Source organism: Chlorocebus sabaeus, chromosome 20 (assembly GCF_047675955.1).
Source record: "Chlorocebus sabaeus isolate Y175 chromosome 20, mChlSab1.0.hap1, whole genome shotgun sequence".
In the NCBI taxonomy this organism is placed as follows: Eukaryota; Metazoa; Chordata; class Mammalia; order Primates; family Cercopithecidae; genus Chlorocebus; species Chlorocebus sabaeus.
This window is the reverse complement of record NC_132923.1, coordinates 102,056,211-102,128,299: the sequence shown is the minus strand read 5'-3', so window position 1 is coordinate 102,128,299 and position 72,089 is coordinate 102,056,211. Positions and strand designations below refer to the sequence as shown.

The 72,089-nt window shown below is 41.3% G+C and overlaps 2 protein-coding genes across 10 annotated transcripts; both read right to left on the bottom strand.

Annotated features, from left to right (window-relative positions):
* Positions 1-11,721: 11,721 nt before the first annotated feature.
* TMEM35B (transmembrane protein 35B) lies at positions 11,722-15,271 on the bottom strand. 2 transcript variants are annotated; one of them, XM_007979470.3, is made up of 4 exons: positions 15,111-15,271; positions 13,685-13,865; positions 12,454-12,547; positions 11,722-12,314 (listed from the first exon to the last, which is right to left on the bottom strand). In XM_007979470.3, exons 1-3 carry the CDS (start codon positions 15,216-15,218, stop codon positions 12,459-12,461), a joined length of 378 nt encoding a protein of 125 aa, XP_007977661.1. In that variant the 5' UTR covers positions 15,219-15,271; the 3' UTR covers positions 11,722-12,314; positions 12,454-12,458. The 2 variants fall into 2 exon arrangements, with proteins under 2 accessions (XP_007977661.1, XP_007977657.1); XM_007979466.3 differs by lacking the exon at positions 12,454-12,547 and having other exon boundaries at positions 15,111-15,268.
* A 1,638-nt stretch (positions 15,272-16,909) lies between these two features.
* Positions 16,910-63,274, bottom strand: ZMYM6 (zinc finger MYM-type containing 6). 8 transcript variants are annotated; one of them, XM_037996823.2, is made up of 17 exons: positions 63,108-63,274; positions 62,563-62,633; positions 61,842-62,008; positions 51,144-51,228; positions 50,079-50,328; positions 45,315-45,489; positions 45,025-45,216; positions 43,044-43,194; positions 42,508-42,623; positions 41,372-41,650; positions 41,062-41,212; positions 39,358-39,530; positions 37,562-37,709; positions 35,421-35,561; positions 34,257-34,294; positions 22,419-22,572; positions 16,910-18,859 (listed from the first exon to the last, which is right to left on the bottom strand). In XM_037996823.2, the coding sequence occupies exons 3-17, from the start codon at positions 61,932-61,934 to the stop codon at positions 17,028-17,030; spliced, it is 3,978 nt and encodes a 1,325-aa protein (XP_037852751.1). In that variant the 5' UTR covers positions 61,935-62,008; positions 62,563-62,633; positions 63,108-63,274; the 3' UTR covers positions 16,910-17,027. The 8 variants fall into 8 exon arrangements, with proteins under 8 accessions (XP_037852751.1, XP_037852746.1, XP_037852744.1 ...); XM_037996818.2 differs by lacking the exon at positions 63,108-63,274 and adding an exon at positions 62,926-63,034; XM_037996816.2 differs by lacking the exon at positions 62,563-62,633.
* Positions 63,275-72,089: the final 8,815 nt, after the last annotated feature.

The window sequence follows — 72,089 nt, the reverse complement described above, 5'->3', positions numbered from 1 at the left end:
AGCTCACTGCAACCTCCACCTCCCAGGTTCAAGCAATTCTCCTGCTTCAGTCTCCCAAGTAGATGGGATTACAGGCATGTGCCACTAGGTCTGGCTAATTTTTGTATTTTTAGTAGAGATGGGGTTTCACCATGTTGGTCAGGCTGGTCTTAAACTCCTGACTTCAAGTGATCCACCTGCCTCAGCCTCTCAAAGTGCTGGAATTACAGGCATGAGCCACCATGCCAGCAAGCTGTGTTTTTTGAGACCCCAACTTTTCACAACAGCCCCACTTAACTACCAAAAGTCTTGGAATTGTAGAAGCCCTCTGTACGAATTAAGCCCAATACTCAGTTCATACACAGAAACAAGCAAATGTTCCCAGGAAGAAAACATCCCATGACCATCAGCTCAACTCAGAAGGGATACTCCCTGTCTGAGTTCCAATTCTAGTCATTGTTGCTTCCACAGCTCTCCAGTATCTTAAAGATACGATTTTTGTCATTTATTTGGCTTTTTCTCGTTATTGCAAACAAGAGTGCAGTGTTAGGGTGCTACCTCCTATACAAATCAGAATCTCAAAGTACAAGTTTGATTTGAAAGAGGAACTGAAAAAAAAACCACACACACACACACACAAACCCAGCTTTCAATTGTCAGCAATGATTTAAAGGATTGCCAATGACAAGACTACAGTCATGATGCTAATATGACTAACAAAGAAAGGTATACAAGGCAAAATTTCGGCCAAAATTCTAGAAGTATTCTTTGGCCATGAAGACAGTTTCAACCGTGCTGACACCAATGACATTTTTGGGTATAATTCAGATTTCACACAATATTTTCTGGATATACCCAAAGACGGAACATATTGATGAAACATATCAAATCTGACCTCGGAACTACTCTCAGACACATTATGGCAATCCCAGCTAAATGCTGCTAAATAAATTAAATTGAATTTATTTAAGATATGAGATGTACTGAAAAAGTTAAATGAGACAACCAGCATTCTCAGATAACAAATGATGGTCTTTGGTGGAAAAACATTAATTTTAGAGATGTATTATTGTTAGTTGATTTGCATTATTGTTTGCTATTTAAAATGTTGTAAAAGCTTATGTAAACAATTGACTAATGCTGTCATTTGGATGCTTGTCCCCTAAGCCTCCTGTTGAAATCTGATCCCCAGTGTTGGAGGTGGGGCCTAATGGAAGGTGTCTGGATCACGGGGGCAAATCCCTCATGAATGGCTTGGTGCTGTCCTTCCAATTATGAGTGAGTTCTCACTCTGTTAGCTCCTGCAACTGCTCATTACAATGAGCCTGGCACCTCCCTGCTTCTCTCTTTCTTCTCCTCTCACCATGGGATATCTGCACAGCCAGCTCCCCTTCACCTGTGGCCATGAGTGGAAGCAGCCTGAGGCTTTCAGCAGATGCCCTATCTTGAACCTTCTAGGCAGCAGAATCACAGCCCAGATAAGCCTTTTTTCTTTGTAAATCTCTCAGTCTCAGATATTCCTTTACAGCAACACAAACAGACTTAGACAACTAAGTTTAACCACTTTACTTTTAAAATTAAAAAATATTTCTGTAGGTATTAGAACATGGCTTTCCTAGTTTGGAAGAAAACTGCATATGAAATATACAACCAAAGTGAAATTTCAATGAAATATAAGGCAATTAGGACAATGAAAGGAAAATATGTGCATGACAGTGACTAAGTTCACAGTCAAATAATCTCAAAACTAATTTCTACAGAGACTATTTTTTGACCGTTACAGATGGAGGTATTCATTGATTGAAGAGAAATTTGAACAAGTTTAACAACAAACTGTCATAATATAATAGTGAATTTCTGTTTTTTAAATAGACCATCATTGAAGATTTTGAAAAAAATAAGTTAAGAAATACTGTATGAATATAACTATGGCTTGAAGAAACAGTAAAAAAAAGAAAAACACATTATGAATGATAGTAATTTATAGGATGAAATTCAAATATTTTATATTTTCTGTGATAATCATGTATCATACATGACCCAAACGCAATGTTTTCTGTTTTTTTTTTTTTTTTTTTTTGAGACGGAGTCTGGCTCTGTCGCCCAGGCTGGGGTGCAGTGGCCAGATCTCAGCTCACTGCAAGCTCCGCCTCCTGGGTTTACGCCATTCTCCTGCCTCAGCCTCCGGAGTAACTGGGACTACAGGCACCCGCCACCTTGGCCCGGCTAGTTTTTTGTATTTTTTAGTAGAGACGGGGTTTCACCGTGTTAGTCAGGATGGTCTCGATCTCCTGACCTAGTGATCCGCCCGTCTCGGCCTCCCAAAGTGCTGGGATTACAGGCTTGAGCCACCGCGCCCGGCCCCAAACGCAATGTTTAAACACAATATGTAAAACTGAATGCAGTCATCTTTCATAATTTGCTTTCGGTCCCGAAAAACCATAGCTTCCCACATATTTTTCTATTTTGTCATTACAAAGGTAGATTTGTCAATGCAGAAGGATGAAATGCATTTTATTCAGCAATGTATGAGCTTGATTTATAATTTTTAAATATATAGACATAGAGTATGTGGGCCACCATTCATCCCCTTGCCACGGATGCTAGGGACCAACATGAGCCCAGCATCCCAACCACAAATACATTTCAGAACTAGGCTGGTGAGCACTAAGAATAAGGCGTAAGGAAGCCTGATTTAATGACAATAATTCCCCGTCAGGGCTAGGTGACTGGCATGTGCCACACCAAAGGCAAGAAAGGGTGGGCCCAAGAGAGGCCTAGGAATGGTTGATCAAGAAAGGAGGCTGCTGTCCCTGAAGCTGGAATATAGTTCAAAGAGGTGGTTTCAAGGTCAGCAAAGGACAGCTGCAGCTCAAGGGAGATCTGCAGGACCCAGAGGGGCAAACACTACCCTCCTCCTACGGCCAGAGAAGAGGGGCACAGATGTCAAGGCAAAGAATCAGATGCAGAAAATGCCTTGAGGCCCCAAGACAGAGATCAAGCTTGAATCTGACAGGCTTCCCTACAGAGGCCCGGGGAGCAGGTGGCACAGGGGCTGGAAGTGAGGGCCCCAGCAGGAGCAGGCAGGGTCACAGAGGAAGCATGGCTGGTGGAAGGGCCCAGGTGGGTGTGTGCACAGCCAAGGACCTGGGCCAATCCTGGCCAAGGTCAAGAACCCGGAAGGGCTGAGTTCAGAGACCTGGACTGTAATTGAGCTGAGGGAAAGAGTAGAGTCCAGTAGAGAAAGGGAATTTTGTTCTTTGTGTGCCAGGAGCAGCTTCCCTCGACCATGTCTGCACTTGACAGCCACAGGGTGTGGCCTGGGTGGGTAGGAGCAGGGATAGGATGTTTCTGTAGGAGCAGGGATAGGATGTTTCTGGTCCTGCAGGACTGTGGGGGTCTGGGGCAAACTAATTGGTAGCTACTGAGAACAGCTGCAGATGAGTTTTCCCTGAATCCTTGGAGAAAGTGGGTGTCCAGCATCTATCTAGTCAAGCTCCTTTCTTTTCTTTCCAAGAGGAAGGGAGCTCCCTTCTCCAACCAACCTGAACAACCTGGACTCCATTCTCTTCCTTTCTAGATTGAGGAAGGATCTTAGGTCAAATTCGTGATGGTTTGAAATAAGTATAAAGACCGAGAGTCCAAAAGGACTGCCAGTGCAAGGCAGTCTGTTCCCTCTCATTCCTCGGGTTCTTCACCTTTAGGTCCTCACCCAAGGTTCCTCCTTCCCTGAGTCAACCCAGAGGGAGGAGAGGATCCCCACACACTGTCACTCTAGACAGAGGCTTATTTCCATCATGTCTGACCTGCCAGAAGCAATCGACTCTTAGGCTCTTTTTCCCCAGGTCAGACACAAAAGACTAAGTTAGACATTTCCCAAGGGAAACTGACTACTTTACTAGGGGAAAAGTCACATCAAAAGCATGATAGTACAAGACTGCAGAGATGGATGTGGCCATAGGGAATTATTTTTTTATTTGGGCAGGATCAAATTCCGCCTCAGGAGATTCAGCTGGCTCTAGTGTGGATGCCAAGTTATTTCTCAAAGACCCAACCTTGCATGGCCCCTGGGGCTGAGCGACTCATTCCACCATAGCAAATGAATTCATGATGTGGGCCCAGGCTGCCTCCTGGCCTTGGGCTGAGATGCTGGTCAGGGCTGCATGGCATGAGCCAGCCTAATTCCCAATGAAGGGGAGGGAATTAATTATTAAGGACCTACCAGTTTGCATTTGGGTTTTCATTTAATCCCTTCAACAAGCAAGACAGCTAATATTTGGCTGGTATGAGATCTTAGTTTGACCCAGTCAGGTTTCAAATAGCTATGGAGGAGACTGAGAAATCTTCTAGGAAAAAGAAACAAATTGACCATGCTCACAATTAGAATGCAGCTTTATTCAAATACATCTAGAGGAACTAGGGCACCAACAGAAGTCCAGACTCAAGAAGGGGCAGGTGATAATGCCCAGTGCTGGTGAGGAACAATTACATGCTTTTGATTAGTGTATAATTTGGTGCAGTGTTGTTTTTTATTTGTTTGTTTGTTTGTTTGTTTTGAGATGGAGTCTTGCTCTGTCACCCGGGCTAGAGTGCAGTGGCGCGATCTCAGTTCACTGCAACCTCCGCCTCCTGGGTTCAAGTGACCCCAGCTTCCCGAGTAGCTAGGATTACAGGTTCCTGCCACCATGCTCAGGTAATTTTTCGTATTCTTAGTAGAGATGGGGTTTTACCATCTTGGCCAGGCTGATCTCGAACTCCTGACCTCATAATCTACCCCCCTCGGCCTCCCAAAGTGCTGGGATTACAGGCGTGAGCCACTGTGCCCGGCCTGGTGCAGTGTTCTTGAAGGCAATTTGCTGTCATTAAACATTTGCACACAGATACTCTTTGACAGCAGTTTCACTGCCAGGAATTTATTCTACAGATTTACAAGTACGCAAACATCTGTGAACAAGAACATTCACTGAAGTATTGTTTATAACAGTAAAATAATGGAAACAAATGCCCATCAGTAGGGGACTAATTGAGTAAAATAAATACTCTGCATCTATTGAAAAAATGAGATGAATCTATATGTGCTAATATGGAACAATATATAAGATAAAATGAGAAAAGTAAATTGCAGAAGAACCTTGCAATACTATCCCATTTGTAGGTTTTTAAAGAAAACTGACTACATATGGACTTACAGTGGAATAGAAAATATCTGGAAAGACACACAAATGAATATTGTGTATATTTATAATTGCATATATAATAGTGGCTATCACTAGGTGACTTTTACTTTCTAATTGTTTTTTGAGACAGGGTCTCCTCCGTCTCCAAGGCTGGAGTGCAGTGGCTCCACCACGGCTCACTGCAGCCTTGACCTCCTGGGCTCAAGCAAGCCTTTCACTTCAGTCTCCGAGTAGCTAGGACCATGCCCGGCTACTTTTTGTATTTTTTGTAGAGACAGTGTTTTGCCATGTTGCCCTGGCTAGTACTTCCTATCTTACATTTTTCTTTACTGCTTTGAATTTACTTTTATGAACCTATATTACTTTTAAAATAGAAAAGAAAAAAGTTAAAGAAGGAATTAGGGACCAAAAAGAGGTAATTCATCAAGAAAAAAAGGAATTTACCAAATGTATCCTTGGAAGTCAAACTCAGCAACAGGACCTAAAGGCAGGTAAGCCATGGTGGCTGATTGATGGACCCTTCCTGACCAGCTGACATGGCCAAATGAAGAGGGTTTGCTCTCACTCATCAAGCTCGACTTCCTTGAGACCCAAGCGGTCTTGCTGTGGGGTCCCAATAATGTGGCTGAGGAGAGTGATGCCCTTTCCCATTTGCAGCAGACTGTGGAGTTGTCAAAGAACAGAAGGGTAAGCACTGGTAGCTGGAGCCCCTGGCAGAGACTGGCGCTCATGGAAGAGTCTGGAGGCAGCAGGCATTGGATCTCCAGCAGGCTGGATCTCCAGCTTACTTACCAGCAAGTCTTGGTACACTGGAAGTGATGGCAGAACTGCAAGTATCCAGCAACAGCAGAAGGAGGCAGACATCAGAACTGGGCTAGGAATGTACGGTGGGGGTGGGTAAGACAAGCTTGGAGAATCTCAGAAACACTTGAGGAAAAGCTATCAGAGACTGGAATGTCTGAGTGAGTACTTAAGCAATTCAAATTAATGATATTCAGGTTTCACTCACTCATCTGATACACTGAGCTCTTATTATATGCAAGGCACAGTACCAACCACAGGAGATACAGCAGTGAGCAAGGTAAACACGGAATTTATTAAGTTGAACTGGGTGGAAATAAAATTTCCAATATTCAACTTTTGGGGACTTATAAAAATGGTAATTTCTTATGGGTCAGCATGAATACATTCTGGCAAGAGAGAAAGAAAACGACGCATGACCCAATTAATTGCTTGATTACAATTATGAAAAGAGCTATCAAAGAGCAATCCGATCTGATTCAGTCGTGTGTGTGTATGTGTGTGTATGTGTGTGTGTGTGTGTGTGTGTGTGTGTTGCCAGCCAAGAAAGGCTTTCCTGTAAGGAGTTACTTTAGAGGAAGTGAGGGTGAAAAAGAACTAAAGAGAGTAACAGAGATCATTCCTGGCCAAGCCAGGTGCAAAGGCCGTGAAGGGTAGGAGACTGGCATTTTCCCGGGCCTGAGAAAGTGGTGACTGCCTGCAGGGAGACGCAGGGGTGGTGGGATAAGGTCTGGAGAGAAGGGGGAGTCGAATCAGACAGAGCCTTGTAGGCCATGATAAAGACTTTGGCTTTTATCCCAAGAGGTTTAAAAAAACACAATGGTATATTATTTGTATCCAAAAGCTGGCAACATCCAGGGAACATTCAGGTTACAAAAAAATGTTCTATGCCCTTGGTACAGATGAGCCCGGAGGTTCACAGCTACAGGGGTAGTATGTGGTTGCGTCAGGATCAGAATCTAGGTCTTTCCAAAGAGCTTTCTCCACCCTGGATGCCACTGGGAGGGTGGCAGGGGGGTGAGACAGGCGGGGAGGCCAGGAGACTCTCTAGGAGGAGGCCAAGTAGGCCCCGTGCGCCCTGGGCGCCCCCTTCACAGGGCGGCAGCTCAGTGCCCAGCAGCAGTCCTGGCGGAAGCGGCGCACGAAGAAGCATCAGATGAGTGGGTCCAGGCAGCTGTTGAGGTTCAGCAGCGCCAGGCTGAAGGTGTGCAGAATTGTCGAGGGTGGAGGCGGCACGACACCGGTCTCCATCGCTGTGCCGCCCGGCCACCCTGGGCGCCAGCAGCAGGTGGTAGGGCGCCAGACTGAGGGCGAAGACAAGCAGGAGCCCCAGGACCATGGTCTTGGCCGCGCGCGGGTGCGCGCCGGCGCTAGCAGGGCCTGGGCCCGAGGGCGTCTGGAGCGCCCGTGCCAGGCTCACGTAGGCCGCGAGCACCAGCAGGAAGGCAGCCGCGAAGAAGGCCACCGTGACGGAGGCCAGCCCAGAGCTTGCCCAGCGGTGATCCTGGCAGGGAGGGGCCAGGCCCGCCAAACAGGCGAAGGCGCAGGCAGTGCGCGGGGCGCCAGCGGCGCAGGCCAGGCAGGCAGCCACCCCGCGCCCGGGGCCGCGTATGGAGCAACAGCGGCACACGCTGATGAGCGCGGCGAAGACCACCGCGTAGGTTGACACGTAGTAGGTGGACACGTAGTAGGCGGCCCCAGCCGCACGGCAGGCGGCCTCCGGGCCAGGCCCAGGTAGTAGATGAGCCACGGCTGCAGCGTGAGCGTGAAGAGCTCATCAGCCAGAGCCAGGTTGAACAGGTAGAGAAGCAGGGCCTGGCCCAGGCGCCTGCCGCTGTGGATGAACACTGCCACGTTGGCTGGCAGCCCCAGGCCCAGCGCCAAGGCATAGGCCACGGGCATCACGATGAAACGAGCAGGGTCATCCCAGAGGCTGCAGCCGCCAACACCCAGGTCCCCAACACTGCTGTTCATCTCTGACCTTGATGTGGCAGAGGAAAGGTTACTGCGGAGGCTAGCCACAAAGGCAACCCCCATTCCACCTTCTCCCACCCCAATCTCCTCTTCTTCAGCCCTTGCGGGGAGGGGGCACTAGAGGCAGAGTCCATGTGAGAGGGAATGAGGACCGAACCTGGCCAGCAGCTGCTGAGAGGGGACGGACTCCGGAGTTTTTGGTGACAAGCTGTGGGAAGCGAGGAAGAGGCAGGAGTCCTAGATAACTTGGAAATTTCCAACCTTGGTGACTGAGAGGGTAGAGGTGCCCCTCACAGATGAAGTATGGTTCATCATGTTGGGGCACAGACCTGTGCAGTAAACCCACATAGGGCTGAGCCAACAGGGAGTTCTGGAGAAAGAGACTGAAACATAGAGGCCTGTCCAGAAAAAGACCCAACTCCCTCGTCCCTGTGCCACCCAGATGAGAAGCATGGATGGAGGAATGGGCTTGTGGTGCAGTGACCCATAGGATAGGCCTATGCACAGTGACCTCGGACTTGCCTTGGTGAAGGTCCTCTCCCAGAGAGGTACCTCAGCACTTGCCTGGAGCACCCTTGGCTGGGCTGAAAAGCTTTTGCCACTCTGAAGCCTTCCATCCTTTTTCCTCCCCCCTCACTTTTTGACCACAAGGAAGTCCTGGGTCAGACTCAGACCTCTGGACAGAAAAGCAAAAAGTGCACAGGCCCAGCAATCAGGCAGATTCTAGATATACACATCTATTTGCCATGTGACCTTGGGCAAATTACTCAGCTTCACTGAGCCTGTCTTTGCTGCAGTAAAATGGAGATTAAAATACCTACCTCACAGGGTTGTTGGGAGGATTATGAGAAAACATAAGTAAAACTGAGCCCTGTGGCTGACACTGGGGAGATACTTCATTACTGTTAGCTCCCTTCCCTTCTAGGCAGCACATAGATAAATGTGTACACTCACACAGGCACACACAGACTCTCAGAGACATAGACACCCCAGGCACACAAAACAACATAAAAACTTCTGGGCATATTCCTATCCTCTTCCCAAGGGAGGTAAGTGTACAAATCAATGTCCCGTTACTATTTGTGACACACTTACACACTCCTAGGATGTCCTAAAACTCAGTTCTTCCAAAATCTGGATTTTTGCCTTTGAGCATCTCAGGCTCCAATCCTGAGACCCCGGGTAACTGTATTTCCTTTCCCCACTTCCTCTGTTCTGTTCTCCATGCCTGTAGCCCTACCCTGACCCATCCCCTGCCATCCTACCAGATTGTTCCTTTCTTGCCTCTTGCTATAATGGCTGCTGGAGTTCTCTCTGGGGTCCTGACTTTAAGGATCTGAGACAGGGCAGAATCCCCTCCCACCTACACATCCCAGACGCTCCCGTCGGCCAGCTAATTCCAAGAAACGACATGAAGAATGGGTCTGACAGCTGGAAGGGCTGGAGCCCACCTGTGGCACCTATGAGCTGGGTTTCTGGGGCTGTAGTCAGGGCCCCAAGGGAAGGGAGTGTCATCGGAGGACAAGAGAGCCTTCAGCACAGGGAGGGAGATACAAATGTATTAGGAAGGGCAGGCAGCTGAACATCATCGTGCTGAGATGACCTAGATTTAGGCTGTAGTTTGGGGGGCACATTTCCTGAGGCCCAGCTTCTCCCTGGGCTGCTAAGGAGGCACCGCTTGGGCTCAAGATCCTCCTGCTGCTATCAGTCCCAACTGCTGGTACACACCAGCTGCCCAGCCTACTCCTCTAGCACCCTGACTTTCCTGCAGCTGCTGGGCAGTCCTACAGCCAAGCTTGGGGGCCCCAGTAGCTGCTTATCAGCCTACAGATCCAGACCTGGTAAACAGGAGCCCTCAATCTAACGCTAGCTGCGAAAGGTTTTACTCAAAGTCCGTCCTGGCAGGAGACAGGCTGGCAGTGGCATCCTGGAAGGGGTGGAGAAAGTATAAGGCCAGGATCCTTGGGGCTCCAGGCTTTACTTTCTTGGGCTTCAAAATTTCCAAGCAAGATGGGCACAGTGGCTAATGCCTATAACCCCAGCACTTTGGGAGGCCAAGGCGGGCAGATCACCTGAGGTCAGGAGTTCGAGATCAGCCTGGCCAACATGGTGAAACCCCATCTCAAAAAAAAAAAAAATAAAAAAAAAAATAAATCCAATCAGAGGGGAAATGCTGGAAAGCAGGACAGATTTCATCATGCCAGACAGGTCATCCCATCTACCCTCAGACTGAAGAGAGCAGGGGTGCCATGCCTGTCCATTTTCAGCTTTGGCAGCTGGTGCAGTGAAAGGTTTGGGTTCTGGAATCAATTAGGCCTTAGTTCTAGTTCCAGGTCTCACATATAGGCACTTAAGCTTTCCAGATGCATTTTTTCAACTGTAAAACAAATCAATATTTAATAATGGCTAGCATTTACTCAACATTTACTATGTGCCGGGCTATGAAATAGTTACTATCATTATTCATAGTTTTCAAATAAGCTAGTAAGTGACAAGAAACCATTGTCTACTTCCTCTTCTTCCTTGCTGACCAGTGTGGGTAAATCTTAACTAGTCTAAGTGCATTATGGGAATTCCATTCTCCTGCCAGTGAGTAGGAATGGAAATGGGACATAGTTCTGCCCAGTGAAATCTATGGGAAAATCTAGGGTCTTCTAAAGCACCCTTCCTCTCTTTTCACCTTTCAGTATTATAGCAAATGCACTATCTGGAGCTGCTGCAGCTATTTCGCAACTCTGAGGGCAACAGCCAATACACTGACAGCAGCAGAGCAGAAAGTTTAAAGAATGTTGATTCTTGATGCCATCATTAGGCAAATTAACCAACATTGAAACTGAAGTGGTTATCTCTGAACCTCTTACATGAGAGAAAGGTTTCCTTATGGTTTTGACATTACCATTTATTTAGCGTAATCTATCTATCCTTACTATAGGCAGACTGCACCACCATGCTTTCAGACTCAAGAATAAAAAAAATCCAACTGAGAGCGTCACCTTGCCTGAGGTTCACTAGTCAGAATGGGAATTAGCATTTTGTAGTGAACATGAAATGGAGTAACAGAGACTTACACCCTCAAAGCAATCTGTAGGCTGATAGCTAGAATATTTGCATAAGTGAACTGTTTCTCACTATGATCCCTCATGGGAGGTACATCACTTCCCAAAAGCCCAAAGCCCTGCCTAGCTAAGATAAAGATGGTGGTGACATAATAGCAGATGCCCTAACGTGTTGTCCACTTTTCCCCCAAGAACTGTCACACATATGCACCCTTCCTACCCCCAAGGACCTCTGGGATTCCTTCCAGGCTCTGGGCCCTGCTGTACCACTCAGCATTTCACGGAGTTGGCTGTCCCTCACCTCCATGTAGGTGTCAAGGAACACTGGACTGGGTACCACACATCACCACCAGAGCTTGATTTCAGGTCCTGTCAAATGACTCAATGCCTACCTGCTAGCTCTGCAAATCTAATATGTCAAGAGAAAAAAAGGAGTGGGAGGGAATCTCTAATGTGGCTCAAAGGGCATAGGCAGAAGCAAGTACTTAAGTTCTGCCATACAGAACCTGTACATTTTAAATATGTATTAAAAGCCTTAAAAATATGCATGTGTTTTGAACCAGCACCCTTACTTCTAGGGGAAGAAAATAAGTATGCAAAAGAGATTTACTGTGAGGCTTACAATAGCAAAAAATTGAGAAAAACCCAAATGTTCCTCGTGGGGGGTGAAATACATTATAGTACATCCTTACAATGGAATACTATGCAGCCATTAACAGCAATGAGGCAAAAGAGACATGAAACAGTGTTATAGTTTATAAGGTTTTAAAAGGAGGGAATAAAATAGGATATATGGTTTTATTTTCATTTAAAAAAATATGTATCTGTTTAAAGGCACAGAAAAAAGTTCAGAGGTATACTAACACCAAGGCATTAAAAGTGGTTATTTGAGGCATCAGAATTTTGGTTGATTTAAATTTCTTTTCTGCTTATTTTGTATTTTCGTATGACATGAGGAATGCTAATATGCATAACATGTACTCCTCACAAAAGAGTAGTAAAGCTAAAAAGAGAAAGCAGGGCCAGGTAGGCAAAATGTCTCTTTCAACACTGGCTGACCCTGGATATTACACTGGTAACAAGATGACAGACTCTGTGTTCTACCATATTCCTGCTGTGACAGCTGCACGGCATAAACAGGCAGAGATGCTCTACTTCCAGGATTCCTTGAATGTACTTAGAGTCTTCTTCCTAGTGGGTCTGACCACCTTCTTAGTCTGGGCTAAGAGCTGGCCGACATTCAGCAGCAGCAGGAACCCCAGGCAGACGATGGCCGGGATACAGGTGCTTAGTGACTCTTTTAGAGCTGCCAAGGTGAAGATAGCCCCTGGAATGGAAAGTGAGGTCCCTGAGGCTCCTTGGGAGAACCCAGGAGATCCAGGAGCTCAGGGCTCTCCAGTTTAGGCTGATCCACTCCAGCCCAAGCCCTCCCATTAAACACCCTCACCACTCCCAACGTGCATTACCAAAACTAGCTGCATTCATCTCTAGCCTCCTGGAGAAAGCAGGACCAGGAAATCAGAAGCCTCTTGAACAACAGCAGTGGCAACAGTTGCCCCTCTCGGAGGACAAGAAACAGAAATGACCCAGCAAAATAGGGCAGTGGCTAGAGTGGATAGATTTTAGGAAAAAAATCTCCCTGGTCCTTCTTTCTTTCCTCATTTTTTCTTTCTTTTCTCTTTCTTTCTTTTCTCTCTTTCTCTCTCTCTTTCTTTCTTTTTTAAGGCAGAGTTTTGCTCTGTCACCCAGGCTGGAGTGCAGTAGCATGATCTCCTGCCAGCCTCCTGAGTAGCTGGGCTACTGGGTTCTCGGTACTGGCTTCAAGTGATTCTCCTGCCTCAGTCTCTTGAGTAGCTGGGATTACAGGCGCCCGCCACCACGCCCGGCTAATGCTTGTTTAGTAGGGATGGGGTTTCACCACGTTGGTCAGGCTGGTCTCGAACTCCTGACCTTGTGATCCGCCCACCTCGGCCTCCCAAAGTGCTGGGATTACAGGCGTGAGCAACCGTGTCTGGCCCCTTCTCCTTTCTTAATCCTACATCTACTAAGATTAAGATGAAGGGAAGGACTAGCCCAGCGGCTGGCTGTTGGTTGGAGGTATGGGAAAGATCTGAAAATGAGAGAAGCTCCAGGAATGGAAGCAAGCCTGGTAGTGGTGGCAGCAATGGTAACAGATGCCAGGGCATATAGAAGAGCCTGAAGATATCTGGCCTTTGAAGCAACAGCTGTCTTTGTACATCAGCAGTTCCTGTGGGCAGAGCTACTGGTGGGGGGGAGGACTCCCTCGGGAAATTCTCTGCCTTCCTGTTCAAGGTTCTCCAGCTTCCCTGCTCTCTACACCAATCTGCCAGACACATACATCAAATGGCAGCTGCTCCTCCATCCCTCATCCCAGAAGTGGGTGTGTGGAGGAAGGAGCAGAGGCACTGAGCTTGCAATACATCTTCACAAGGGAATACCATGCAGCCATTAGAATTGAGGAGGTAGAAGGTACGCTTAACATGTGATAATGTTCTAGCATATTAAGTTTAAAAAGTACCTGTGCTAGTTTGAAGACCATGGAAACTGTAGTAGAGCAGGAAGTGCTCTTGATCCCAGAGAAAAAAGAAGGGTGGCAACAGTAAGGGGGAACAGCCAGGTCTTTCCATCATCCTCCCCCAGAAAACCCCATTTTCTCGGGCCAGTTGGCCCCCTTACCCATCATGAGCAGAATCAAGAACAAGTTACTGATCTCTTGCAGCATCGGTGGGCCCGTGGCCAGCAGCAGCCCAGCCAGCAGTTCCAGAAAGCCCACAGCTATTTGGTAGTTCAGGGGATCTGGCTGGTAGCCAAATACCTTCAGCGGGAACACCTCAGCAAACTGCACGAACAGGGCGTTCTAGGGGTGGCAAGGAATGCCTGTCAGCCTCATGCTCACCAAGGATGAGCTCCCCAGATGCTCCATGGCATATCTATGCCTGTGCCCTCAACTCCCCAGAGAAAAGAACTACTACTCTAGGTCAGGTCCAGGCCTGAGGTCAGCCTGGAGGGGAGAGGGCTGCCCTGTGGCGCTGAGCTTTGGAATCAGGAAACAGGCTCCATGTTCCAAGTGGTACAGAGATAGATTTTCTCACTAGACCTCTCAAGAGATTACAACCCAGGCCAAATCCCAGGAGGAGGGGGCTGGGCTTGACTCCCTAGTGCCAAGGCCTGGGGAATGCCATAGTTTGCTTCTTTGTGCCTGGCCTGGTTTCTCTTAAGGCTGCTGTACAGGGAATATTTGGAGGTGGGGAGGAGTTAGGTGGGCTCAAAGTGACTTTTCTTGTCAAGGCAGGTCCACCCCTGAGCCAAATGGTAACTTCACCCTTACTTTCGGGGTTACTTTTTCCTGTTCCCATTCCTCAGCTCTACCTCCCCTCCTCAGCTCTGCTGGGCAGCAGCTCTAAGTCATCGTCTCTGGGGATGTATCCAGGCCTTGGAGAGAGATGCCAGCAGGGGTCTACAAGTCTAGCTCTTTTGAGGGACTGGGGAGATTGGTGAACAGGAAATTAAAGCTTTCCCGTGAGTCTGGAACTAGACAGAAGGCTGAAAGACGACTTCAGGGCTTCCCTCTCAGGCTTCCAGGAGAGGCTTCCCTGTCTGGGTTCCGAGTTAGGAGTGACTAGTTTATGTCCTGCTTCCTGACTAGATGTGCAACCTTTAGCAGATATACTCGCCCTTCAGGGCGGGCTTCCTTCCCTGCAAAGCCAGATTACTACACCCCAACCCCACGAACCTCCCGAAAACTGAAACAAACGGCGAAAAGGGGAAAGACAGCGCGGAGTGAGCTCCTTTTCCCGCTGCATCATCCTCTCCCAGGGTCCGGGGAGTGGGGAGGAAGGTCCTCCTAAGGCTGTAGATTTGCCTGGGGCCACCAATGCTCAGCAGAAAGGGGAGGTTCTGTCCCCTTCCGTCTAGGGAAGATCCAGAGAACTCGAGGAACTCCCCAGGCAGGACCTGCGCCTCAGTCGAAAGCCAGGCGCTTTCCCCCATCTCCAGCTGAGCCTCGGACGCCCGAAGGCAGCCTGCTGGGCCGGCGGGAGCGGCGGGGCGGAGCACACGCCTCCGCGGGCCCGATCCCCAGCCGCCCGCCCGCGCCGCTCACCATCCGCTCCGAAACTGGAGCCGAGATCTCCTCCGAGAGCTTGGCCAACCCCACGAGCGCGAAGAAGCCGCCCAGCAGCACACGCAGCACCGACAGCAGAAGCTCCATGGCCGCGCTCCCCCCACCGTGGGTTGGCCCCGCCGAAAACCCGCCTCTGCCGCCGGCTCATTTCCTCCCTCCCTGGGGCGGCCGGAAGACTCTCGCCTGAGCTACCATCCCCCACCCTCCAGGGGGTCGCGAGGCTGCAGCACTGGAGCAGGGCGCCCCCATCCTACAGGTGGGGACACTTGAGGACCACTGGCTAAACCGACACCTTTGACTGACTAAACCGACACCTTTGGATTCAGGGAGTGTTTCCCAGCCAGTATGGAGTGCTGGCAGACACGCCTGGGTGTCTGGGTGCGGCTCAGCTACCATCAAAAGACCCCGGGGCTTCGTTCCTGCCTGTGCCACAGTAGCTGTGGGATCTGAGCTGTCACCCGACCCCAAAGGGTCTCGGTATCTGCATCTGTATACGGGGATAACTCAGTTCTCCAGAGTTTGTAACAGGCCTAGCACAGTGCCTGCACATGTAAGAGCTCAGAAAGTTATTTGTAAATTAGTAAATTAATTTATAAAATTATAAGTAATAAATCAAAAACCATTAATTATCAAATAAATCTCTTTTCTATCTTTGCCTGAGGTATCTTTTCCCTCTAATTTATCTCAGCTGAGACTGAAATGTGAAAGGTGTTCGAAAATTCAGATACTTGCAGCCATGGACTTCACTGAACCAAGCCCTACAGTCCACTCCTGGCCCATTTGCTCTTACCTGGAAATCTGTCTAAAGCTGGGATGGGCAAACCATGGGCCAAATTTGCCCAGCTGTCTGATTTTTTTCCATGCTTCTCCCCTTCCCCCAAGCTAATAATGTTTCTTTACATTTTTATGATAAAAACTTTTTAAAGAAGCTTGTGTGACATAGGAAAATTATATGAAATTCCTATTTCAGTGCTCACGAATAACTTTTATTTAAACACAGCCACACTCATCTGCATATTGTCTGTGGCTGCTTTTGCACTGCAACTGCAGCTGTGACAGTATGGCCTGCAAAGCTGAAAATATTTACTATCTGGCTATTTAAAAAGTTTGCTAAGCTCTGGTATATTAGGCCAGAAAGCTCCCAAGCAGGGGTCTCAAACCCCCCTACTGCTTCCGTTTATAGTTACCCAAGCTGCTTAGATCTCTTTTTCCAGCTGGGCATGGTGGCTCATACTTGTAATCCCAGCACTTTGGGAGGCCGAGGCAGGTGGATCACTTGAGGTCAGGAGTTCGAGACCAGCCTGACCAACATGGTAAAACCCCATCTCTACTAGAAAAATACAACAGACAGGTGTAATGGCACATGCCTTGTAACCCCAGCTACCCAGAAGGCCAAGGCAGGAGAATTGTTTGAACCCAGAAGGCAGAGGTTCCAGTGAGCCGAGATCACACCATTGCACTCCAGCCTGGGCAACAAGAGCAAAACTCCATCTCAAAAAAAAAGAAAAAAAAAAAAGATCCATCTTTTCCACCTACTCACAACCTTGCTGGGGTAAGTAGCTGGTTGGCTGGAAGACTGAAATGTTCCACTCGCTTCTGAAGGCCAAGCTGTTTCAACATTCAGGTTGTGCTGTTACATTATAAACTGGGCCTCTCATTACCTTCAGTCTTTGTCACTAATCCAAATTTAATGAAATAACTAAATTTTCTACCCTGGATTATAATTATACATAATTACTTATAAAAATCGTAATTATTAAATTCCTCAACAAAAAGGGAAAAATTATTAAAACATTTAATCACTGAAAACACAAATCCACATTAGGAAATTATCTTTTAGGATACTTATACAAAACACAAGATTACTAACTTCGCTATTAAGCAATGTGCATATTGCTACTCTTTTTCCTTCATTAATTTTTCTATCCTTGGAATTAAAGATGTGACTGCAAGTCTTAGGGCAGGGCCAGAAACCAACAGATTTCTTTGTTTTGACTCAGTCAAAGCTGAAAAGGCAGCATCACATAAATAAACAGTTGAAAAGGGTAATAAAAATTTCATTGCCCTTTCATGGAGTTCTGGGTAACTTGTCTTTGCATTTATCCAAAACTGAGTTACAGACACTGATTTAAATACTGATTGTAATCCTAAATCTGAAGATAGCTGTGTTAGCTTTTCTTCTTCGAAGTCGGTGAGATTATTATTTTGGTGATTCATAAAAGGGTTAATTATCCACAAATTTCCTGAACGCAAGTCTTGTTCTGGTGGAAAACAGTCACTGACCACTTGAGAAAGTCCTTCCAGGTGCTCAAAAATAATCCTTGTGATCTCTGTCATATTTAAGCCTGATGAATTTGAGAATTCAGAAAATGAAGGGAACATGTCATAGTCATTCTCTTGTGTGCGCTTCAACCACATTTTTAACTTTCTCTTAAATACATCAATTTTATCACACAAATTGAAGAAAGTAGTCAAAGTTCCTTGGAGACTTAAATTTAATTCATTTATAAGTGAAAATATATCTGATAAGTAGGCCAGCTTTGCAACCCATTCCTCATCATGAAAATACTTGGCCAAATCTGAATGCTTTTGACTTAAAAATATTTCAATCTCATGTCGTAATTCAAATAATCTTTTTAACATTCTCCCTCTTGATATCCAATGTACTTCAGCATGAAGTGGTAAACTCACATGCTCAGATCCCATCTCTTCACACAAAATTGTTAACATACGTGAATTCAATGCATTGCTCTTTATAAAACTTAGAATTTGTGCTGACTGCAAAAGAATTTTATGTAAACATGGAGACAACTTTTCTGCCACTAAACGTTCACGGTGAATAAAACAATGTGTAAATGCCGCTGTATTCATGGCAACTTCTTGAATTTTTGCTTTTAAACCAGAATACCTGCCAGTCATGCTTGCAGCCCCATCGGTACAGAGACCAACACAATGTTTCCAATTCAGAGATTTACTATCAATATATTTATTTATTAGTTCAAATATTTCAAAACCAGTTATTTGAGTAGGCATTTCAATGCAAAATAATAATTCTTCTTTTACATCACGACAATCATAATCAATGAAACGAATATAGCACAAAAGAAGTGTGGTATCTGAGATTTCTGATGACTCATCTATCTGCAGGGCAAACCACTTTGACTCTCTGACCTTTTGAATCAGCTGGTCTTCAATGTCTGCAGATAGTTCGTCAATCCTGTGTTGAATTGTAACATTAGAAAGTGGGATAGTTTTCATTTTGTCTCCAGCACTTGAACCCAAAACTTCTGAACACATTTCTACTAAATATGGTTTAATTAATTCTTCAGCAATGGAGAATGGCTTCTTGCTTGCAGCAGTTTGGAAAGCAATTAAATAAGAAGCTTTCACAAGTGACTTTTCAACTAGTAAACACTTTTTGATAGAACTATTTTGACATTCCATTTCTAGAGATTTTTGTTCAAAAAAATCTACTGGTTTGTTTTCTAATTCTGAATGTTTTGTCTTCAAATGATGAGAAAGATTTGCTGGCTTCATGTTTTCACTGGATAAGATCTCTCCACAAATGACACACTGTGGCCTTGGTGAACTTTCTTTTGATCCAGGACAGATAATAAAACCAACTTTTAAATATTCTGTATCGTAAGTCTGGAAAAAACCTAATCTTTTTTTCTTTGAAGGTGGAGAATCAAGTTCTGCATCATTTTTTTCATTAGGCATAGGTAAATCTGAATGAAATATTTGAATCACTGTTATTTTCAAGAACAAATAAGCAATGTTCCTTATGTATCTCCCCACACATTTAAAATTCATATTTTGTTACTATTTCTATTTATCAAAAGAATGCACTGATAAAAGTTTAAGCACAAATAATAATATTTCCAGTGATGCCACTGACAACTGAATTTCTCCTTTGCCCAAAGCTTGATCACTAGCTATAATAAAACTGTAGGATGTGATACATGTACAAGTAATCCCAAGCACCCAATAGGTTATTGAAATGAGGGCGAAGACCACAGTACACATCAAATTAACAATAAACATTTTGGCTGGGCACGGTGGCTCACACCTATAATCCCAGCACTTTGGGATGCCAAGGTGGGTGGATCACTTGAGCCCTGGTATTAGAGACCAATCTGGGCAACATGGCAAAACTCCATCTCTTAAAAAAAAAAAAAAAAAAAAAAAAAAATTGGCTGGGTGCAGTGGCACATGCCTATAGTCCCAGCTACTTGGGTAGCTAAAGCAAGAGGATCACCTGAGCCCAGGAGGTTGAGGCCGCAGGGAGCCAGGATCACGCCACTGCACTCTTGAGACTGTGTCTCAAAAAACAAACAAAAAAAGAATAAATTTTTTATTGGTGAGTGACACTAGTATTGAAAAAATTTTTAAAGAAAAAGAAAAAAAAGGCAGGCATGGGGCTCACACCTGTAATCCCAGCACTTTGGGAGGCCAAGGTGGGCATATCACCTGAGGTCAGGAGTTCGAGACCAGCAAGGCCAACATGGTGAAACCCCCTCTCTACTAAAAACACAAAATTAGCCAGGCGTGGTGGTATGTGCCTATAATCCCAGCCACTTGAGAGGCTGAGACAGGAGAATTACTTGAACCCGGGAGGCGGAGGGTGCAGTGTGCTGAGATCACGCCATTGCACTCCAGCCTGGGAGACAAGAGCGAAACTCCATCTCAAAAAAAAGAAAGAAAAGGAAGAAAAAGAGAAAGAAAAATAATGTTTTACTTGAAACAATCCAGAAAAAAAAATATATTAAAAAAAGGTAACATTTCATTAATCTAGATGAAGAGTATACTAGTGTTGACTGTACTGTATACTCAACCTTTCTGAATTTTGATACTGTCAGTGAGGTTGTAGAGAAATGGATCCTCCTGAACACTGCTGGTTGGAGCATACATTGATGTGACTTTTCAGGAGGGCAATTTAGGCAACAGGTATCAAAAGCTTTAAGAATAGATAATAGGCCAGGCACAGTGGCTCATGCTTGTAATCCCAGCATTTTGGGAGGCTGAGGCAGGCGGATCATGAGGTCAGGAGTTTATGACCAGCGTGGCCAACACGGTGAAACCCGTCTCTACTAAAAATACAAAAAAAATTAGCTGGGCGTGGTCACGGGTGCCTGTAATCCCATCTACTTGGGAGGCTTGAGGCAGGAGAATCGCTTGAACCCGGGAGGTGGAGGCTGCAGTGAGCCGAGATCGCACCACTGCACTACAGCCTGGGCGACAGAGATAGACTCTGTCTCAAAAAAAAAAAAAAAAAAAATCGATGACAGTCTTTGAATCAATAATTCCACTGATTAGGATTTATCCTAAGGACATAATTAGGCAAGTGGACAAAGATCCATTAACATAGCTTAACCCAACATTGCTTATAATAAATTTCCAATTTTACGGAGTTGGTTATATTATATACACTGAATTCTATTTTAAGAATCTCATACCCAGGTAACAAATCTGCACATGTACCCCCTGAATAAAATAAAATAAGATAAAATAAAATAAACATAATAAAATAAAAATTGGAAAAAAAGAATCTCGATGTATATTTAAATTTACATTGATGTGGAATAATGTTTCCAATGCAATGTCAAATGAAAAAATAATTTCAATTGTTAGAAAACAATTCAAGATTTATTATTTAAAAAAGATGGAGTTTCACTCGTTGCCCAGGTTGGAGCACAATGGCGCGATCTTGGCCCACAGCAACCTCTGCCTCCCAGGTTCAAGCGATTCTCCTGCCTCAGCCTCCTGAGTAGCTGGGATTACAGTCATGTGCCACCACGCCCAGCTAATTTTGTATTTTTAGTAGAGATGGGGTTTCACCATGTTGGTTAGGCTGGTCTCAAACTCCTGACCTCAGGTGATCCGCCCATGTTGGCCTCCCAAAGTGCTGGGACTATATGCATGAGTCACCGCGTCCGACGACAATTCAATATTTAATCTAGAACTCAAAACGTAAGCACGCACGCGCACACACACACACATAGATGCCCACAGATCCTTCAGTACTCTCCATGTGTGAATGTTTTTTAATATAAATTCAAGTACAAAGAATATATTGTTTTAATAGGAATATAAATTTCCTGAGGAAGGAAAACAGGATTCTCCTTGACTTCTACCAAAATAAAGGTACCCTACATAAAAACTTACTACTTGTTGACAGACTAAGCTTTTAAATACAGCGTATTCTGTGAAGTAAAATTATTATTAAAAACAAAAATCAGGCCAGGGACAGTGGCTCATGCCTGTAATCCCAGCACTTTGGAAGGTCGAGGCAGGCAGATCACCTGAGGTCAGGAGTTCAAAACCAGCCTGGTCAAAGTGATGAAACCCCGTTTCTACTAAAAATACAAAAATTAGCCAGATGGCTGGGCGCGGTGGCTCAAGCCTGTAATTCCAGCACTTTGGGAGGCTGAGATGGGCGGATCACGAGGTCAGGAGATCGAGAGCATCCTGGCTAACACGGTGAAACCCCGTCTCTACTAAAAAAAATACAAAAAACTAGCCGGGCGAGGTAGCGGGCGCCTGTAGTCCCAGCTACTCGGGAGGCTGAGGCAGGAGAATGGCGTGAACCTAGGAGGTGGAGCTTGCAGTGAGCCAAGATTGCGCCACTGCACTCCAGCCTGGGCGACAGAGCAAGACTCCGTATCAAAAAAAAAAAAAAAATTAGCCAGGTGTGGCGGCAGGCACCTGTAATCCCAGCTGCTCAGGAGGCTGAGGCAGGAGAATCACTTGAACCCAGGAGTTATAGGGAGCCAAAATCGTGCTATTACACTCTAGCCTGGGCGACAAGAGTGAAACTCCATCTCAAAAAAAAAAAAAAAAAAAAAAAAAAAAAAAAAATCAATGCTTTAGGCACAGTAGACTATTAAAGCAATTGAAAATCTAAGGGTAGTTGGATTAAAAGTAATACTTTACAACTTTTTCAAATATAAGCTCAAACAATTTTCACGGTCACCAATACCTCAGATAAATTAGTTGTACTATTAGCAACTGACAATTGAATTTGCAGTATTTAAAAAAAAAAAACAGGTTAAATCATTAATGCTTTCAACTAAAACTATATGTTAGTAATTATAATAGCTTGTTATAATAGCTGGTTATTAGTGTTAATAATTATGAAAGCAATAAATTAAGTATTTAAAGTATGTGAGCTAAGAAAAGGAATGTTTTCACATTTAAGAATCTGTCAATTATTTTCTTTCCTTTTTTAAAAAACAAAAACAAGCCAGAAAACAAGCTTTGTACATGGGAACACACAAGGATACATACCTGTCTGACATTCTTTGTGCTGTGTATGTGGTTTGCAAGAAGTGGCCTTGGTCTGTGTGACGGGTTTGCATGATATGCCTTTGTTCTTTAAAAGCCTGGAAGGCTGGGAAGATTGGGAAGATGGAAATTTCATGGCATCTGCCTGTGTACTTTCCTAGTTAAAAGCAAATTCAGAAACCGCAGAAAGATTTTTTTTAGTATCTTATCACTGACTATAATTGCTATCAACTGAAAGTTGATATACATCAGGAGAAATACAATTCCTCTGAAAGAGTGGTTGCAATAAAAAAGTCACCTTGGAAAATACACACAGATTCCTGCTTCTCCCAATCAGCATTAGTTTAATTTACTGATTTTAAAAAATATTTATAAACTATAAATATAAAATTTATAAATATATATTTTTAAAATAAGTATGATCAAAACAATGAAAACAATTGTTAATCTTGCTGATTAGGACAATTGGCTACTCAGAAAAATTAGATCCAACCTCAGACCATACACAAAAATACATTCCACATCAATTAAAGATCTCAGAAAAAAAAAAAAAAAAAAAAACCAAAACTAAAGTCACTAGAGAACTTTCAAATAACCAGATCACAAAGTATTCTTTTCTTTTTTTTTTTTTTTTTGAGACAGAGTCTCACTCTGTCACCCAGACTGGAGTACAGTGGCACAATCTCGGCTCACTGCAACCTTCGCCTCCCAGGTTCAAGCGATTCTTGTGCCTCAGCCTCCTGAGTAGCTGGGACCACAGGTGTGCGCCACCACGCCCGGCTAATTTTTTGTATTTTTAGTAGAGACAGTGTTTCACCACGTTGGCCAGGCTGGTCTTGAACTCCTGACCTCGTGATCCACCCACCTCGGCCTCCCAAAGTGCTAGGATTACAGGCGTGAGCCACCGTGCCCGGCCGGGATCACAAAGTATTCTTAAATAAAACACAAGAGTCAATCAAAGTAGAAGGTTGATACATTTGAGTACCTCAAAATTTAAAACTGCTCAGATGATCCAGGATAATCTCCCTATTTTAAGGTTAGCTGATTAGTAACCCTAATGCCATTTGCTACCTTAATTCACCTTTGCCATGTAATGTAATATATTCACAGATTCCGTGGACAAGGACATGGACATCTTTGGAGGGGGCTACTATTCTATCTATCATAATAAAGCTCTTAAAAAGTAAATTTTTTTAATCAAAAATAAAAACTTCTGTAAACAAAGGTCTTTACAAATCAAAGTTACAGGACAAACAACAGAGAGGAAGAATGTACTTAAAACATGTGTATTCACTCAGTATTTATTTCCTGAATGTTTACTACAAGCCAGGCACTGTTCTAAGCCCTGGAGATACAGCAGAAAACAAGACAAAGTTCTGCTCTTATGAGCCTTACATTCTAGAGGAAGGCACAAACAATAAACAAGTAAAACAAATAATATATAATTCTAGGTAGTGATAAGTGCAATGAAGAAAATAAAGCAGCGTACAGGAATGGAGAGTGATGGCATGGAGGAGGGGCAATTTCAAAGTAAACATCTGAGCAGAGACCTTTTGAATTATTCAAGAGAGTAAGCCATGCAAAGGCCTAAGGTCAGAAGAGTTCAGGCAGGAAGACTATAGGTGCAAAAACCCTGAAGTGGGAGAAAGCTTGGCATGCTTTAGAAACATCAACAAGAACAAGGCTAAAAGACAGTAAGCAGCGGGAGAATGATACATTTGGAGAAGTAGGCAGAAACTAAATTGTATAGGATCTGGAAGGTCTCAGTTAAAAACAAAATTAGGATTGTATTTTAAATGTTGATGGGAAGCCATTGGAGGTTGTATTTAAATTTACTTTAAACAGAAGTAATACATGAACTCAGTGCAAAATTCAAAAGGTATGGAAGTACTGCGTTGGTGCAAAAATAACTGTCGTTTTTGCAATTAAAGTAATATATACACGAATGACTGCCATCTACCCAGACTCAATCTTGAACACAACCACTGTTCCCAGTTTCTTATACAGTTGTTCCCCTTTATCTGCTGGGAATATGTTCCAAGACCCCCAGTGGTTGCCTGAAACCAAGGATCATACCGAACCCTATATATATACACACATATGTATATATGTGTACATATATCCATAATATATCCATATAGGGATATATACATATCCATATGTATAAGATATATGTATATACTATATATGCATACATATATACATTATATATGTATATGTATATATGTATACATATATACACACACAGATATGTATGTGTGTATAATTCCAGGTAGTGATAAGTGCTAAGTGTGATATATATACACACATATATGTATATAGGGTTTAGTATGATCCATGGTTTCAGGCAACCACTATGTTGCCTGAAATATGTATACAGGGTTGTATATACATATACAATATATGTATATGTATATATGTTGTATATGTATATGTATATATGTTGTATATGTATATACATATACAATATATGTATATGTATATATGTTGTATATGTATATGTATATATGTTGTATATGTATATACATATACATACACATATGTATATGTGTATATATGTACATACACATATACGTATATGCAACATATAGGCAACATATGTGTATATATGTTGTATATAGGGTTCTATATATACACACTATATTTTTTATACATATATACCTATGATGTTTTATTTATAAATTAGGCATAGTAAGAGGTTAACAGTAACTACTAATGAAATAGAAAAATTATAGTATACTGTAATAAAAGTTACGTGAATGTACTCTCTCTCAAAATATCTTAATGTGCTGTACTCATCCTTCTTGTGACCTGATAACTGAGATGGCTACTGACTAGTGATGGGTAGTATACACAGTGTGGATATGCTAGACAAAGAGATGATTTACATCGCAGGTAGAATGGCATATTTCATCGTGCTACTCAGAATGGCACACAATTTAAAACTTATGAATTATTTCTGGAATTTTCCATTTAATATTTTCAAGCCACAGATAAGCGGTACTACTATATATCCTTCTAGAGATGGTCTATGTAATTAAACAAAGTTGCTTCTGACTACAAAGTGTAGCCTATTATTATCAAGATTCAGAATCTTGCTCTTGTCACTTAGTAAACTATCTTCGAGGTCCATTTACACAACATTGTATAAAGCTGCCTAATAACAGCTTGCATAGTATTCCATTATTAAATGTACCAAAAGTAATCTGAAGAATCCCTGATGAACATATCTAGGATGTTATAAATCTTTTACTGTTATAAACAATGCTACAATGAGTATGTACCTAAATTAATTCTACATGTGCTAGTTTATCTACAGAATAAAGTCTTAGAAGTGTTGTTGGTGGGTCCCGAATACATAATGTTAATTCTGATGGTACTGCCACATTGCTCTCCATAGACCTTACATCAAATTATGTGACCATTCTCAACAGATGTGGGCCTTTCCCAGTATCCTAGTCAATAGAGTATTACCAAACATTTTGTTATTTCTCAATAAGTGAAAAATTATTTTACTTTAGTGTAGTTAGGTATTTTTCACATGTAAGCATTATTTGTAGTCCCTCTTCGGTGAACTCTCAATTCATATTAATTACCATTTTCCTTTATCTTTTCAAAAAAAATTCTATGCATGTTTAACAGATGTGCCAAAAAATTCAAAGATTCAAATAATACACAATGAAAAAATAATTTTCCCTTTTAAAATTCTCCCCTAGTGATTCAATTATCCTTAGAGGCAACCACTATTACCCATTTATTAGTTGTCTTCCAGGGATAATCTACACATATATATAAGTGTGTGTGTATGTAGCACAAATGGCACCATGTTACACAATTTTGTGTCTTTTTTTACTTACGATATTTGAGACTCCTCTATGTGTGCATATACTGAGCTGCCACATTCTTTTTTAACAACTGTGTAATATTCCATTGTTAGGGATATATACTTCGTTCAGTTTTAACTACAGCCTCAACAAGGCCACTATGTATGCCTGGACAGCAACTCCACGTGCCAGGCCATATAAATAGGTGTGAAATTCAAAAAGGGTACATTTCAGACCCTGCCCACGTAGAGCTATTTTTTTCTAATTCACACAATAACTCAAGAGTGAATACACCACGGCCCTGACCACTGGTGAAATAATTAGGTTGTTTTCAAGCTTCTGCTACTACAAACAATGCTATGATTAAAATCTTTGTACATGCTTCATTTCATAAATGTACAAAATGTATCTGAAAGATAAATTCCTAAAAATGGAGTTCCTGGGTAAATGGTAGTTAAAATTTTAACAGGTTCTACTAAATTGCCCTCTGCAGCACTTTTATCAGTTTACACTCCTACTGGCAATAAGAATACCTTAGCAGTGTTACCCATCATTTTTCTTTGCCAATCTGATTAAACCATAGTTCTAACCATCATTTCTCTCATTTTGAAGTTAAATATCTTTGCATATGTTACTTTTGCCCACTTTCCTACCTGCATTTAAAATGATTCACAGAAGCTCCTTGGGGATTTTTTGTTTTTGTTTTTGTTTTTTGAGACAGTCTCACTCTGTCACCCAGACTCAAGTGCAGTGGCGTGATCTCAGCTCACTGCAACCTCTGCATCCCGGGATCAAGCAATTACCACCCGTGCCTTAGCCACCTGAGTGGCTGGGATTACAGGCATGTGCCAACACACCCAACTAATTTTTGTATTTTTAGTAGAGACAGGGTTTCGCCATGTTGGCCAGGCTGGTCTTGAACTCCTGCCCTAAGGAGATTTGCCCATCTCGGCCTCCCAAAGTGTTGGGATTACAGGCATGAGCCACCACACCTGGCCCATAGAAGCTCTTTACTATTTAAAAAAACTAGATTTTTGTAACATGAGTTGTATGTAACCTTTTCATTTTGTCATTTGTCTTTCGATTTTGAAATATGGTTGAATTTCCCCATTGATTCTTTTATGGCTTCTGGGTTTTGTGACATATTTAGAAAGACTTCTACACTGTTAAAATTTTTTCCTATATTTTTCTGACTACATACTTACAATTTCTTAGGTCTTTCTCCATCTGAACTTTATTTTGGTCTAAATTGTGAGGTACAAATCTATATTTTCTTCCATGTGTCTACTCAGTTGTCACAGCATTATTTATTAAATAATCCATATTTTTCCTATTGATCTGAAATGTCACCTCTATCATTACTAAATTCGTATATATTAAATATATGTTTTGGTCAGGTGCTGTGGCTCATGCCTGTAATCCCAGCACTTTGGGAGGCCGAGGTGGGTGAATCACGAGGTCAGGAGTTCAAGACTAGCTTGGCAAAGATGGTGAAACCCTGTCTCTACTAAAAATACAAAAATTAGCCGGGCATGGTGGCGCACACCTGTAATCCCAGCTACTAGGGAGGCTGAGGCAGAGAACTGCTTGAACCTGGGAGGCAGAGGTTGAAGTGAGCCAAGATCACACGACTGCACTCCAGTATGGGCGACAGGGCGAGACTCTGTCTCAAAAAAAAAAAAAAAATGTTTGGGCCTATTTCTGGATTTCTCTTCTACTGAGCTGTCTGTTCATGCACCAGTACCAACTGTTTTAACTACGCAGCTTTATATCCATAGTTTTCCTATAATTTCAGTATGTGGAAACTAGCTCTTTGCCTTCTTTATTCTTTTCAGAATTTCATTGAAGGTTTTTCAGCAGAGGAATGACATGATCTGATTTGGGTTTTTAAAAGACCATTCTGGTAACAGTGTAGAGAAAAAACTGCAAAGGACAAAAATGGAAGCAGGAAGACAGATAGGTCACTGCAATAATCCAAAAGAATGATGATGCTCAGACTAAAGAGGTGGTAATGGAGGTGGTAAGAAGTAGGGATCACTGAAGAGAAGTCTGGGGGGATAAAAGGGTTCTGTTTTAGATATATTATTTGAGATGGCTGTTAATCATCTAAGTGTAAATGTCAAGTCGGCAGCTGGATACATGAATCTGGAGCTCAAAGGTCAGGGTAAGAGAAATAAATCTAAATAAATCTAGAAGGAATCAACCACCATCTAGGTGGTATTTAAAACCACAGGACTGGGCCAAGAGAAATGGCTCACACCTGTATCCTAGCAATTTGGGAGGCTGAGGCGGGAGGATGGCTTGAGTCCAGAAGTTTGAGACCAGCATGGGCAACATAGTGAGACCTCATCTCTACTAAAAGTATACAAAGTTAGCCAGGCATGGTGGCATGCTGCTGTGGTCCCAACTACCAGAAGGCTGAGGTGGGAGGGCCTCTCAATCCCAGAAGGTGGAGGTTGCAGTGAGCTGAGATCATGCCACTGCACTCAAGACCCTGTCTCAATCAGTCGATCAATCAATAAAACCACAGGACTGCATGAGTTCACTAAAAGTAATGTAGACTGAGAAAAGGGCCAAGTATGATGTCCTGGAAGTTGAATGAAGAAAGTATTTCAAAAAAGGAGGACAGAGTAACTGTGTTAAATACAGTAAATTGACTACCAGATTTGGCAAAATAAAGACTGATGGCAATATTGACAAGAATAGTTTCAATGCAATGGTGCAGACAAAAGCCTGACTGGAGTGACCTAAGGAGAGATAACAGATAAGGAGGCAGAGGCGGCAAAAACAGGCTACCTTTAGAGGAGTTTTTCCATAAAGAGAGCAGAGGAAAGGAATAGTTGCTGGAGGGCCATGGTGTTAAAAAAGGATTATTCTCAGATAAGATGTAGGACTGCATATTTTTGTGTTGATGAAAATAATTAGTTGAAAAGGGGGAAAATCCAGATTATAGAGAGACCACCTAAAAATCATTAAGAAAAAGATAATTCAACACAAAAATGAGGAAAAATTAAAAACAGGAAATTAAAGAAAATTCAAATGACCAAAAAACAGAAATATAAGCAAACCTACTGGTAATCAGTGACACACAAAATAAGACAACAATAAGATACCACCAAGCAGATTGGAAAAAAAGTTTAAATCTGACAACATTAAATGATGGTGAGACTGTAATATATGGGTACAGTCATAACTGTTGGTAGGGATAAAAGTTGGAACAGCCCTAAAAATGAAAATGCTCTTTGACCTAACAATTCCACTCTTCCATTTCTACACATCTACACACACAGAATATACAAGGATATTCACTGGAGCAGATATTTTTATTTATTTATTTATTTATTTATTTAGAGACAGGGTCTCACTCTGTCACCCAGGCTGGAGTGTAGTGGTATGATCCTAGCTCACCGCAGCTTTGACCTACCTCCTAGGCTCAAGCAACCCTCCCACCTCAGCCTCCTGAGTAGCTGGGACTACAGGAATGCACCACCATACCCAGCTAATTTTTTGGTATTTTTTATAGAGATGAGGTTTCATCATGTTGCCCAGGCTGGTCTCAAACTCCTGGACTCAAGTGATCCTTGGCCTCCCAAAGAGCTGGGATTACAGGCGTGAGCCACCACACTTGGCCCCAGAGATTTTTTTCTTTTTTTTTTTTTTTTTTTGAGATAGGGTCTCACTCTGTCACCCAAGCTGGAGTGCAGTGGTGCAATCAAGGCTCACTACAGCCTTGAACTCCTGGATTCAGGTGATTCTCCCATCTCAGCCTCACAAGTAGCTGGGACTAGATGCACTTGCCACCACCTCGCTAATTTTTTGTATTTTCAGTACAGATGGGGTTTTGCCATGTTGTCCAGGCTGGTCTCAAACTCCTGAGCTCAAGAGATCTGTCCACCTTGGCCTCCCAAAATGCTGGGATTACAGACATGAGCTACCGTGCCTAGCTGCAAAGATTTTTAATAGTGAAAACCTGGAAATGATCTAATGTTCATCAATAGGGCAACGGATAAATAAAATGTGGTACCTACAGGCAAAATATTACTATAATCAACAGGAATGTACCAAACCTACTCAGTATCAACATAGATAGATATTTTTAAAAACAATATTAAATATTTTCCATGGATCTGTAAATACAAAGGATTACAAGACCATCTAAAAGAACATACACTAAACTCATAATAGTAGTTGCTTCCAGGGATGTAAAAAGGAGATGAACTGGTAGCAGTGATTAATTTTTTAAAAAAGAGAAAAAGGTAGGGGAAAGAAACTGAGCAAATAAACCAAATCTAACAATGGTTAATTCTGGATGGTGGGAATATCATAGAGCAGGGGTTGGCAAACTATGGCCTGTGTACCACGTCCAGCCCACCATCTGTTTTTGTAAATAAAATTTTACTGGAACATAGCCACGCTCACTCTTTCATGTATTATTTATGGCAGCTTCTGCACTACAATGGCAGAGGTGACAGAGTCTATAGTTGCAACCATAGAGCCTGCAAAGTCTAAAATATTTACTATCTAGACTTTTAAAGAAAAAGTTTGCTGAGTTTTACAGATTTTCCTCTTTGTAGTTTCTGTATTCTTCACCTTTCCCAAAAATTTAAAACCATTTAAGTAACTTGAGGGAGATTCACAACAAAGTTCTCAGAGAAACCAAGAAAATATTCTAAAACTGTCAGGTTTGTTTTTTTTCATGTTGTAAGAGCACTACATTATTTATTATTATGCTTTTTATAGACTAAAGTAAAAATATTAATCAAAACTATTCTGTAACATAGTTTAAATGACTGGTGAATTATAGAAATACTCCACATAGGGGCCGGTCACGGTGGCTCACGCCTGTAATCCCAGCACTTTGGGAGGCCAAGGCAGGTGGATCACGAGGTCAGGAGATCGAAACCATCCTGGCTAACACAGTGAAATCCTGTCTCTACTAAAAATACAAAAAATTAGCTGGGCGTAGTGGCAGGCGCCTGCAGTCCCAGCTACTCGAGAGGCTGAGGCAGGAGAATGGCGCGAACCCAGGAGGCAGAGCTTGCAGTGAGCTGAGATTGGGTCACTGCATTACAGCCTGGGGGACAGAGTGAGACTCCGTCTCAAAAAAAAAAAAAAAAACAAATACTCCACATAGGGAAAACATATATAGGGCAGCTACATGAAATATGAGGTATAGGTTCCTAAAAAAACTAAATAATTCAAAACTGACAAAATTCAAGACTAATTATCTCATATATATAGAGGAAAGAAGCATTCTCAGAGTACATAAATCTATAATTAATATAGAATGTTTTTATGAATACATGTTAATACTAATATATAATAATACATTAATATCTTGATTATACAATTGTGTGGTTAATAATTAATGTACCACACAGTGATTTATTATGTAATTTTAAAATATAATTTAATGCACAATACATAATATTCAAATAAATACCAAGTTAACTTAATGACAGTTCATTATCTAATGTGGTATGCTGCTTGAAAATAATTAAGGAGAAATTACTATCATCTTCCAATAACACAAATAATGAGAGGGTTACGAGACACTAAATTAGGACAAGCTATCTCTCCACATTTCAGTGAAGGCTGGTCTGATTCCTTGGAAGACTTTTGCTAAAGAATGAATCTAATGTAGCTTGAGAGTTTTTCTTTCTCTTTTTTTTTCACTGAGGATTTCTTGGTATGCAGACACATTTTTCATCTTTAGATTTGCCACCACGAACAGCAATCCACATTTAGCTCACCTTCAAAAATAGTAATTGCTGCTGAAATATGGTCAAAAGCCTATGGCAGTCACTTTACTGTCAGTTGTGCCCAAGGCCCGGCTTGACTGCTAGGACCCTCTTCCAGCTGCTTTTATTTTTCTAATTCTAGCAAGACTTCCTTTATTAATCCATGGGGAACAACCCAAGCAAATATTCAATATCCTCTTCAGGAACTCTATGCAAATCTACCTTCTGTTCTACTTGCACAGATTCCTTATTAGCAGGTGTTATGTTGTTATGTTGTCTTCCAAGTTAAAGCCTCTTTAAATTATGGTAAGGCTGAAATGTTTTGATAGCTTTGGAGTTAGCAGATACAGTTTGCCGGCTCATTTTTATATTCCTAAAACCTTGGTGAGCTTTAAAATTGGAGAGCCAGCCATGACTTGTAGTAAACCTTTTGTCTCATTGTCACCTCTTTTCAAATCAAAATCAGAATACTCATGCCTTAGCATAGATGACAGATTGCCCTCAGGGGTGCATTATGGCAGCATTGATCTTGCAACTTGTGTTACCAGAACTTTTTCCATTTATTCCATTATCAATGCCTGGTTATAATTTTTGTGAACTAAGAGGCATACCTGCTTTAATACTGCTTTCGGTTTTTTGAGCACTACCACTAATATTCTGCAGGGTACACTCTCCTAAATTAATAGCATGAGATATCACAGCAGTGGTTTGGTCATCTTCATAGATTTTTTTTATCACATCTAACTTTTGTTCTAAAGTTATTAAATTTGGGGCACATTTTTTAGCACTAGCACCACCACTTAATATAATGGCATTTATATTATATGATATGATATGAAAAAGAGTTTTAATTATCTCAAGAGCAAATTTAAGACAGCAACACAAGCTGGGCGCCATCGGCTCATGCCTGTAATCACAACAGCTTGGAGGCTGAGGTGGGAGGATCACTTGAGGCTAGGAGTTTGAGACTAGCCTGGGCAACATAGCAAGACTGAGACCCTATCTCAACAAAAGAAAAAAACAAAATAAGCTGGGCGTGGTGGCAGACACCTGTGGTTCTAGCTCCTCAGGAGGCTGAGGTAGGGGATTGCTTGAGCCCAGGATTTCAAGGTTGCAGTGAGCTACGATCATGCCACTGCACTCCAGCCTGGGCAACAAAGCAAGACCCTGTCTCAAAAGAAAAAAAAAAAAAAAGGCATAACAGTCATCAAAAACATTAACCCAAGAACTGATACAGTATCATGTGATACTAATAAAGAATGATGGGAATTTTGTTTTCCTGCTAAAGTGATGCTGATACAAGGCAACAATGCCATAATTTGCAGTCAGCCTGCCAGACTTGAAAGTATGCATTTCTTGAACATTTCTTTTAATTTTGAGAAGTCTCACAATATTTCAAATTTGAGACATAAAGTGAAAGTCTAAATGTATTTTTACTTTGCACTATTTTCAGTCTCACATAATTCAAAGTTGCATAAAACAGGACTACACTGAACTTTCGAAACTTAAAAGGAAAATACTTGAATATAGTAAAAGAGAAAAATAATGTAGTTTTGTTATTTCCAACCAAGTAGAATTAACAAGAATTTAAATAAATTAAAGAACCTGAATATAAATAATAAAATAAATCAAGAATGCATTCTTACTAATGATCTAAGATTAAATTGTAAGATTCAAAACAAAAGCGCACAATATATCACTCCACTTTTTTTTTTTTTTTTTTTTTTTTGAGACGGAGTCTCGCTCTGTCGCCCAGGTTGGAGTGCAGTGGCCGGATCTCGGCTCACTACAAGCTCCGCCTCCCGGGTTTACGCCATTCTCCTGCCTCAGCCTCCCAAGTAGCTGGGACTACAGGCACCCACCACCTCGCCCGGCTAGTTTTTTGTATTTTTTAGTAGAGACGGGGTTTCACCGTGTTAGCCAGGATGGTCTCGATCTCCTGACCTCGTGATCTGCCCGTCTCGGCCTCCCAAAGTGCTGGGATTACAGGCTTGAGCCACCGCGCCCGGCTATCACTCCACTTTTTTAAAGACTAAGCTTGCCACTATGAACAGCAATCCACGTTTACATCATCTTCAAAAACAGTAACTGCTGCTGAAATATGGTCAAAAGCCTATGCCAGTCACTTTACTGTTAGTTGTGCCCAAGACCTAGATTAATGACTAGGACCCTCTTCCAGCAAAAAGAAAAGTATTCAGATATATTAGAATGCTATATCCAAAGTGAAAATAAGCCCAAGTGGCATTATCAAGAAAAGTATTAACAATCAAACTCACATCTTGAATGATCTTTGCTGCCTCTTTAGAAACTGCACCTGTTGTAAATTAAAATAAACATTATTATCCTTAGAATATACAGAAGTAAACACTGAAACTGAGAAGTTACTTTCCTCCCATTAAGCTGGGCTAGAGTCTAAACCAGAATTTCTCAGAAACATGGTACAAGGAAACTGCATCAGTATCACCCAGGGTGCTTAATATTGGTAAGGACTCATGGGCCCCAACCCCATCCAACTGTATTAGAATCTCTGGCAGTAAAGGAGTAGGAATATTAAAATAATTTGGGCTCCTAAAAAAATATCACTTCCTGGGGAGTGTCTCTGAACCTTCTATGGCTCAAGAGCCTGCCTGATTGAAAAAAAAAAAAAGAAAAAAAATTAGCCCAGTGTGGTGGCCTGTAATCCCAGCACTTTGGGAGGCCAAGGTGGGAAGCCAGGAGCTCCAGACCAGCCTGGTCAACATGGTGAAACCCCGTCTCTACCAAAAATATAAAATTATCTGGGTGTGGTGGCAGGCACTTGTAAACCCAGCTACTCAAGAGGCTGAGACAGAAGAATTGCTTGAACCTGGGAGGCAGAGGTTGCAGTGAGCCCAGATTGCACCACTGCACTCCAGCCTGGGTGACAGAGTGAGACTCCATCTCAAAAAAAAAAATTAAAAATTGAAAAAACAAAAATAAAGACACTTCCTTTCCCATCTACACCACCTTGCTTGCTACCCACTCCCCTGAGGCGGGGGTGGGGGGATGGTGGGAGGGGGTGCATGTTCCCCTACATCTCATAAAGAAAGGTATTACCAGTAAGAACTACTGGCCAATGGCTCACACCTGTAATCCCAGCACTTTGGGAGGCCAAGGCAGGTAGACCACCTGAGGTCAGGAGTTTGAGATCAGCCTAGCCAACGTGGTGAAATCCCGTCTCTACTAAAAATACCAAAATAGCTGGGCATGGTGGCAGGTGCCTGTAATCCCAGCTATTCGGGAGGCTGAGGCAGGAGAACTGCTTGAGCCCAGGAGGCAGTGGTTGCAGTGAGTTGAGATCGCACTATTGCACTTCAGCCTGAGCAACAAGAGTGAAACTCTGTCTCAAAAAAAGAGAACTACTTAGGCTAGACAACACTCACTTCTATGGCTTAGCCAAATGTCATTATATCAAGTCATACCTTTTAAAACACTGTTAGTGTTCCCTGTAGATAAGGCAGCAGGTATTTTTGCCAATGACACCACACTGGTTATAACTGGTGTTGTATCTGTCCTTGCAGAAGGGAGCTCCATCACAGCAGTTTTCGCTTTAGAAATATTTACTGATTAAAATAAAAAGTTAAGACCTGGAATAAGCAAAAGGGTCTCTCCCTCATACACACTCATACTCACACACAAAACCCTGTTTAGTAACTAGGTTTTCAAGAAGCAATACAAATATCTGATTCTATGTAATGTTAGGTTGGGTGACTCTGGTCAGATTAGTGTTCATTAGGACTTAAAGAGAGTCCAATTCTATAAAATTATAAACCTCAAATGACATTTAACAGGTAGAAATACAGGTGTTGGATACAGTGGCACCAGCCTGTAATCGCAGCTACTTGGGAGGCTGAGACAGGAGGATCACTTAAGACCAGGAGTTCAAGACTAACCTGGGCAACATAGCAAAACCTAGTCTCAACAACAACAACAACAACAACAACAACAAAAAGGTATTAGCTTCAGGATTCACTGGGCTGTTCTATTAGTAACTATTAAAACTCCTAGACCTAAGCGTGCATCAAAAAAAAACTTAACATGACAATTTTTATAAATAAGTTAATGAGGGAGCTGTCCAACCCCATAATACTGGTTTTCTTAACCCATATTATAAAATGAATATTCTACTACCAACTTGACTGGTTCTGGGGAATGGAAGGCTAACACAAAAGATTAGCACAAGGCACTTATGATTAAGGTAATCATTAATAAGGCTGCAAAGGTAGGCAATGGCCAGACTGCAAGGAGTCAAAGCTCTGTCAATTAGGTAGCACTCCAGACTTTGATCAGAGAACATAATACCAAGCGGCTTTTTTTCTACTGAGAGGGAGAATATTGTTCTATTGCCCAGGCTGGAGTGCCATGGTGTGATCTTGGCTCACTGTAACCTCCATCTCTCAGGTTCCAGTAATTCTCATGCCTCAGCCTCCTGAGTAGCTGAGATTACAGGCACACACCACTACACCTGGCTAATTTTTGCATTTTTAGTAGAGATGGGGTTTCACCACGATTACCAATCTGGTCTCGAACTCCTTGCCTCAAGTAATTTGCCTGTCTCAGCCTTCCACAGTGCTGGGATTACAGGTGCGAGCTACCGCACCCAGCTACCAAATGTTTTTAATCTAATACTGAGAAAGAAATATTTAGGAGAGCTACTTTATGAATACACCATGGATCTATCTACTCACCTGAATATTCTGACCACATTAGCTGTCCTACTTGCAAAATTATTTTATTCTTAGCCAGGATCAACTTTGCTACCCATGTAGAACCGGTCTACTTTGTATTTTCTGAGATAATTAACGTGTTGTTCTTTTCTTCTTGCCTATAAGCAAGCTCTGAATCAAATTTTACACTAGTCACAGCAACTGTATTAACTATACTCTCCTTTTGTTTGCCCTGATTTTCTATTTTTATTTCTGGTTTATTAACTAAATAGTATATATCCCTAGTTCAAGTTATTTATGGACAGATACATTCAATCAAAAGCAATCAAATACAAGTTTCCGGCCGGGCGTGGTGGCTCACACTTGTAATCCCAGCACTTTGGGAGGCTGAGGCGGGTGGATCACGAGGTCAGGAGATCGAGACCATCCTGGCTGACACGGTGAAACCCCGTCTCTACTAAAAATACAAAAAAATTAGCCGGGCGTGGTGGCTGGCGCCTGTAGTCCCAGCTACTCGGAGGCTGAGGCAGGAGAATGGTGTGAACCCAGGAGGCGGAGCTTGCAGAGAGCCGAGATTGCGCCACTGCACTCCAGCCTGGGCGACAGAGCAAGACTCAGTCTCAAAAAAACAACAACAACAAAAAAAACAAGTTTCTTATAAAAATTAGTGCAGATACATTATCGGCCTTTTGCTGTGCTTGACTATCAGTGCAAAAAGTATTAGAATCACTTTTCCCTCAAGGGGAAATCTTAAAGACTTCTTAAAGAAAAATTTAAGGAAATTCAGGCTATTTGAATCCAGTGAAATTTTGTTTTTATTATATTATTTATAACTGTGTGTGCTGATAGTGTCCTAGCACTGACATAAAAATCCCATTAGCTAAGTTTAATTTTACCTTTATTTTGTGGAAGAGAGTCATTCATAATTTGCTGATGACAAAACTCCAAGACACAAAATAGGTTACAGAAATGTTTAATGTTGCCTCGCCACTTTATGGACTCACTTAGTTTACCCTGTCGTTTACAACCATCACACTTGGCCATCTGAGAAAGAAACATTGGACAAGATAGGCTTAAAACTATAAAATAATGAAAAGATAACATTAATCATAAAAAGAGGCACTATGAACACAGGATATATGAGTCAGTTGAGACTACAAAATGTAAGGTTCTTACCTTAAAATACTGATTTTATTTAATTCTTTGTTTTATATAGATGCCCTAAATCAAGATAATATAAAAATTGTGGCCAGGCATGGCAGCTCACATCTGTAATCCCAGCATTTTGGGAGGCCGAGGCAGGCGGATCACAAAGTCAGGAGTTCAAGACCAGCCTGACCAACATGATGAAACCCCATCTCTACTAAAAATACAAAAATTAGCCAGGCGCGGTGGCACACGCCTATAATCCCAGCTACTCAGAAGGCTGAAGCAGGAGAATTGCTTGAACCCGGGAGGCAGAGGTTGCAGTGAGCCAAGATCACATCACTGCACTCCATCCTGGGCGACAGAGTGAGACTCTGTCTCAACAAAACAAAACAAAACAAAAAAAGGCTCTTATTTTCAAAATTACCAATAAGGGAGTCAAAAGATAGGTTCATAACTGGGCGTGGTGGTGCGCACCTTTCCCGGTTACTCGGGAGCCTGAGGCAGGAGAATCGCTTGAACCCAGGAGGCGGAGGCTACAGGGAGCCAACATCACCCACTGATCACGCCACTGCACACCACCCTGAGCAACAGAACAAGGTTCTGTCTGGCAGTGGGGTGGGGGGTGGGCAGCGTGGGGTGGGGGAAGAAAAGATACACAATTTAAAAAATAATTAAAAATAAATAAAGATAGGTTCAACTTTAAAAAAATTAAGCAGCAGCTTACAGCAGTTGATATAATATGGGCTTTGGAGTCATAAAGGTTTTGATTCATTCAGCAAATATTTAATTAGACATCCTTTGTCTTAAGCACTGTGATTGGCCCTATATAGTATCATGAAAAATAGATTACCCTCCCTCAACAATAAAATTCTATTTTGGGGGTGAGGTAGACAAGCAAACAGTGATTTCACCAGAGTGTTATAGATGCTGTCTTCCTGTCCCCTATCAGCTTCCTCAAGAGCATATTACTTAACTTCCCTGGACCTCTCTCCTTTTTCTTATTTATAAAATGGCAATAATATTCTTAGCTCTTGGGACTATGGTAGGATTAAATGAAATGACACTTACGGAGCACCAGACATGTATTAGTGGTTCAATTAACTGCAGCTACCATTGTTAGCCTTTCAAAAAGTTAATCTTTTTTAAAATGAGGTAGGAATAGTTGCCAGCTATTGTCCTTTGACCTATGAAGTGAGACAAGGTCTGACTTCAAATTCCTCAGAGTAACCTGAATGAGAGAGCCACTTCAGGCAACATTATGTGAAGTTCTAACCTGAAAGAAGTCAAATAAGGGCAATGTGCCTTATAAGAAGGCAAAAATAAAAGGAACATATCCAATTAACAACAAACTCTGCAGAAATCCTATACTTTTTATCCCAAAGAGTTCATGTTTATATTCAACTGAATTTTTGTTATAGCCCATAACTTATTTTATCCAGTGCTAAACACCAAATTTTTCTTGACATAATTTGAATATATTTTAAATAGAAAACAATTTGCACTGATTTCAGAAAGCCAAAAAAAAGTATATTATCACCTTTACCTGATAAAACAGAACCGTAAATTTGGACATACAATCTTCACAACAAAACTCTTCTAACTTGCCCTCCAATCGGTTTTCTACCAAATTTGGGGATGTCTGTGAACAATAGCTGCACATCTTACAGTAGTTTCCCCATCGTTCTCCAAAGTCACGGGCAGATAGGAATTTGCAAACTGAGGATCAGAGGGATGAAAGGAAGAAAGATCAAATTTACCTGAGGAGGTATAAGAAGTTTCTGTGGTCTCAGACATAAAACTTTAAGAAAATTTCTAATACACAATTATTTGCCTCTAGATTACAAGACAGTCTCTATATTTACAAACCAAACTTATACCACCTTTTATTTCATTTTATTTTATTTTTTGAGACAGAGTCTCACTCATTTTTCCCAGGCTGGAGGGCAGTGGCATGATCTCAGCTCACTGCAACTTCTGCCTCCCGGGTTCAAGTGATTCTCCTGCCTCAGCCTCCTGAGTAGAGTAGCTGGGATTACAGGCGACTGCCACTACACCCAGCTAATTTTTATATTTTTAGTAGAGACAGCATTTCGCCATGTTGGCCAGGCTGTTCTAGAACTCCTGACCTCAGGTGATCTGGCTCACCTCAGCCTCCCAAAATGCTGGGATTATAGGCGTGAGCCACTGCGCCTGGCCCCCACCTTTTAAATATACTCTAAATATTAGGCCATTTATATTCAGAAATATCAGAAGTATAAAAGTTTTTTAAGCCAAGAAGCAGCAACTATTTAAGCTCTTCTTTACAAATGAGTGCGAGAACAAAAAGATCTCTGATGTCATAGTTAAACTTATAAAGAGATAAAGAGATTTTCTTTATTAATACCACTGATCTAATCATTTTTACAGTTTTTTATTGCAATTATTGCAACATTTAAAAAGACTGACTTTCGTCCATGCACAGTCGCTCACGCCTGTAATCGCAGCACTTTGGGAGGCCGAGGCAGGAGTATCACCTGAGCTCAGGAATTCAAGACCAGTCTGGACAACATGGTGAAACCCCGTCTTTACAAAAAATAAAAAAAATTAGCCAGGCATGGTGGCATGCTCTTGTAGCTTCAGCTACTTGGGAGGCTGAAGTGGGAGGATCCCTTAAACCAGGGAGGCGGAGATAGCAGTAAGCCAAGATCATGCCACCACACTCCAGCCTGAGTGACAGGGCAAGACCTTGTCTCAAAAAAATAAATAAATAAAAATAATAAATAAAAAGATTGACTTTAAAGGGAATTAACTATAAACACAATTCAAAAAAACTTTTTTTTTTTTTTTTGAGACAGTGTTTCACTCTTGTCGCCCAAGCTAAAGTGTAATGGCGTGATACCGGCGCACTGCAACCTCTGCCTCCGAGGTTCAAGCAATTCTCCTGCCTCAGGCTGCCAAGCAGCTAGGATTACACGTGTGCGCCACCATGCCCAGCTAATTTTGTATAGAGATGGGGTTTTTTAATAGAGATGGGGTTTCACCATGTTGGTCAGGCTGGTCTTGAACTCCCAACCTCAAGTGATCCACCCGCCTCAGCCTCCCGAAGTGCTGGGATTACAGGCGTAAGCCACAGTGCCAGGCCTCCAAAATACTTCTAATTATACCTCATAAGACAAAAAGAATGTGAAAACTAATCGTGGCTTAATTGCCCAAGTCATCATGAATTATAACAACCCATGCTCTGTGGATAAACCAACTTTGTCTTTACCTTCACTACAGAATGGCTTGTCAACCCCTGAGAATCGCACAGTCTCCTTTATAATTTTCTGCAGTTTACAGTAGTCACACATTGCCACAACTTTATTTTTCTTCTTGTATTCATCAGAGCAATTCTTGCCACAAAACAGAAACATTTTACCCTGCAGAAAAACAAGAGTCATTAAGAGCTAACTAAACAGTTGCTTTATCTTTAAGAAGTCCTTTTCATGTCAAAGCAAACTGAGTGTTCAAAATTGAAAACACAAAAGTGTTTCCACTGGATAAATTTATATTCAATCCCTTTCATGATCTCTCTTTACCTTGTAGAAAAGAAGTTCTGGTTTTGTGGCAAACAGATGATTACAGTGCTGACACTTGAGTTTAACAACTGTATGGGTTAAAGCAACTTGCTGGGATTGTTCAGCAAGAGGTTGGAGGCTGGCTGCAGCAGAGCCACGGATGGAGCTGGGGGAAACGGCAGAGGTGTTACCTCCTCCTGTTGACACTGCTGACCTGGAGGAGGGCGGGCTTACAACCACTTGGCCCTGAGACAGGGGCATCGCTGAAGAGTTTGTTCCTTTTGGCTTGTTAAATACATTCTGAATGAAAACAAATAAGGTAAAGATTTTATCAAGTGAGAAGTAAGATAACTTGGTACTTTTCATTTCCTCACTTTAATAAATCAAGTCCTCCACAAACGTTTTTTAAAATTTTCTACGTCACCGAAAGAGTTTAAATGGCATACTTCCACAATAAAAGGACTGAGAAATACAACATTAAAAGGTCAAGGACTGGAATTCAGGCTTTCCTGACAAAGACCTCTAATGTATGCCTCTAATAAATTAGAGCAGACTTCTCCTTCCCCCCAAAACCTCCCCCTACCTGCACTCCCATTATCAACCAGCTTCTGATGGCTATTAAGACACAACAGCCACCAACAGTCTCTTTCTCCCTAATGCCAGGGATACTGCATCAGGCATGCTCCTACCCCGGAGATTACTAAACTCTACTCTGTGTGTGTATCGCAGAGAGGGAGGAGAAAATGGGACAAGTGGATGCTTACAATTCCATGCCAGGAGTCACTAGGTATCTGACCCAGGATGAGAGAGGAAGGGGCATGTGAATCCCATCAGGCTACTGTTCTTCACCATACCACCTACCCAAACCATAATCCTAGCTTCCATCTTTGGGAAGGGGAGAGACCCAAGGGAGAAAGTGGGAGGGAATGACAGTTTAGGCAAGGATCCTAAATAAAGAAGAAATTGCTAAGACCCAATATCTGGGTTCAGATATTTTATAGAAATGACCTGGTTGGGACCCTGGATGAAACAAAACAAATTTTTTCTTTTTAATTCAAATTTAAATTTTCATAAGAACAGGCCTTCAGCAGTTAACACTGTGCCACAGATCAATGCCTAAGAGAATCACATGCATGATGTGCTATCTTAGATCATACCTGGAAAGCGACCACACAACTGGAGCTGCAGAAGCTGTATATAGTTCCATTTGACATGGCTAGGTGATACTGAGGGATTGCTGAGGTTTTACAACTATGACACGAAACCTGGACACCTTGATGACAAAAAATAAAAAACAATGATTAAGTTATACCAATGAAGAAACAATACAAAAATGTATTGGGAGAATGAAAAAATTAAATAATAATATACCAAAAAAATCAAGGAACTTACAAAAATCTGAAATCTAACTACAACTAACCTCTATTAAGTCCCACTTAGACAAAAACTAACTTGGAAATTTTAAGTGTTTTTTCTTTCTTCTCACATATGAAACTATAAAATACTGTATATATTGCAACCAAGAAAATCAGTGAAAAACTATTTTCACATACAAGTCAGTTATTTAAAAGTCAATCTTGGGTCTTTATTTAACTAACGAGATAAATTTAGCTTGTAACAAAATCAAAGAAAAGCAGTTACATTTTTCTTCAACAGTTATTAAATATATAAATTTATCAAATTTAAACATTACCTGAAGAAGTAACAGTCTTAACTCTGTAAGCAGATAAGCAATTAATAGAGCAGAAAAGCTCTGTTTTTCCTGAATCATTTGTAGTCTCAATCATTTCAGCTGAGGGCCTCAATGACTTCCCCAGGGCATATGGAGGAATCTGGGCTGAATTCTATTAAAATAAAAGAACATTAGATACCTAGTACAAGCATACGTATTTACATATTGTTCAAAAAACTAAAAAGAAAAGCTACCTACAACCACAGCTCTTGGTTGAAATATTTGAGCATGATGATGAAACCACACTATTGGGAGGTGGGAAAATAAGTTCTTCCAGACAGTAATAAAATAGAAACTGAAGAAAATTAGTAACTACTCAGATAGAGATCTTAGCAAACAAAACACATTAATTCAAACACAAGTAATGAATTAGGTAATCATTACATAAACTTTTTCATCACCAATAACCAGAGAAGACCAGCAAATCCATGAACCAAAGGGCCATTCTTGGTATAGTCTTGTACATCAATCTAGAAGAGTCTACCACCTTTAAAGTTACTTAATTTGTGAGATTCTTCAGCAGGAGATAGAAATGATACTTAATGTATATTAATAGAGATCCTACAGAACTATCTATTTTTCAAGCTGAGTTTCATAATAAAATCTGCTCATAAGTTTATTCATGTTTTAAGAAATAATAAAAATAGCTACCATTTACATAACCAATACTATAACTTACTGAATGCGTATCATGAGCCAGGCCCCACGCTAAGCAACTGATATATAGTGTGTCACAGAATCCTTTTAACAACAGAGTGAGGTGCTCTCAAAAATTACATTAACAAAAAGTTCAAATTAACTTTAATTAAATTAACAGATGAGCAGAAGAAGTAGGAAATTAAACTCATTTCATCAGGCTCCAAAGTTCAGGCTCCTAACCACTAAACTACCCTGTCAGTGACACATTATACGGTCTCTCAATATGAAAGGAAATTGTAGGAAAATATAAATTCTGAGGTTTCACGACATAATCTTCCTAGTAAAAAGACAGAGCACAATACTAGTAACAAAATTAGAAATGGAACTCATTTTGGGATCATATATAAAATAACATGGATTCTTTTCCTGTGAAAGTAGTAACCAGACTGCCAAAAATGGCAATTCTTAAAAAAAGAGATTATTTTCAGTGATGAATGTCCATATGTCCATTACCAACTGCTCAGAGGAAGTAACAAATCAAACTTGCTAACTGAAAAAAACGTTTAATTATCATTTACAAGATACATCTTTACATCTTTAAGAAAAACTTTTTAAAACCACAAATCAGTAATAATTAAATTGACACAAGGTGATATATTTAGTAACAAGCTTACCGCATTATTCATTACAATAAATAAAATTACTTGAAGTATTCTCATAAGACAGTGTTGACCAAATAATTACAATTCATTCCCAAACACATTTTAAAATGAAAAAGACAAGCTTTGTTTAGATTCACTGATTTTATCATCTTAACTCTTGCTTATGGCTTATTTATAATATGGTTTTCTTGCTATCAATACATCACAAAATATTTCATGCTCAAAGAAAATCATGAAATTACATTTGAGGCCGGGACATGGTTACTCAAGCCTGTAATCCCAGCACTTTGGGAGGCTGAGGTGGGTGGATGGCTTGAGCTCAGGAGTTCAAGACCGGCCTGAGCAACATGGCAAAACCCCATCTTGATTTAAAAAAAAAAGAAAGAAAAGAAAAGAAAAGAAATCTCATTTGTGAATTCTTAGCTATGAAGGGAGCCTTTAAAAAGGGACTTATTTTACCTATATCAACTTACCATCACAATCATCCCTCACACCATCAGAATATATCTCATTTTCTAGAAGGGAAATCACATATCAGGATGGACTAATGGAAGGAGCTCACTCTCATTTTGTAGTTCATCCCTGTGCAGCCAAATCAGAAGAAGTGGGCCTAACTACATGCAACAAATAGATATTCATACCTGCTTGTATGCCGTGACACTTGTTGAACTAAAAACCTTCTGGGACTGGCAAGGACCAGAGCTACTATAGCAATAGCTCCCACAGTTCTCACAACAGTTCATGGTGAGGTTGTTTGTAGAGTGAAATTTTGAAAAACAGGCATCACTACAAAGACCATGTACCACATTTTGATATTTAACTTCAAATCGAGTCTAGGAAATAAACATACACACACATACACAAAATAAGCAGAGCCAGCTAAAAAAAATCTCTTTGAGCAGAATCCCTATAAAAGTAAAATGTAACTTACATCAGCATTCTTCTGACACATACTGCACTTAGTTGAAATGCTTTTGGTATATATGGTAACAACAGGTTTTTTCTTTAGCTCATAAGACGACAAGCATGATTGGCTGCAGAAATCTTTGCTAGGAGAGGAATTCTCAAAGCGAGTTGTGATCACATCCTTAGGATTTAAAATGTCTCTAAAAATAAATAACAAAGGTAAAAATGAAATGTATTCTTCACAATTGTAACTTCCTCCTCTTTGTGAGCTGAAATAACACTTACTAACGGCAGGTATTGTATGGTAGAAAAAGGATAAGGTGTCTGCAAACCTTGGTTTGATGATGAGTTCTGCTATTTATCAGGTGAGTGACAATGAATGATGTAATTACTATCTCAATTTCCTCATGTATAAAATGGGGTTTATAATACCTAATTCATAAATTTGTCAAGAGCGAATTCTATTTAAAATATAACCAGCCAGGGCTGGGCATGGTGGCTCACGCTTATAATCCCAGCACTTTGGGAGGCCGAGGTGGGCGGATCATGAGGTCAGGAGTTCAAGAGCAGCCTGGCCAACACAGTGAAACCCCGTCTCTACTAAAAATACAAAAGTTAGCTGGGTGTGGTAGTGGGTGCCTGTAATCCCAGCTACTCGGGAGGCTGAGGCAGGAGAATCGCCTGAACCCGGGAGGCGGAGGTTGCAGTGAGCCGAGATTGTGCCACTGCACTCCAGCCTGGGCAACAGAGCTAGACATCATCTCAAAAAAAAAAAAAAAATATATATATATATATACACACACACACACACACACACACAGCCAGCCAGATGCTGAAAACAAAAATAGGAAGGCTTCCAGCCCCAACCAAGTTTCATCTGCTGTAGCCAATGGGACCAGTCAGTGTCCATCCCACAACTCCAGACCACAAGACACTGGTTCTCTTACTAGCCAGAGGCTGCCCAAAGTAGAACTGAAACGAGACAATAAATGATTTTTTTTTTTTTTTTTTTTTTTTTTGTGAGACAGAGTCTCACTCTGCTGCCCAGGCTGGAGTGCAGTGGCACCATCTTGGCTCACTACATCCTCCACCTCCTGGGTTCAAGCGATTCTCCTGTCTCAGCCTCCCGCCCAAGTAGCTGGGACACAGGCCCATGCCACCACGCCAGGCTAATTTTTGTATTTTTAGTAGAGACAGGGTTTCGTCATATTGGCCAGGCTGGTCTCAAACTCCTGACCTCGTGATCCGCCTGCCTCGGCCTCCCAAAGTGTTGGGATTACAGGCACAAGCCACCGCATCCAGCCAAGACAATAAACGAAATGTTTAAAAGTTGAAAGTGCAAGATTTTGAGAAACAAATGAGCTACCAGAATACAAAAAATAAGCATGATATATAATATTTAGCTATAACTGAAAAAATCAAAGAAACATATGACAAAAGGGCTGTTAAGGCTTTGTATCAGAGGACAGATGGAAACAAGAACGAGATAGGAAGAACAAAAATAATTGAGTGGTTCTGTGAGATTCCTAGAGCCAATTTGTAAAAGCTAATTATTGCAATAAGCACAAATAGCAATACCCTGGTAAAACAGAGGCTAAGTATTGCCATTCTTCTGACAAGTATAAAAACTAAAGGAAATAGTCACTAATTATAAACACTAGTGCAGGCCACAAAGTAAATGGCAAAGTATATAATAATGGCTATAATATATACTACAATAACTGTGTTGAGTAATTACTATGCGCCAAGCATTATTCTCTTTACTCAAATTATCCAATTTAAATACCACAAAAATGACAGTGCAGTGGCTTACCCCCATAATCCTCGCACTTTGGGAGGCCAAGGCAGAAGGATTGCTTGAGCCCGGGGAGTTCAAAGCTCCAATGAGCCGTGATCATGCCACTGCACTCCAGCCTGGGCAACACAGCGAGACCCAATCTCTACAAAAAATTTTTTTTAATTAGCAGGGCAAGCTGGCTCATGCCCATGGTCTCAGTTACTCAGGATGCTGAGCTGGGAGGACTGCTTGAGCCCAGGAAGCAGAGGCTGTGGTGAGGTAGGATCACACAACCGCACTCCAGCCTGGGTGACAGAGTGAGACCCTGTTTCAAAAAAAAAAAAATTCCCCAAACTACTATGAGGTTAAGTATTACTGCAACTGCCACTTTACAGATGAGGAAACTGAATCAGAGGTTAAACAGCCTGTCAAAATCATATTGCTAGTAGGAAGTAAAGCTGAAATACAAATCCAGGTAGTCTGATTCTAGTCTATGGTATTAATTATTTCACTATGGTGCCTCCCATCCAGCACCTTTATTATACAGGTGTATTCAATGGTAAACCATGAGAAAATAACAACAACGAAAATTATTTTAATTATTTAAAACTCAACTGTAAAAATACGACAGCAAATCTTGGAAACCAAAAGAATATGCTTATAATATACAGATGAAGTATTAATTTTGAAAAGTGATTTTTCTACTGGAAACAGAGCAATAAAGAGTTTCACTTAATAAGGTGAATCTGCCAGTGGCATAATAAGTAAAAAAATAGTAAGTAAAAATACGTAAATCAAAGAGAGTAATTTTATAATGAAAATCTGTGCACATAAATTATAAATGTACTCTGAACTTTACACACTCAAATGAGTGTTATACCATAACATTTACCTTAGAAAAACCACACCTCTTCCAACAATAACATAGCTCAAACATTTTTCTAATTTTTTTAAGACAAAACTTAAGATAAACCTTTAGACTATTTTTTAACTTTTAATTTTATAAATCTCATGTTTTAACAGTATGACTCAATTTAATTAGCTACTGTATTAGCCTGATTAAGGTATCAAGCGCCTTTGAAAATTTGTAAAAATCAAATGCATGCTGAAAAGATAAGAATCTATCTCCTAATCTTATGCTAAAAAGTCACTGACAGGGGTGACTACTTTTAAGAAAACAATAGGCATTTGGATGTATAAGTTGTGTTATGTTCTTTAAATAAATAAAATTATTTAATTTTATTTTGATATTTGGTATGTTGAAACAATATCTAAAAATAGAAAACTAAGTTTACTTCTTCAGATTAGTTTCATGAGAATGACATAAAAGTGTTAATTAGAAGGGTTGGCCGGGCGCAGTGGCTCAAGCCTGTAATCCCAGCACTTTGGGAGGCCGAGATGGGCGGATCACGAGGTCAGGAGATCGAGACCATCCTGGCTAACACGGTGAAACCCCGTCTCTACTAAAAAATACAAAAAACTAGCCGGGCGAGGTGGCGGGCGCCTGTAGTCCCAGGTACTCGGGAGGCTGAGGCAGGAGAATGGCGTAAACCCAGGAGGCGGAGCTTGCAGTGAGCTGAGATCTGGCCACTGCACTCCAGCCTGGGCCACAAAGCGAGACTCCGTCTCAAAAAAAAAAAAAAAAAAAAAAAGGGTATTTTGCAACAAACTAATTTAGAGTATATAAATATTTTAAAATTCCTCTCTCCTGGCCAGGTATGATGGCTCATGCCAATAGTCCCAGCACCTTGGGAGGCTGAGGCAAGCTAATTGCTTGAGCCCAGGAGTTTGAGAACAGCCTGGGCAACATAGCAAAACCATCTCTACAAAAAATATAGAAATTAGCCGGGCATGGTGGTGTGCGCCTGTGGTCCCAGCTACTTGAAAGGCTGAGGTGGGAGGATCATCTGAGCCCAGGGAGTTCAAGGCTGCAGTGAGCAGTGATCATGCCACTGCACTCCAGCATGGCCAACAAAGAAAAAAAACATCCTCTCTCCTGTTTAGTTGGAAATTTCCATATAGCAGGATCTACTTTTAGATAGTTTAGGTCAAGACACAAAGCAGATAAACATGGCCAAAGACAAAATAGGGGCCTACAAGTGATATGTTAAGTATACAAAGTAATATGTATTATATATACATATATTTATTAAATTTAATATATTTATCATGTTAACTATAAACAGTAACACATGATATAATTTTTATTATCAATAACAGGATTCCATTTATTAAGTACTTGCTGTGCGCTAGGCCATGTGCTAACACTGTCTCATTAAAATCCTAGGAAGCAACTATTATTTACTGATGAGAAATGGAGGCTTAGAAAGTTAAATATCTAGTCCGAAGTCACAGAGATAAATGATAGAGCCACAGTTTAAAAGCAAGCTCTTACCATTTTTTGCCCATAGTGACTACTAACAACACACTGTATTCCTCAAATTACACTACCACAGTAATAGGTAAAACATGCCAAATCCTTCAAATGTACTAAGGCAGGGAAAGATTTATGTGACTTTGTTGCTGTATTTTCTTCTCTCTGCATCTAAGCATTATTGTAAAGCAACAATGACCCCACAAGGACATTAGAAATAAACACATTTTTGTGACCATGTGGAGTTTTTACTTTTTAAAGAATTAAATAGCTTTCATATACTATTAAAAGAGTGAAATTATTTTATGCTATACCAAATAACTTTCAAGATAACTGTTAAAGAAATTTAAATGGTGGGTGTCTACAATTACAGGATAGTCCTGCAATTCCCACGTGTCATTTGTTATTTTTCCATAGTAAAATCTAAAGTGACAGAAAACTGGTTTAATCATCATTCTAACACCACGTCACTTATTTAATGTTGCAAAACTTTAAAACTGGCTAATTCTTCCATTAGCTAAAAAGTTATTTCTACGGATACATGCTAAAGAGATTTAAAATATCAACAGCATGTTTGAACTAAACTATATACACACTAAAAAAAGGTACAGTAAAAAGGGATGTTAAGAATTTTATACTTCGAGCAGTTTGTGCAGGTTTTCTTGGGAAGAGGTGGCAGGCAGGCAGGTGAAGAATGTCTGGTGATGCATCGTGTGGAGCAGAAGAGCTGAGTAGATCCTGTCTTATGATATGCAGTTTGGCCCTTATAAAGCATTTTTTTACAACCAGAACAAAAAACCTTAATAGCAACAGCTGGAACTGAAGGAAGCAATACACTTGGGCCAGATGATGCAAAAGAAAGCTGAAAGCCTGGGTTCAACTGCTGGGCTATCAAAACAAAATAAAAAAAAGTTTTAGTATCAATACTAATGCATATACAGTCTCAGTCTCTCTCTCTCCCTCTCTCTCTCTCTTTTTCTGAGACAGGGTCTCACTGTCACCCCGGCTGGAAGGCAGTGGTGCAATCATAGCTCACTGAAGCCTCAAACTCCCAGGATTAACTAATCCTCCCGCCTCAGCCTCTTGAGTAGCTGGGACTACAGGCACACGCCACCAGACTCAGCTAATTTTTTTTAATTTTTAGCAGAGATAAGGTCTCACTATGTTGCCCAGACTGGTCTCAAACTCTTGAGCAAAAGCCATCCACCTGCCTCAGTCTCCCAAGTTGTTGAGATTACAGGTGTTAGCCACCACACCCGGCCCAGTCTCTCTTTTTTAGGACAAATTCCCTATCTTGAAATCCAGTATCAATGAGGCAATAAGTATCAACGAGGCAATAAGCACTCCAAAACTGAGATTTCAATTTTTTTTTTTACCATGACTCAAAGTAGGAAATACACTGAATATTATAACCCAGTTCTCATATACATATGTTTGTAAATGTGGGGATGTGTGTTCACTTCAATCACTGAAACAGAAATTTTATGAAACAATATGTTTCCTTACTATACATATCATATTCTGATATATTCTTATTCTATTTTATTTTTTAAAACACTGCTGAAAACCAGCTACTCACAGTTTGAAAAACCACAGCTCTAAAGAAAGAGAAAGACATACATGAAAAGATGCTTTCTCTCAATTTTACAAGTCAGAATAACCAAATACTAATTGTAATTAACTTATACAGTTCCATTTCTTACCAAGAGGTCTCTCATTAACTGAAAACACACCACTAATTTTCAATTCACTTTCTTGAATTTTTGGCTGTTGGGCACTTCCATACTCCTTTAAAAAAGAAAAGAAAAGAAAAAAGAGCAATGAATACAGTGTATGTAAGTAAAGTAGAAATTCAAGCAAAAAAAAAAATTATTCTATCCTATTCATCTTTTTTTTTTTTTTTTTTTTTTTTGAGATGGAGTCTTGCTCTGTCACCCAGGCTGGTGTGCAGTGGCACAATCTTGGCTCACTGCAACCTCTGCCTCCCAGATTCAAGTGATTCTTCTGCCTCCGCTGCCCAAGTAGCTGGGACTACAGGTATGCGCCACCATACCCAGCTATTTTTTGTATTTTTAGTAGAGATAGGGTTTCACCATATTGGCCAGGCTGGTCTCAAACTCCTGACCTCATGATCCACACACCTCAGCCTCCCAAAGTTCTGGAACTACAGGCATGAGCCACCACACCCGGCCCTATTAATCTCTTAAATAGTCTAATCATAAATACCTTCACAAACACCTCAAAAGTCAAAATTTACAAGTTATTAGACTAAATTTAATCTTTATGAAGACAACCTTTCAGAATTAGAGAATCTTTTAAAATACTTTTATCTACTTTTCAAACGTAATTTTGACATATGGGAGTAATACATAATTATTCCAAATGCTGAGCACTATCTATTTTTTAGATAGTGTGTTTAAAAGGGGGCAATAAATAATTTTTTTTTTTTTTTTTGAGACGGAGTCTCTTCTGTCACCCAGGAATGCAATGGCGCAATCTTGGTTTACTGTAACCTCCACCACCTGGGTTCAAGCGACTCTCCTGCCTCAGCCACCCAAGTAGCTGGGACTACAGGCTTGCGCTACCACAACCGGCGAATTTTTGTGTTTTTTTCCAATAGAGACGGGGTTTTGCTGTGTTAGCCAGGCTGGTCTCAAACTCCTGACCTCAGGTGATCTGCCCACCTTGGCCTGCCAAAGTGCTGGGATTACAGGTGTGAGCCACCACACCCGGCAAAAAGGAGCAATAAATGAAATTAAATGTGGCTGAGCGTGGTGGCTCACACCTATAGTCCCAGCTACCAGGAAGGCTGAGGCAGGAGAATCACTTTTTTTTTTTTAGATGGAATCTTTCTCTGTTGCCCAGGCTGGAGTGCAGTAGATTGCTTGAACCTGGGAGGAGAGGCTGCAGTAAGCTGAGATTGTGCCACTGCACTCCAGCCTGGGCAACAGAGAGAGCCTCTGTCTCAAAAAAAAAAAAAGAAAAATTAAATCTGAATCATTTAGAGTTTGGATTTCAATCATTTTAGACTTACAAGCTGCTTTTTCTGTTAATGACAGAAAAGATACAAGAGTGTCAATGCAATCTGCTCATTATACATAAAATCATCACAGACAGAATCCTATTTATTCTTACTACATTTTTTAAAACGTTTTAAAACAAAATGTAATCATGAAACATTTTAAAAATGTAAATGCCTATTTTGAATGGTTCTTTATTCTGAAATTATAACCATCCTTTTTTTAATGTTAAAATACCCTTACATATTTCAAAACAGAAAGTTTTTTTAAAAAGTCTTACTTTCCTGAATCACTGATGGTAATAAATGGCAGTTGTATTTTTAATCTCCCCACACGTAGCAAAATAAATGAGTAGCTATGTTAGTTCCAAAGTTACTTTAGAAATTTCTTCAGACTATTAAATGCCAAAAAGTAGGAACCACTGCATTAATTCAACACTTCCCATGATATGTATTGAGCACCCAAAGAGGTGCTCTCTATAAGATATCCCTTCTTTATAGATGAGGAAAGTGAAGCTAAGAGGTGTTCAGCAACTTGCCCAAGGTCACAAAGAGACTACGTGCACAGATGGGAATCAAACTCAGTCTCTCTGTTCTTTCTTTTTTTCTTCTTCTTCTTCTTCTTCTTCTTCTTTTTGAGATGGAGTCTCGCTCTGTTGCCCAGGCTGGAGTGCAATGGCGCCATCTCAGCTCACTGCAACCTCTGCCTCCCGGGTTCAAGCAATCCTCAGCCTCCTGAGTAGCTGGGATTACAGGCACCCACCACCATGCCCAACTAATTTTTGTATTTTTAGTAGAGACAGAGTTTCACCATGTTGGTCAGGCTGGTCTTGAACTCCTGACCTCAGGTGACCCGCCTACCTCCACCTCCCAAAGTGCTGGGACTACAGGCATGAGCCACCGCACCCAGCCAGTCTCTCTGTTCTAAAACCCAACATAGCACCGTCATACATGTGAAAATATAAAGTAATTACTACAATGAATTCAAACTCTGGCCCAATTGAAATAAAGTTCCCCCGTTGTAGTAATCTCTCCCATCTCCTTTCTCTCACAGCACTAAATCATTTCATTACTTATTTGGATAATTTGAATAATGCCTAACATTCATCCTTCCCCCTACACACACATTAGACTGAAAAGATCACATCCATTATGGACAATATCTGTTTTTTTCACCCCTGTATACCCAACCGCCCAACACAGTCAACATAACAGTAATGACTATGGGTTCTAACAGCAGACAGAAACATATGATCTTGGCTCCTAAACAAGCTATTTAATCTTTCTTAGTTTCAATTTATCTGTAAAATAAAGATAATATTACCTAACCCATAGGGCCAATGGGGAGGGAGGGGGCAAATGACTTAATATAAATAAAGTACACAGCATGGCATCTTAGTTAGTCAAAGTCGAAAGTAAGCATGATACGAACACAATATGCTAGTTCTTTTTTTTTTTCTTTTGAGATGGAGTTTTGCTCTTCTTGCCCAGGCTGGAGTGCAATGGCGTGATCTCGGCTCACCACAACCTCCGCCTCCAGGGTTCACGTGATTCTCCTCCCTCAGCCTCCCGAGTAGCTGGGATTACAGGCATGCGCCACCACGCCCAGCTAATTTTGTAGTTTTAGTAGAGACAGGGTTTCTCCATGTTGGTCAGGCTGGTCTCGAACTCCTGACCTCAGGTGATCTGCCTGCCTTGGCCTCCCAGAGTGCTGGGAGTACAGGCGTGAGCCACTGCACCCAGCCAAAGTGCTAGTTCTCATACTTATTATTTTAATAATTGTGGCATTTAATAAATACTTGCTAAATGAAGGAATGTAAGTCTATTCAATCCAAAGTGCATGTTCTTAAACATTATACTTAAATAACAATATTTACTGACACTTGCAAAATGAAGAGGATGTTAAAAGTATTATATACCTCTTCAAATTACCAAAACGAGTGTTTTAAGATTCAATTAAAAAAAAATTTTTTTTTTTTTTTTTTTTTTTGAGACGGAGTCTCACTCTGTCACCCAGGCTGGAGTGCAGTGGCGCAATCTCGGCTCACTACAAGCTCTGCCTCCCAGGTTCACGCCATTCTCCTGCCTCAGCCTCCCGAGTAGCTGGGACTATAGGCGCACGCCACCACACCTGGCTAATTTTTTTGTATTTTTAGTAGAGACGGGGTTTCACCATGTTAGCCAGGATGGTCTTTATCTCCTGACCTCGTGATCCGCCCACCTTGGCCTCCCAAAGTGCTGGGATTACAGGCGTGAGCCATAATGCCTGGCCAGATTCAATAAAAATTACTTTGCCTTATCAACTCAATTTCTAAAATTTTTCTAATATTTCTGTTATATTTCCCTGACTGGTTTCTTTTACCTCAGAAAGTAACTTTTCTAAACCTTCATAGCTCACAAGTCCAAACTCTACATCTTTCCTGCTCATTGATGTTTCAATTTCACCAGGTAAAAAGAAGTAACTAAGAACTCCCTAAAAATCCCTCAACCCCCTCCACTTTACCTACAAACCGCTCAGCAAACTGTCCTACTATCTTACAGGAAAAGGAAACCTTCTTTTTAGGTATAGCTGAAATAATGCTATTTTAGAATAAGTGTGTTCCAAGTATTGCATGCAATACTCTTATAATAAAAATTATCATTGTTTATTTGACAGTAAAATTTAACCTGGCATCCTGTATTTTATCTGGAAGCCCTACATCTCCAAGTAGATAACTTTTCAATCTCCAAATCCCAGATTTTTATGTGCAAATGCCTCCTTGTGCAATTTACCACTTGAATATCCCACAAGCCCTTTAAACACAACAGACCCCAAACTGCACTTAGTACTTCCTCCAAAATCCTGTTCTAACCCCTCAGTAAATGGTATCACCATAAACCCCAAAACCTGTAAGTATCCTTGGACTCCTCTTTGACCTTCACACCTCATAAACAATCTCTAAATTTGATCAATCCTACCTAACCATTTTTAAATCTATTCTCTTTTCCCACTTTATTATCAATACTCAACTATTAAACACACCACATTATCTCACCCCTCCATGACTTGGCTATTTTCTCTGCTATATTTTCCCTGTCTGAAACTTTTAGTCAGTTGTTACGATTCAATTGCTACCTGCTCTGTGAAGCCTTCCTCTCCCTCTCAAATAGATTTAGGGCTCCTTCCCCTATGCTCCCAATGCACCTCACACAATTTTAAAGCAATTACATAAGACTGTGATTTTGTATTTTTTTTTTTTTTAGATGGAATCTTTCTCTATTGCCCAGGCTGGAGTGCAGTAGAGCAATCTCTGTTCACTGCAGCCTCCACCTCCTGGGTTCAAGTGATTCTCCTGCCTCAGCCTCCCAAGTAGCTGAGCTCACAGGCGTGTACCACCAGGACTGGCTAATTTTTTTGTATTTTTAGTAGAGATGGGGTTTCACCATGTTGGCCAGGCTGGTCTTGAACTCCTGACCTCAAGTGAGCCACCCACCTCGGCCTCCCAAAGTGCTGGGATTACAGGTATGAGCCACCATGCCTGGCCTTGATTTTGAATTTGTACAAAAGGCGGCACAGGCCAGGCGCAGTGGCTCACACCGGTAATCCCAGCACTTTGGGAGGTCGAGGCAGGCAGAGTTCAAGACCAGCCAGCCAACATGGTGAAACCCCATCTCTATTAAAAATACAAAAATTAGCCAGGTGTGGTGGTGGGCGCCTGTAATCCCAACTACTTGGCAGGCTGAGGCAGGAGAATTGCATGAGCCCAGGAGGTGGAGGTTACAGTGACCCGAGATCGCACCACTGCACTTCAGCCTGGGCTACAAAGCAAGACTCCATCAAAAAAAAAAAAAAAAAAAAAAAAAAAAGGTGGCACAAAGCAACAGAAAACATACAAGTTTGAAGACAATTAGGTTTAAATGAGAATGCATAAGATATGCTTAGCACAGCTTCTCACAAGGCACAGTCACTCAACAAATAAATATTACTTCTCCCATTCCCATAACTTTTCTCTCCATTACACTATCAATTACCTCGAGAGCAGAAGTCCTATCTTTTCATCTCTGTAGTCTTTCTGAAAACAAAGTAACTAATACAGTTTACCATCCTGGTTAAGCGTTTGGGCTCTTGAATCAGACTGCTGGGGCCCAAATCCTGACTCAACCATTTATTAATTACGTGACTTTTAACAGGTTACTATCTAGGACTCAGCTTCCTCATAGGTAAAGTGGGAAGAAAAACAGTACTTAACTCAGGGTTGTGAGCATTAAATGGATTAAGGTATGTAAACTGCTCACAACAATGTTCAAGTATTATGGATTATAGTAGGCAGGAATAAAAACTCACTGAATGAATATGAATGCTCGACATATATGAATATGAGGGCTAAACTGTAACTTTTTTTTTTAGATGGAGTCTCCCTTTGTGGTCCAGATTGGAGTGCAATGGCGCAATCTCAGTTCACTGCAACTTCCGCCCCCCAGGTTCAAGTGATTCTCATGCCTCAGCCTCCCAAGTAGCTGGGATTATAGGTGCCCACTACCATGCCCAGCTAGTTGTTGTATTTTTAGTAGAGACAGGGTTTCACCAGGTTGGCAAGGCTGGTCTTGAATTCCTGACCTCAATTGATCCACCCACCTCAGCCTCCTAAAGTGCTAGGGTTATAGGCACAAGTCACCGCGCCTGGCCTTCAACTATAATTTTAATATCCAGAACAAACTCTTAGAAAATCAGAAAATAGGCCGGGCGTGGTGGCTCCAGCCTGTAATCCCAGCACTTTGGGAGGCCGAGATGGGCGGATCACGAGGTCAGGAGATCAAGACCATCCTGGCTAACACGGTGAAACCCCGTCTCTACTAAAAAATACAAAAAACTAGCCGGGCGAGGTGGCAGGCGCCTGTAGTCCCAGCTACTCAGGAGGCTGAGGCAGGAGAATGGCGAGAACCCAGGAGGCGGAGCTTGCAGTGAGCCGAGGTCTGGCCACTGCACTCCAGCCTGGGCTACAGAGCGAGACTCCGTTTCAAAAAAAAAAAAAGAAAGAAAATCAGAAAATAAAACATTTTTTATTTGTCTCTTATTTTCCAATATTCAAAGGAGATTCATCAATGCAACATGAAAACAATACACAATTTGTGTATTGTCAATTGTGTCAACTGGCTTGTCAACTGGCTTGTCATAGTCTATACCCTCAATCACAAAAAAATATAGCCTATTCACCTGAAAGCAATACTATAAACCAAAGACAACTGAGCAGTTCCTATCCTCTTAAATTTACAATCTAAGCTGCTAGGGAGATTTCCATTATCACAATTTTTATATTCAGAAAGAACATTTAATTAACTTAAAGCACATTATTTGTAAAGTGTATAGGCTAGGTATAATGAAAGAAATATCGCATCTGGAGTAACAACAAACTGGTTTGTATCCCAGTTTTACCATGAGACACTGGTGAAATCACTTATTCCTTCAGACTCAGTTTCCTTACATGTGAAACAGAGGCTCTTTTATTCCAATTATTGAACATGTACTTTGTGCCAATCCCTGTGCTAGGAAATGGAGATTCAGGTCAACAAGACCAATTTCTGACTTCAGAGAGACTGCAGTCTAGTGTGTCAGTGAAGGATGAGGAGGAGATGGCAAGATTAGTATAATCAGTATGAAGACAAAATTCATTGACCTGTAGATACCATAATAAAAGTGACTGCACTATACAATTAAAAAAAAAGAGAGAGAGAACAGCTCATTCTATTGTGAATGACAAACAAACTTTTTTTTTTTTTTTTGAGACGGAGTGTCATTCTGTCGCCCAGGCTGGAGTGCAGTGGCTGGATCTCAGCTCACTGCAAGCTCCGCCTCCCGGGTTTACGCCATTCTCCTGCCTCAGCCTCGACAAACAAACTTTTTTGAGACAAAATTTTGCCAGCCTACCTAGCTTATTTCTTCTTCCACCGGCACAAGAAATGGCATGTGCAAAGGCAAGGAAATAAAATGCAACCTAGTTTTAGAAGATAGTTTTGAGTGAACTGCAAATAGTTGGCAGGAGCATAGATTAGAAAAGGTGGGAACAATGAATGATGACACTGGAGAGGGAAACAAAGGCCTAAACATGGATGGTTTGGATGTCACACTGAAAGATCTTTGCTTCATCACACAGAAGGAAATAGGGTCTTTAAAGGGAGAAATATCACTCCATCTGTACAGTACAATGGCATCACCATAGTGTTTTGATGGGATACGTGACTGAAGGAAGGAGAATAGCTAGGAAACTATTATAAAAGTCCAAATGAAAAATAATGAAATAGTTCAGGTGTGATGGCTCATGCCTGTAATCCCAGCACTTTGGGAGGCCAAGGCAGGAGGATTGCTTGAGGTTAGGAGTTCAGGACCAGTCTGGGCAACATAAGGAGACCCTATCTCTACAAAAACTAGTTGGGTGTGGTGGAGCATGTTTGCGGTCAGCTACCTGGGAGGCTGAGGTGGGAGGATCTCACTTAGAGTGCAGTGGCCATACTCACGCCACTGCGCTCCAGTATGGGCAACAAAGTGAGACCCTGTCTCAAAAAAAGGAAACACAAAAAAGAGAGAGAGAAATAATGAAATATAGAAGAATATCAAGGATCAGATATAAAAAATATTTAAAAGCTAAAATACACAAAACCTGGCGAAGAAACGGTTACTTTAGGCAGAGAAAGAGTAAGAATTTACGATCTGGAGGGAAAACAAGTGGCATTGATGCCACCATCCCCCACTCCACATCTTACAGACACTACCTCAGAACTCTTCTTAGCCCAGCACTCTAGGAAGGCATAGAGTTCATGAGTGAAACAAAATCTACCTGACATCCCTGTCTTCTTATGATACTGCCTGTGGCTGGGCACGGTGGCTCACAACTATAATCCTAGCACTTTGGGAAGCCAAGGTGGGCAGAGCACTTGAGGTCAGGAGTTCAAAACCAATCGGGCCAACATGTCGAAACCCAGCCTCTACCAAAAATATAAAAAGTTAGCCAGGCGTGGTGGCACACTCCTGTAATCCCAGCTACTCAGGAGGCTGAGGCAGGAGAATCGCCTGAACCTGGGAGGTGGAGGTTGCAGTGAGCCGAGATCGCGCCACTGCACTCCAGCCTGAGTGTGACAGAGCAAGACTCCATCTCGAAAACAAAAAAAGAAATGATACTGCCTGTGAGATGGTGTGAAAAATGAAATTATTTTTTATTATTTTAAAATATAATTGTTTCGCTTATACAACAAAGTAACTATAGAGTGTAAAGCAAAAGAATTGTCCCAGAAAAAAAATTCCTTGCCAAAACAACTAACTCATCTCTCCACAAGGATTTTTTTTTTTTTTTTTTGGAAACAGAGTCTCGCTCTGTCGCCCAGGCTAGAGTGCAGTGGCGCAATCTCAGCTCACTGCAAGCTCCACCTCCCAGGTTCACGCCATTCTCCTGCCTCAGCCTCCCAAGTACCTGGGACTACAGGCGCCCGCCACCACACCTGGATAAGTTTTTGTATTTTTCATAGAGACAGAGTTTCACCGTGTTAGCCAGGATGGTCTCAATCTCCTGACCTCATGATCCACCCGCCTCGGCTTCCCAAAGTGCTGGGATTACAGGCATGAGCCACCGCGCCTGGCCTCCACATTGATTTCTGTGCTCTCCATTCTGGGTCCCTATGGGGTAGCCAGAATGATCTTTCCAAACACAGATCTGTTTCATCTTACTTTTTCACTTAAAACCCTACAATTGGCCAGGTGTGGTGGCTCACGCCTGTAATCCTAGCACTTTGGGAGGCCGAGGTGGGCAGATCACCTGAGGTCAGGAGTTTGAAACCAGCCTGGCCAACATGGTGAAACCTCATCTCCACTTAAAATAAAAATTAAAAAAAAAAAAAAAAAAAATTAGCCAGGCGTGGTGGCAGGCACCTGTAATTCCTGCTACTGGGGAGGCTAAGGCAGGAGAATCACTTGAACCTGGGATGTGGAGGTTGCAGTGAGCCACCAAGAACACAACATTGCAGCAAAACTCCATCTCAAAAAAAAAAAAAAAAAAAAAAAACGTATAATGGCTATGAACTGCTGTTAGGATAAAAACCAAAATTTATAACAAGGTCCACTAGGTCCTGCATAATCCAGCCTCAAACTATATATACAGCCTTATCATAGACAAGCAGAATAGCACAGGTTCTGGAGTCTGACCACCTGGATTTGAATCCAGTCTTTGTCATTTACTACTAACTGTGATCCGTGGTAAACTATTTGGCTTTTTTGAGCTTTGGTCTCCTCATCTGTAAAATGGAGATAATAATATGGTGGTAAAAATGGTGCCTGACACACTCTTAAGCATATATAAGCATTAAGTTAACAATGTCACATATGATTATGATATAATATATACTACATACTGATATACTAACGCCATCTATTTTTATTGTTGTTGTTTCATTATCTTCATCACCATTTTCATACCTTTTCTGTTCCAGGCTCACTGTTCCCACAGGTCTTAAAAAGAACCATGCATCTTCCCAACTCAGGGCTTTCCTATTCACAATTCCCTCTGTCTGTAATACTCTTCTCCATGCCCTTTGCCTAATCAATTCATTCTTCATAATTCAGCTTACACATCCTTTCCTTAGAGAGGCCTTCCCTAGTCATTCCCAGGCCTCAGACCACAACCACAACTAGGTCAGATCCCCATTTTAGGCTTTTCTTCCAGAGTACTTGTCATAGTTTGTAATTATATATATTATTTGACCAATACTTTTGTAATCTCTGCCTCCTCTACTAACATATAAGCTCTACAAGGGAAGGGACTAAGTTGACTTTGCTCAGTCCTGGATACCCAGAGACTAGCACAGACCACAAATTCTTAACAGAATAAAGAAAAGTACTACCAGATACAAGAGAATTTTTTTAATGACAAGTATGGAAAAATGGTAAATATACTACTTTCCTTCCACACAAACAAAAACACATAGTTATAGCTTTCATTCAAAGAGCAAAAAACCAGCCAGGCATGATGGCTCATGCCTGTAATCCCAGAACTTTGGGAGGTCAAGGTGGGTGGATTGCTTGAGCTCAGGAGTTTGAGACCAGCCTGGGAAACGTGGCCAAACCCCGTTTCTACCAAAAATACAAAAAAAAAGCTGAGCGTGTTGGTGTGTGCCCTGTGGTCTCAGCTACACAGGAGGCTGAGGTTGGAAGATCACTTGAGCCTGGGAGGTGGAGGCTGCAGTGAGCCAAGGAGATCGCACCACCGCACTATAAATACTCTGAGTGACAGCGAGAGCCTGTCTCAGTTTGGGTTATTTTAAACTTACAAACCAGAAACTGCCTAACTAAAATTTTTCAGTTGACCAGACAGAAAAGAAGGAATTTTTTAAAATGTTTAAATCAAGATGAAATGCTTACTTGACCATTGTCTGGTTCTTCTTTAATTTTGTCCAGAAGCTCCTGCTGTGGTACCACTGCTTTGCCACATTCACCATCCAAAGGTTCTTTCATTCTAATGTTTTACCTCAAAGAGTTCCTCAGGCTCAAACGAATAGATTTCTTCTTGGTAATGGATAGCTGGACACCTAAAATACATACTCAGGTTTATTCTTTTTTTTTTTTCTTCAGGCTTATCTATATGAAAGAAAAACTTTGTGTTGAGTGCATGAGGCTTCACGGCTCAGCATCTGAAAAACAACTATTCTGGGGCCACAACTAACTTTTTTCTTTCTTCCTGCTTTCTGTTCCTTCAGTAGCTACATAAGAAAACAGCTTTCCAGCAACAGCTCCCACTTCTCTAGTATCTTTAAAGACACACACTCTGGTCTTTCCTACGTTGAAGTTTACTGAAGGGAATTAAACCAGCAGACCAAGACGTGGGAGGAAGTTACCAAACTCTGAGAAGAATGGACTCAAGAAATAGTTTCTGACCCCATGAGAGTCAGTACTGAGAGGCCCACGTCGCCTTTTATATCTCAAAGAGGGGCACAACAACCTCCCAGCCCTGACCTGTAACTCAACCTTCACTGGAAGCCTCCCGAAGGGCCCCATTTCTTGGCCTAACGCTAGATGTGAGCTCAAGATGCCATCCACCGCAGGCGAACAACATGCACGCCCTTACTGAAAGTGAGTCACCTGCCTCTTTCAAGGTCTCCGTGTGAGGAGTGGGGGACATCAAGCCCCTCTGAGACCCGCTTCACAATCGCCTTCCTGTAGAAAAGAAACTCAGTTGGCCATTCAGTAAATTCCCTTCCCCTAAAAGTCAAAGAACTAAACGGGACGAATTAAACCTAAAACAAAAAGCTCTTCAAAGTTGTCTTTATCCGAATAGTCAGGGATGGACACGGACAACTGGTTGAAAAGACTGTTCCAAAGAAGAGATGAGAACTTTTGCGCACTCGCCACAAACATCTATGGGCGCTCATCCCTCCTCTGAGAACAGCACGCGTTCCGAAATTCTCCTTCCCACCAAGAATTCCCACTCCCATCTTTGAGGACTAACGAGGCAACGTGGTCTCCGACTGAGAGCAGTGGACCAGCCAGTGTGTCAACGCGTCCCTAAGGCGAAATCCGCAGCCGCCCCAGCAGCGTAGCCCACCTGGCACCGCCCCCGCCGCAACGCCTCGTCACGTGGCGTGGCCTCCGCCCCGCCGTCCCGTCCAGTACCACTGCGACCGCACCCACCTTCTGTCGCCTCCCTGCTACCGGAAGAGCACCGGACGGGGAATTTGCGAATATGAACCAAGCCCTCTGCACCTAGACAAGGATTAGTTCTCTTCTGGAATTCTGCCTGATCCATCACAACGCAGCAGCCGGCCAACCACGCGTGCGCAGGCCTAGTCTCCGCCCTCTTTTCCCGTCAGGCTCCGGACCTGAGCTGAGGAGAACTTCCCAGCATTCCTCTTTCCTCAGTTATGGTTCACTTCTTAAAGAGACCAAGGCTCAATTGTGAAAAGGTGGAGGAAGGGGGAAGGGGTTTGAGGAAGAATTATCAGTGGCGTTAGAAGGCACTATAAGTGCTCTATAGCATTTTTGTTTGTTTGTTTGTTTGTTTTTGGAGACAGAGTCTCAGTCTGTTGCCCAGGCTGGGGTGCAGGTGCAGTGGCGCAATCTCGGCTAACTGCAACCTCCGCCTCCTGGGTTCAAGTGATTCTCTTGCCTCAGCCTCCCCAGTAGCTGGGCTTACAGGCACGTGCCACCACATCCAGCTAATCTGTAGCATTCTTTAGTGCCCATTTCCTGAAAGGTGGCCTACTGAGAGAGCATGATATTAAAAAATACTTCGGTTGCTGAGCACTTCACATGCACCATCCCACTTAATCCTCACCATTTAACCCTAGGATGTATAATTTTTTAATCTTGAGATAGAAGTGAAAAGATTAATTAACTTGCTCAAAATTGAGATTTGGGTTTTTTTATTCAACAGTGTTTCACAGGTACATCTGTGATTTGTGACTGTTCATTCATTTTAACTGCTGTATAGTATTCCGTTTTATGAATATGGTACAATTTTAATCATCTATTGATGGACATTTGAGTTGTTTCCAATTTGTGGCTATTAGGAGTAATCCTTCTGTGAACATTCTTGTCATTGGCGGTGTTAAAAGACAAAATTACAACAAATTTAATTTAAAGATCTCTATTAGCTTCATTTGTGATTCTAGAATCTGGAAATACTTCACTCCAGAAAATAGAACAAGTGTTCCAATGAGCTGAGCAAAAGTGTTAGGTTTTATAGACAGAGAAGGGCTGGAGAAAGCAGAAATAAGAATAGAAAACAGATTGGTCCATTTCAAAGTAACTTTCCAAAAAATAAATAAATAAGTTATTTTCCTTGTAAAGCAGAACCGAGAAACAAAACAATAGAGAAATAACTGATTGGGTAACATCAGGTAACTTCAGTTTACCTTTTTTTGGTAAGGATTAAAGCAGAAGGAATTTCATTATTATGCTAATTGAAACTGGCAGTCAGGGGAAATTAGACTCTTTTTCCAGACTTTTCAGAACTTTAGATAACAAAGTAGTTTCCATTTGATGACAGGGAACCTCAGTGTGAGTGACTCCATTTTGATTTTTAGTCTGATTCATTGAGACCTAGTGCAGGAACTTAGCCCAAAACAATGGCCTACAATTTTTATTTAACAGTGATACATATGCACACATTTCTGTTGGGTTTATACCTAAGAGTGAAATTGCTTGTTATGTATATGTAAAATTTAGGTAGATAATCTCAGGCAATTTTAGAAAATGGTGGTTTCAGTTTATACTCCCTTCAGCCATGTATGAGAGTTTCAGTTTCCCAACATCCTTGCCAATAATTACTAATGCACATCTTTTTAGTTATAACCATTCTGATGGGGGTATAGTGGTATCTTATTGTGGTTTTAATTTGCATTTCCCGGATTATTAATGAAGCTGAGCCCATTTTCATGTTTTTTGGGTATCTGGATATCTCCCATAAGTGCCTGTTCAAGTCTCTTGCTCATTTTTGTATTGGACTGACATTTTCTTATGGGCATATATTCTAGATATTAGTCCTGCTACGGTTTGAATATATGTGTCCCTTCAAAATTCATATATTGGAACTTAAACATTAAGGCAATGGTATAAGAAGTGGAGCCTTTGGGAGGGGTTAGGCTATGAGGACTCCATCCTCGTGAATGGGATTCATGCCCTTACAAAAGAGGGTATTCATGCCTTTCACAAAGGTTCATTCCTTTTGTCCTTTTAACCCCTCACTGTATGATAACAATGTTCCTCCCAGCAAGAGGACAACAACAAAGTTTCATCTTGGAATTGGAGAGTAATTCCAAAACAACAAATCTGCCAGTGCCTTGATCTTGGACTTGCCAACCTCCAGAACTGTAAGAAATAAATTTCTACCATTTATAAATTACACAGTCTTTTGGCAATCAGGAATACACTAAGATAAGTCTTTTTTGAATATACAATAGTGCCCCTCATCCACGGTTTTGCTTTCTGAAGTCTTGGTTACCCATAATCAACCACAGTCTGAAAATATTAAATGGAAAATTCCAGTAACAAATAATTCTTAAGTTTTAAACAACTTTTATTAAAGTATATTATAATTGTTCTATTGTTAGTTGTTAGTCTCTTTCTGTGCCTAATTTATAAATTAAACTTTATCATAGGTATGTATATATAGGAAAAAACATAGCATATATAGGGTTTGATACTACTAGAGGTTTCAGGCATCTGTGGAACATCTTGGAACATATCCCCATGGATAAGGGAGGACTACTGCATATATTGCAAATATCTTCTCCCACTCAGTATCTTGCCTTTTCACTCAATGGTGTCTTTTGATGAACTTAAAAGACCTTTGTGGCCTGGTGCGGTGGCTCATACCTATAATAGCAGCACTTTGTGAGGCTGAGGTGGGCGGAATTCTTGAGGCCAGGAGTTTGAGACCAGCCTGGCCAGCATGGTGAAACCCTGTCTCTACTAAAAATACAAAAATTAGCTGGGCATGGTGGGCACCTATAATCCCAGCTACTAGGGAGGCTGAAGCAGGAGAATCACTTGAACCCTGGAGGCAGGGCTTGCAGTGAGCCAAGATCACACCACTGCACTGCAGCCTGGGTGGCAGAGAAAGACTCTGCCACAGGAAAAAAAAAAAAAAAAAATTAGCCGCGTGTGGTAGTGTGCGCCTATAGTCCCAGCTGCTTAGGAGGCTGAGGCGGGAGAATCACTTGAACCGGGAAGCAAAGGTTGCATTGAGCCGAGGTTGTGCCACTGCACTCCAGCCTGGGCAACGGAGCAAGACTCCATCCAAAAAACAAACAAAAAACCCTTTGTGCTTAGTGCTTATTGTATACTCTTAAGAAATATTTTCCTACCAAATGAAGAAAATTTCTAGAAATGTTATTAGTCTTTCACATTTAGTTTTATAATCCAGCTGAGGTTGAGTTATGTGTATAGTGTAAGGTAAGTCAGATTTCAACCTTTCCATGTGAATTTTACATGGATTAAGCACTATTTTTTAAAAAGACTGTCCTTTTCCCCACTGTTCTGCATTGACACTTTTGTCATGTATCAATTGTCTATATATATATATATACACACACACACACACACACATATGTGTGGGTTTGTTTCAGGACTATGAAGGCTGTTCCTTTTGTTTCTCCTTGTGGAAATACCATACTGTCTTAATTTCTGTAATAGCTTTATAATAAATCTTAGTATGTGATAGAAAAAGTCCTCTCTCCTATTATGTCCTTCAAGATTATCTTCACTTTCCTTGGTCCTTTGCATCTTCATGTAAATTTTGGAATCAGCTTGTCAGTTGTGACAAAACTTTCCTTATAAATTTTAGAATCCATGGGGGTTTTGTTTACTATTACACTGAAGTGGTATGCCTGTTTTGGAGAATTGGTATTTGTTATTCATTGTGTTGAATTGTGTCACCTAAAAAGATGCGTTGGAGTTCTAACCCTTAAAATGGGACTTTTTTTTTTATTTTTTTTTTATTTTTTTTTTTTTTTTATTTTTTTTTTGAGACGGAGTCTCGCTCTGCCGCCCAGGCTGGAGTGCAGTGGCCGGATCTCAGCTCACTGCAAGCTCCGCCTCCCGGGTTCACGCCATTCTCCTGCCTCCGCCTCCCGAGTAGCTGGGACTACAGGCGCCCGCCACCTCGCCCGGCTAGTTTTTTTTTTGTATTTTTTAGTAGAGACGGGGTTTCACCATGTTAACCAGGATGGTCTCGATCTCCTGACCTCGTGATCTAAAATGGGACTTTATTTAGTCATATAGGATTGTTGCAGATGTAATTAGTTAAGATGAGGCCATACTGAAGGAAGGTGCGCACTTCATCCATTATGACTGGTGTCCTTAAGAGAGGAGAAGATATGGAGGCATACACATGCGAGGAGAACCCCATGCGATGATGGAAGCAGAGACTGAAGTACTGCAGTTGCAAGCCAAGGAATGCTAAGGATTGTTGATAACACCAAAAGCTAAGAGAGGCAAGAAAAGATTCTCCCGTATAGTTTTCTGAGAAAGCATGACCCTACCGATCTTTAATTTTAGACTTCTAGCCCCAAGAATGGTGAGATAATAAATTCTGGGTGCTTTTGTTGTTGTTGTTGTTGTTGTTGTTTCTTAAAAAAAAAAAGCCCAGTTTGTGGTACTTTATTAAAGCAGCCTTAGGAGACTAATAACAGCATTATGTGGGGTTGAATCTTTCAATCCATAACAATGATATATTTCTCCATTTATTTTGGTGTCTGTAATTTCTCTTAATGCTTTACAGTTTTTAAATATAGAAATTGCACACATCTTTGTTAGATTTATTCTAGGCATTTAATATTTCATGTCATTTTTAATGTAAATTTTTATTTTCTAATTGTTTTCAGTGTAAATATAGAAATACAATTATTTTTGTATGTTGGTCTTGAAGCTAGCACCCTTGCTGAATTATTAATTAAACTAATTAATTATAATAGTCTAGCCATTTTTCTTACTTTCTGTTTCCAGCTATGTAGAAAATAATGACCATTTTATTTCTTTCCAATTATATAACTTTTATTTCTTTTTCTTGCCTATTGCAGTGGCTAAAACCTCTAGTAATGTGTTAAATGGAAATAGTGATATTGGGTATCTATATCTTGTTCCTGTTGTATTGAATATTTTATTTACTTTAAGATGTTTGTAGTTACCCGTGGGAGGTTAAATATGGCCATAAAGTTGTTACAACTTTTCCCATTAAGAGGAGTCTTTAGTGTGCAGATGGCAGATTTAAAAAGAGAGAGAGAGAGAGGGGGAGTCTGTGAAAGTTAATTTCATGTGTCAACTGGAATCTGTAGACTCAGTAAAATAGAATGTCCTCCCAATATAGAAAGGCATTATCCAATCCATTGAAGGTCAGAATAGAACAAAAGGTGGAGGAAAGAGGAATTTGCCCTCTCTCTCGCTCGCTCTCTTTTTTTTTTTTCCTGCTTCACTGTCTGAGCTGAAACATCCCCTCTCATTTTCTCCTGCCCTCGTACTAGAATTTATACCATCAGCTCCCCTGCTTCTCAGACCTTTAGACTCGGACTGAATTACACCACTGGCTTCCCTGGGTCTTCAGCTTGCAGACAGCAGATTGTGGGACTTCTTCGCCTCCATATCATGTGAGCCAATTCTTCATAATAATAAATATTCGTATCCTATTTGTTCTGTTTTTCTGGAGAACCTTGACTAATACATAGTCTTTTTCCCTACCTATTGTTTCTTGACTGGGCTTGTGAATTATTTTGACTGACAAAATGTTACAGAAGTGATACCATATGAGTTCCTAAGCGTAGGCCTCTATCATCCTTAGAGCTTCTGCTTATGCTGTCATAGAACACTCCTACCACCATGTCAAAGTTAAATGGGATAACTGCTGACTGATGAGAAATCACATATGGAGAGTGACCCCATGGCCAGCCCCAAGGCCCCATACATATGAGTGAAGCCATCTTCTATCCTCCAGTTTACTAGATGATGACAGTATCTGTTGTTACATAACAAAACACTCCTTTGCAGATAACTGTTAGAGAATTGGTATCTAGAAATGGGATACTGCCATAACTAAAACATAATAAACATGTGGCATTGATGTTGGGACCAGGCAGGAGGTAGAGCCTGGAAAGACAGCAAGGAGGCTATGAGTGGAGGTTAGAAGAGCAGTGAGGAAACTTACTAAAGCCTGGAGAGAGAACCACCAGTGTGATGCATTGGCAAAATGTTTGGCAGCACTGTCATCTGTGATAACTTAGAAGCTAGGAGACATACTTAATGACCGTCTGGATCTGCCTTAGGAGACTCCCATGCAGAATGTTAAAAGTGTTCACTGATTTATTTTAACCACATAGGATGTTGTAGTGCAAAAGAGAAATAAGCCAAAGAAGAAGCTATTCAATTTTCAAGCAGAAACGAGACAAAATGTAAAGGACTTAGTGAGTAAAGGACTAAAGACTTAGGAAAATAAGAAATGGCTTCAGAGCAAAGATCAAATCTAGGAAATTGCAAGTTAAATGTGGCCTCAAGGTCAAGATCAAATCAAGAGTGCAGCTGTAAGACTTCATAAGGAATTAGGCAGTGCCTTGTAGACCATCTCACTTAGACAAAAGGGCTTCTGAGAAACATAAGGGCATTGCACTATAGCAATGAGACATATCCAAAGTAGAGAGACTTCTGTCTCAGAAAGAAGTATAGATGTGGTTTGGGGGGTATGGTGTGAATCCAAGTAATATTCATAAAATGCCCACAAAGTTTTAAAGAGAAGTGTATTGGCAAAAGTTAAACTATAGATTATAAGGGGCAAAGACAGTTTTTCATGAAAAGGATCCCAGGGCCCTCAACTTTCTATGGGTGGAAAGAAACTGAAAAAGCTACTGAACTACAAATATGGACCGTTTCTTATGGAAATTGCTTTCTCAGGGTGTGAAGCCAAGATCCCAGAAGGCAAAAGGCAGAATTAAAAGCTTCTGAAAATAAAATGGATTATGAAACCATTCCTGCCAGGGGCAGTGGCTCACACCAGTAATCCTAGCAGTTTGGGAGGCTGAGGTGGTCAGATCACTTGAGTCCAGGAGTTCGAGACCAGCCTGGCAAACATGGTGAGACCCTGTCTCTACAAAAAAATACAAAAATTAGCTGGGTGTAGTGGCACGTGCCTACAGTCCTAGCTGCTCAGGAGACTGAGGTGGGAGGATTACCTGAGCCCAGTGGCCAAGATCATGCCACTGCACTCCAGCCTGGGCAACAAAGTCAGACTCAGTCTCAAAAAAAAAAAGCCATTCAATAAAACAATCAAAGAACAATTCCTGTCCTCAGAGTAGGAGAACCTGACAATAGGTGCCCAGGTAAATTTCAGAATTATTATGAATCAATAACTATTAATGTGCCTTCTATTCTTCCCCTTTTTGAATAAGACTATTCAGTGGAGTCATTATGTCTCTATATTATCAATGTGTTGGTGTGTGGGTGTGGGGAGTGAGGAATAACGGGAGCAGATAAGTCATCTATTTAGTTCACAGGTCTCTGGGTTGAAGAAGTTGTACCTGCACACCCAATAAACTATACCACAGGAACAACTTCATGGGCCTTATTTAGATAGTGAAATGCTGGACTTTGATCCAAGGCCATAATGGTTTGAGACTTTTGGTGGAGTGGATGAGTGTGTTTTGATTGGGAAATGATATGGATTGTTATGGCCAGAAGGTGAACTATGAAAGATTATTGCTGGGCTGGGTGTGGTGGCTTACACCTATAATCCCAGCACTTTGGGAGACCAAGGCGGGAGGATCACTTGAGCTCAGGAGTTTCAGACCAACGTGGGCAACACAGTGAGACCCCATCTCTACAAAAAATACAAAATGTAACCAGGCGTGGTGGCATGTGTCTGTGGTCTCAGCTACTCAGCAAACAGAGGCAGGAGGGTCCTTTGAGCCCAGGAGGTTGAGGCTGCAGTGAGTCAAGGCTGCAGTAAGCTACGATTGTGCCATTGCGCTCCAGCCTGGGTGACAGAGTGAGACACTGTCTCAAAGAAAAAAAAAAGAAAGAAAGATTGTTTCCAAAGATGCTGTCAATAATCTCACCTTCGATGTGTATGATGCTTCTCCCATAAGGAGATGGGATTAACTACAAACCAATATCTCTGATGAATATTGATGCAAAAATCCTCAATTAAATACTAGCAAAAATAATTCAATAGTACATTAAAAAGAACATTTGCTATGACCAAGTGGGATTTATCTCTGGGATCCAAGGATGGTTCAGCATGTGCAAATCAATCATTGTAATATATCATATCAACAGAATGAAGGACAAAAACCATATAATCATTTCAATTGATGCTGAAAAAACATTTGATAAAATTCAACACCCTTCAAGACGAAAACCCTTAAAAAGCAGTATAGAAGGAACATACCTGGGCATAATAAAAGCCATATCCAACAGACCCACAGCTAGCATCATACTGAATGGGGAAAAACTGAAAGGTTTTCCTCTAAGATCTGGAACATGACAAGGATGCCCATTTTCACCACTGTTATTCACCAGAGTAATGGAAGTCCTAGCTAGAGCAGTCAGACAAGAGAGAAAAATAAAGGGTATTGTTGGGCACAGTGGCTCATGCCTGTAATCCCAGCACTTTGGGAGGCCAAGGTGGGTGGATCATCTGAAGTCAGGAGTTTGAGGCCAGCCTGGCCAACATGGTGAAACCCCATCTCTACTAAAAATACAAAAAGTTAGCTGGGCATGGTGGCATACGCCTGTAGTCCCAGCTACTCAGGAGGCTGAGGCAGGAGAAATGCTTGAACCCAGGAGGTGGAGGCTGCTGTGAGCCAAGATCATGCCACTGCACTCCAGCCTGGGTGACAGAGTGAGATTCCATCTCAAAAAAATAAAAATAGAAATAAAAGGGTATCCAAATTGGAAAGGAAGAAGTTAAATTATCTTTGCTTGCAGATGATAGGATCTTATATTTGGAAAAACCTAAAGAGTCCTCCAAAAAATTATTAGACGTGATAAATTCCTCTGGGCGTGGTAGCTCACACCTGTAATCCTAGCACTTTGGGAGGCCAAGAGGCATGGATCACCTGAGACCAGAAGTTCAAGAGCAGCCTGGCCAACATGGCGAAACCCCATCTTTACTAAAAATACAAAAATTAG

Excerpts from the sequence above, each read along its gene's own strand:
- TMEM35B (XM_007979466.3), bottom strand. The coding sequence starts at position 15,218 with ATGGAGCTTCTGCTGTCGGTGCTGCGTGTGCTGCTGGGCGGCTTCTTC. Across the intron at positions 13,866-15,110 it reads CTCCAGTTTCGGAGCGGATG|AACGCCCTGTTCGTGCAGTT; the intron begins GTGAGCGGCGCG and ends TGCCACCCCTAG. Across the intron at positions 12,315-13,684 it reads CTTGATTCTGCTCATGATGG|GGGCTATCTTCACCTTGGCA; the intron begins GTAAGGGGGCCA and ends TTTCCATTCCAG.
- ZMYM6 (XM_037996823.2), bottom strand. The coding sequence starts at position 61,934 with ATGAAAGAACCTTTGGATGGTGAATGTGGCAAAGCAGTGGTACCACAG. Across the intron at positions 50,329-51,143 it reads AGTTAATGAGAGACCTCTTG|CCCAGCAGTTGAACCCAGGC; the intron begins GTAAGAAATGGA and ends TTGTTTTGATAG. Across the intron at positions 43,195-45,024 it reads GTGTCACGGCATACAAGCAG|AATTCAGCCCAGATTCCTCC; the intron begins GTATGAATATCT and ends TTATTTTAATAG.